Source organism: Neomonachus schauinslandi, chromosome 10 (genome assembly GCF_002201575.2).
Source record: "Neomonachus schauinslandi chromosome 10, ASM220157v2, whole genome shotgun sequence".
NCBI lineage: Eukaryota > Metazoa > Chordata > Mammalia > Carnivora > Phocidae > Neomonachus > Neomonachus schauinslandi.
In genome coordinates, this window is record NC_058412.1 from 72,285,212 (window position 1) to 72,357,039 (window position 71,828).

General features: G+C 46.2%; 1 protein-coding gene, 1 non-coding gene and 1 pseudogene across 3 annotated transcripts in view; 2 read left to right on the forward strand and 1 right to left on the reverse strand.

The window, feature by feature from the left end:
- The first annotated feature begins 7,027 nt into the window (after positions 1 to 7,027).
- LOC123326061 lies at positions 7,028 to 7,134 on the forward strand. Its single transcript, XR_006540851.1, has one exon. It is a non-coding gene; the product is annotated as a U6 spliceosomal RNA (small nuclear RNA).
- A 17,628-nt stretch (positions 7,135 to 24,762) lies between these two features.
- On the forward strand, positions 24,763 to 29,031 carry LOC110590422 (annotated as a pseudogene).
- A 35,319-nt stretch (positions 29,032 to 64,350) lies between these two features.
- SOCS5 (suppressor of cytokine signaling 5) overlaps positions 64,351 to 71,828 on the reverse strand; it is a 59,785-nt gene continuing 52,307 nt past the window's right edge. The window contains exon 2 of one of the 2 annotated variants that reach the window (XM_021701131.1): positions 64,351 to 68,714. In XM_021701131.1, coding sequence (XP_021556806.1) covers positions 67,092 to 68,702 — 1,611 coding nt within the window. In that variant the 5' untranslated portion in view covers positions 68,703 to 68,714 and the 3' untranslated portion in view covers positions 64,351 to 67,091. The remainder of the gene's footprint in view (positions 68,715 to 71,828) is intronic. The other variant, XM_021701132.2, reaches the window with a different exon arrangement.

Here is a 71,828-nt window from a genome sequence, read left to right on the forward strand (position 1 = left end):
ACTTTATTCTCTCACGGTTTGGGAGGCTAGAATTTAAGGTATTGTCAGGGCCACACTCAGGTGAAATCAAGGTGTTTTTGGGGCCACACGCCCTCCAGAGGCTCCGGGGGGAGAATCGTTCCTCATGCCCTCTAGCTGCTGGTGGCTCCCAGTGTTCCTTGGCTTGTGGCTGCATAATTCCAATCTCTGCCTCCATCTTCACATGGCTTTCCTCTGTGTCTGTCTTCTCCTCCATATGTTTCTCGTAAGGATGCTTGTTATTGGATTTAGGGCCCACCTGAATAATTCAGGATGATTTCATTTCAAGATCCTCAGTCACATCTGCAGAGTCCCTTCCTCCATAGAAGTTCCCATTCACAGGTTCCAAGATCAGGACATGGACGTATCTTTGCCGGGGAGGGGGGGCATATGCCACCCACTAGAGTGCTCCCTCCCTGCCCCCCTCCCCACCTCTCCAGGTTACTGGATGAGCTGTGGGCATCTGAGCTCCAGACACAGGCCCAGCTGCACTCCACAGGCTGGCCTGCCACCCACCATGGGGTGGACCTGAAGATACAAGCTGGCCAGTGGTAGGGCTACTTTCTGGAATTGGGAAACGGGGAGCGGCACCCAGCTAACAGCAGGGCCAGAAGGGGAAAGGGTGCTGGGGGCGATGCCCAGGGTGAGCAGAGATTGCGAGGGAGCTGCTCCTGGAGGCCGACAGGAGTAAAGCAACCCACAGAGAGGAAAATGGAGCAGGCACAGAGGGGAAAGAGGTGCCACGAGGGAGACCTCGCAGCTCCCCAGAGACAGGGAAGGAACTCCTACTTCCGGAGACTGCCTTGGCTCCTGGCAGCTCTTCAGACACAGGGCGAGGTCATATGTACTCTGAGAAAAAAGAAGAACCCGTTCCCCGAGGCTCTGGAGAACCTTTTTTGGGGGGCCCCGAGAGCCTGCATGAGCAAAGAAAGACATTCCTTGTTCTCTGGGTGGAGCCTGAGGTCACCTCTGAAGACTCTTCGTGCAGATGTTATGACTAATCCCTCCCATGTGCCTTAGCAATGTTGCTTTATTGCTCTTCCCATCAAGAGGTGAAGTTGTCTCTCCTCCCGAGAATCCAAGCTTGGCAATGTGACTTATTTTGGCCAATGGGACTTTAGCAAATGTCAGCAGAGGCTTGAAACTCACTTGTGCCTGAGGATTGCCCTCTCTTTGGCCACGGTGGGAAGGCAGAGTCCATGATGTGGGTGGGCCTGAGCTGGCTGCTGAAGAGGCCACATGGAGAGCAGAGGTCTGTCAGCCTCAAGCTTGCTGACTGCTGGACACGTGAGCGAGAACGTGCTGGACCACCCAGCCCTAATCAAACCATCAGGTGTCTACGGCGGCATGCATGACCCCAGGCAAGACCAGTGGAAGAACCGGCAACTGAGCCCAGCCAAACTGCTGACCTACAAACCATGAGTCGAGACCGTGCTTCTATTGTGAGCCGGTAGGTTTTGGGGGTGGTTTGCTACTGTACCTGATACAGTCCCCACGTAGGCGGGCCTCCAACCCCCCCAGATTTAGAGTCAGGCCCTGGAAGGAGACTCTGGTGGCTCTCAGGGGTGTGTGGCAGAAACCGTGATTCCCCCAGGAGCCATCCTCCCCCTTTTTCTTTTTAGGAATGGAACTTTTTAGTAACGGCACAAGTCCAACCAACTAGAGACTCTATTTTGCAGCGAAGTACGATGACATTTTTACTGATGGAATGGAATGAAAGGGATGCGTGCAACTTCTGTGTTACTTCTTTAAAAGGAATTTGCTTGCCCTACACTTCCTCCATCCCCCCTTCCTGCAGGCTGGAATGCAGAGCTGGGGCCAGGAGGGTGGACAACTGTGGGAGGGAGGCAGGACCTCGTGAGATGTTGCCTCACACAGCTGAGTGTGACAGGGCTGACCCCCACAAAAGGGAGGCTGCTGTGAAGGCAAGCGCCGGGCAGACAGGAGTGTGTCCACCAGGCTCCCAGCTCTCTCCCAACCCCTTTCTCTTGTTCCTCTGCCTCCTCAGCACGTTCCCTCCAGCTCCTAGAGCAGGAACAGAGAAAAAAGGGGGAGAGCAGAGGAAGCAGCATGTGCAAAGGTCCAGAGGGGAAAGAGGTCCTGCTACATTTGGTGCACAGAGAGCAGCTTGGAATGGTGGGGGGAGGGGAGGGAAGATGTGGGGGGTGGGCAGGAAGATGTGAGGCTGAGACCATGTCCTGAAAGGGGTTGGTCGGTGGGGAGTCCCCAGCTGGCTGTCACTTAAGTAGAGGACTCTGGCTACTGTGTAGAGCACCGAAACATTGAAAGGGGACCAGTTGGAGGCAGGGAGGCCAGTTAGGAAGCTGTAGAAGCTGTCCAAGCAACAGATGGAGGAGAAAGGTGGTGCAGAGGAACAAGACAAGTACATTCAGAAATATTTAGGAGGAAAAACCGACTGGATTTGTAGATAAGTCTGTTGTGGGGGATATGGAAGAGGGCAGATTCCAGGCTGCCTTGTGGGGGTGCAGATGCTATTCACTAGGACAAGGGACACAGGCAGAGAAGTGGTGTGGGGAAGGTGAAGCCGGCTGGCTTCTGTCTTGGACATGCTGGGTTGGAGGTGTCATTGGGACATTCAGATTATTGATGCTTTTTGCATAGACCACTTCTGGAGTCTCTTAATTGGTTGCTCTCCATTCTTCCCCCCACCCCACCTTTTTAAATGAAATTAAATCCAACCAGATTAATGTCCCAGATGATAGCACTGCCCTGATCACAACCTTCAGTGCTTTCCTGCTTTCTCGACGTCAGTTCGAGCTCTTTATCCTGGCATCTGAGGTCCGATGCCCACCCTCCTCCTCCCACATAGGCCACAGCTCCTCTTCCTGGGCCTCTGTTCTGGCCACACGGAACCACTAAATTTCCCCATTTATAGTCTGCTGCCTTCACACCTTGGGTCAGCCTGGAGTGCCCCCTTCTCATGGATACATATACAAAATTTCACTCATCCATCAGTCAAGCTCATATGTTACTTCCTCCATTAGTTGGTCCTTGATTCCCTCTACAGAAAGATAATCCCCCCTTCTGAATTTCCACAGTATTTTCTCAGTCATATTCTATATGCATTATATATGTAAGATAAGACAGTGATTGATAGGCCTGGTACCAAAGGGTGTAGGGACACGGGTTATTTTGGTTGGTTTATGAGGCATCTGTTCTCCTGCCTCTGCACCAGCACCTCAGTTTTCTTCTAGGAGCCACCCTTTCCCCTGCTCTCGGTCCTTGAGCTTTGGACAGGGCTGACCCCCAACCCAGTCATGAGTCAGGGCTAAGTCAGGACTCATCAACCCAGTAGGAACCCAGGCAGGACTTCTGGGGGAAAAGGGCAGAGGGAGCCTTGGAAGGGAGAGTCAGGGCTGGGGAGGAAAAGCCCACTGTCCATGGGGTGTTGAACTGGAAGATGAGATTCTGGGGCCATCAGCAGCCATTTGCCTTCACGAAGGGAGCATTCCCTCAAGAAAGGAGCTAACCAGAGCAAGACTGGTCCGAGACGGAAATTCCTGATGATGCTGTTTGCACACCTGGATCAAGCCACCCTTGTCCATTTTTAGTTACTTTTGCCAACAAATTCCTTTTTATGCTTGAGCCAGTTTAAATTAGGTTCCTATTACTGGCAGACAAAGATGGTTTAACTAATACAGGAGGCTCAAACAACCTGTTGAGTGAATGAATGCATGCATGCATGAGCGGGTATGACCAAAAGTGTCTCCCCTCCTACTGCAGGAATGCTCCTTGTGGAGTCAAATCTCATAGTGTTATTTGGGTGGATTTCTTCAAGGAGTGATCCATTAAAACACAGAGTCTATTCATAATCTATAGGTGCCTCCCTGTATGAGGCAGAGAAAGCTTTAGAAGGAGAAGAAGCCAGGCATATTTCTGGCCTCGAGGAGACAGACATGCATGCTTTCTGTAATGTATTTGTTTGTCCTCTCTCCTCCCACCTGCTCCAGGAAGGCAGCAACATTGTCCTATTCATAGCTGTATTGAACATCTTTTCATGTGCTCTTTGGCCATTTGCAGATCTTCTTTGGAGAAATGTCTGTTTTGCTCTTTTGCTCATTTTTATATTGGGTTATCTTTTTATTGAATTATAAGTGTTCTTTATATACTCTGGATCCAGGTCCCTGATCAGATAGATGATTTGCAAATATTTTATTCTATTCAGTGGGTCATCTTTTCACCTTCTTGATGGTATCATTTGCAGCACAAATATTTTAAATTTTAGCATATTAAAGAAACTGCTTTTTTGAGGTATAATTTGTGTACCATAAATTTCACCCATTTAAAATGCTGCATTCAATGATTTTTTAATACGTGTACAGAGTTGTGCATCACCATAACCATCATCATAATCTAGTGTTAGAACATTTCCATCACCCCCTCCAAAGAACTATTGTGGCCATTTGCAGTCCACTCCTGTTACACTGTCCGCCCCAGCCGGCCCCTCTGGATGTACCTGTTTGGGACGCGTCGTATAGATGGAATCCTACAACACGGAGTCTTTCATTCCTGACTTCTTTCACTTAGCGTAATGTATTTGAGGTTTATCTGTGTTATAGCATGCGTCAGTAGTTTGTTTCTTTTTAATTGCTGGTTAGTATTCCATTGTGTAGCTGTTCACTAGTTGATGACATTTGAGTAATTTCTAGTTTGGTGCTATTATGAACAGAGCCGCTCTGATTCAGTGCCATTGTCTCAGTAGCTCGGGCTGCTATAAGGAAACACTATAGTCCGGGTGGCTTAAACAATAGTTATTGCTCACAGTTCTGGAGGCTGGAAGTCCAAGATCCAGGTGGTGGCCCATTCAGTTCCTCTTCCTGGCTGGTAGATAGCTGCCTTTTCTCTCCCTTCTCACCGGGCAGGGAGAGAGATTTGGTTTCCCTCTATTTATGGAGACACTAATCCCATCATGGAGGCCCCACCCTCATGACCTCATCTAAACCCAATTGCTTCCGGAAGGCGCCACCCCCAAATACCATCACATTGGGAGGTAGGGTTTCAACATGTGGATTCCGGGGGGACACAAGCATTCAGTCTGTACTAGTAATTACTGATATAATTGGATTTACATTTACCTTTTTGATAGGTCTCATGTCTGTTTTGTTCCTGTTTCTCCTTTCCTGACTCCTTTTGTATTAAGTAGCTACCATTTTAATTTCTTTGTTGGTTTTTCAACTGTGTTTGTTATTTTCGTAGTGGTTATTCTAGGGATGACAATAGGCCTCTTAACTCATCACAAGGTAAGAGGATATTTGACATTTTATGTGACAGTTTGTTAGCTTGAATTAGTCAATAATTTAATATTTAATAAATATTTCATATTTACATTCAATTTATATTAATGCAAATTATTAGTTATTAAATTAACTTCATAACTATTTCATAGATAATTAGTTCTTTAGCATTTAGGCATTTGGTATGTGGTCTCTGTCTGTACCCTCACCCCGGGGTCTGACCGTGTTGGGGACAGATGTGCCTTTCTCCTATTTGCATGGGTGTATTTTTTCACATAGCTATATTCATAGTACGAATTATATATTATGAATACTCCAAATATTTATCCTGGTTTTTATTTTATTTATATATTTATTTTTACCAGCTTTTTAAACTTAACATTTTGTTGTAGGCATTTTATTCGCCATAAGTCTCTGTGAACTTCTTTTATAAAAGCTGCGTTGGATTTCCTTGAGTGGGTGGGGCAAAGTTCAGTCAGCCATTTTCAGTTTTAAGCTTGTTTCCTAATGTTGCAGTGGGCATCTTTGTGCACGTCACGCTTTCCCCATTTTAGAATCTTCGGCAAAAATCCCCAGTGGTAAGATTACTCTGTTGAAGAGAAGAAATATTTTTGTAGTTCTCGGTACCTAACAACATAGGATTGTCCTCAAGAATGGTGGGGTGTAATTGTGTCACACTCATGTGCCAGCTGGGTGTCAACAGAAATGTTTTTTCTATTTGATGTTGCCTTTCTCTGGTGATTAGCTAGGCTGAACATTTTTCTGTAAATCTGTTTACTGGTTATAATTTGTTTTATGTAAGTGCCTTCTTCAGGCCCCTGCCCATCTATAAGGCTCTTTGTTGGTTTTTAAACTTCCAGTTTTTATGAGCTCTTTATGTAATACACCCTCCTCACACCTGTTTAGGAAGGAGGCAGAGTATAAATACATAAGTACATAAAACCAGATAGTTTTATCTCCCTTATTTGCTGCCAATATTTCTCCCCCCTTGTCCCTTTTCAGTCATTTTTTTAATGCAGAAAATTTATACTTTTCTGTAGTCAGACCTGCTAATCGCTCCTTTGTGATTTTTATCAGTGATTTCCAAGTTTAATAAAAGACATTCTTCCTCTAGAGATCTGATGAATGTTTAAGTCTCTTCTAGTTTTCCTAGGTTATTAAAAAGTATGGAACTCTTTAATCCCTATAAAATTTCTCTGTGAAGACTCCCTCTGGTCTGAGGAAGGGGATGATTTCAAAGTATAAATTTCTCAAATTCAGCAGTTTCCTTCCCTGGTTTCTTTGCCTGTGATGGTACCTAGGACTGAGCCTGACCACGTCCTGCAGGCTGTCTGTCCATCTATCTGTCTGGACAGAGGGGATAAGAGAATGAGAACTTGCCTCTTGAGCTACACCCACATCCAAGGGGCAGCACAGCGTAGTGGAAGAACGTAACTTGGAACTGAGTTTGGCCCCTGTGTGTGGACTCTCAGCCTCTGATTCTCCCTCTGCGAAATGGGGCCAAGAGTGCCTGACAGACAGGGCTGTTGTGAGGATGATAGGAGACGAAATACAGAAAGTTGTAGAACACCACTTGCCCTCTCATGGATCTCTCAGGGCCCTGCCTTTGCACTGACTTGACTCCTGGGACCCACCTCATGACCAAAGGTGTCCCTGAGCCTCCCACTCCACAGAGTGTGGGCAGGCCTACTAGAGCAGTTAAGAGTATTTACTTTTTTAGGTGCGAAAATTGAGGGTTAGAAAGTTTAAATGGCGTGCTCGCTTTGGCAGCACACAGACTATAATTGGAGCCATACAGAGAAAGTTAGCATGGCCCCTGTGCAAAGAGGACATGCCAATTCGTGAAGTATTCCATATTTTTTTTTTTTTAAAAAGGCAGTTTAAATGTCCGAGCAGCAGATGCTCTTGATTGCTGACACATGGCATCCTCCAGCCCCACTTTGCCTCATCGAGCCTCAGCTCCTCAGCACCCTCAATGGGAAATGGAGCTAATTGTCCTCATCGGTCTCCACTGCTCAGGGGTTATTGAATGATCAAATGAAAGGCTCTGAAAAAGGCCACGGAAAAATCCAGAGGCAAGGTAGCGTCCCCATGGGCGGCTCAGTCCACTCCTCCCTCAGCCTGGACACAGACGAGGCCTTGTGTTAGGTCTGCGAGGCTCCCTGCCTCCCCGCCCCTGCTCCCAGGAGAACCATGCAGAGACTCTGTGAAGGCCCCTTGTGCCCGCTGCTCGCTGGGCAAGAGGCCCAGGGCTTGGCAGAAGCCCCAGGAGGCAGAGCCTGGAGGTGAGCTGCACTCAGACCCCGCTGTGTTCAGCTTGGAGCGGCTTGTGAAGTCTCAGAGAGCCAGGGTGAGGAGGAACATGGGGTCACCCAGGCCTCCCCCATTTCACAGATGTGGAAACTCAGGCTCAGAGGGGCAGCCAGTTAGTGGTCATGTCAGAACTTGGGCCGGGGGGCGGATCTGGGCTCCCAAGTCCAGTGCACTTTCCCCTTGGCCTCTGCTGCAGCAGTGGCCTCCTTGGGAAGGGCTCCTCTGGCCCTTCTGGAAAATTCTTTGCAATTTGATGGCATTTGAACAAAACTGCATGATGCTGGAGGATCAGAGCGCTTTGACAAGCATAGCAAAGCACTAAGAACAAGATGCATCCACAGTTAGGAGGGAGTTTCCTGGGAATAGAATTTTCCAGAAAGGGAAAGAAGCCTTTTGAGCCGGAGCTTGAATTTATTGAAGCAGCTGGAAGAATGTGGGGGCAGTGGCTGGAGGCAGGCAAAGGTAGTGCAGGCATTTCACACCACCACCCCACCCTGGCATTTTGGCATTTAAAAATAAAGTTGTTTTCTCTTTTAGCACTTTTTTTTTTTTTTTTTTAAACAGAAGCCAGACTGCTCCCATTGAAGTTTGAGAGGCTAGCAATGGTCCTGAACCCTGGCTGCACATTAGAATCCCCTGGGTGCTTTCAAAATCCCAATGCCCAGATCAAACCCCAAAGCAAGCATGCGGGAGTCTCTTGGGGGAGGACCCAGGCCTCAGTCGTTCTTAAAGCTGCTCAGGTAATTCTAATGCACCATCAAGGTTGCTCAGAGGACCACCAGTCCCTGCATTACTTTGCCATCTGGTTTGTGACTCTAAATACATAAACACGTGGGGCAAATGTGTAATTCTGTTCACCACGCACACTTTTTTTTTTAAGATTTTATTTATTTGACAGAGAGAGACAGCGAGAGAGGGAACACAAGCAGGGGGAGTGGGAGAAGGAGAAGCAGACTCCCCGCTGAGCAGGGAGCCCAATGCGGGGCTCGATCGCAGGACACTTGGGATCATAACCTGAGGTGAAGGCAGACGTTTAACCAACTGAGCCACCCAGGTGCCCTCACCATGCACACTTTTTCGGGCCTTCTTAGGAACACCACTGGGAGAAATTTCACTCCTCTTCCCCCATCCCACCCAGCCCCCCAGTTCAATCTTACTGTTGGGGCCCTGCCCCAGGCCCACCTCCTCTAAGAGGTGGTCCCAAATCAGGATTCTTCTTCTTCTACTGAGTTATACTGTGCCTCTGACTTGACTAGGAGCCCATGGCCAACATGTGAATCTTCCCTGTGGCTTTACCCGATGTGGGTTGTCATTTCTGTTTTCAGCCATGTGCATATTCTCTGCCCAACCAGATGGTAAACCCTCTGAGGGCAAGGCCCCCCATCCTTTCCATTCCCAGAGGCCTGGGGCTGCCCAGGAGCCTTCAGTTAAGACTTGTTGTCCAGGAGCTGAATGAAGTCATTGGATCCACTTGGGTTATACTCCACACATTTAATTCTGACAATGACTCTGGGAAATTGGGACTGTATTATTATTACTTTCTATCTCCATTTTATGATGAAAATAAAGCTCAGCTCAAAAGTTTGTGTAAGGTCATACAGATCAAGGAAGTGGCAATACACCAGGGCTGTCGGGCTTCCTTCCGCACCACACAACTTTCTGCTAACAGTAGACGTGTCCCCAGAGCAGGCAGGACCTTGGGGGCCAAGCCAGGAGGCCTCTTTCTCCTGGAGACCTCTCTCTGACCGGGCAGTTGGGGAGGCTGTCTGGGAAGAGCTGTTTGGTCTCCAGCTCCTCAGGTCTGAGGAGGTGGTGAAACAGGGTGGAAGTTTCTGCTGAGAGCTTAAGATGATAGGTATCAGTTCCCAGAGTCACTGGAAACAAATGGCCAATTTTATAAGGAAACAATTTTAAGCTTGTTTTACAAATCTTACAGCCCTTTTTTGGGGTGGAGGGTCAGTTTGTTGGAGAATCTGGGGAAAGGGTTTATTTATTGAAGGCCAGATTCCTCCTCTGTGAGGAAGAGGTGTGGAAGGTACCTGCCTCTCACATCAAGCTCAAGCGGGGGCTTCATCGGAGCTTCTCAGGGAGATGAGGTTGGGATCCCGGCACTATGCACTATGGGGTGAGGGACTGGTGCTTGACTCCCACTTGAGAAACCCAAAGGGCTAGAGATGGTTGGCCCGCTGCCCAGTGGATGAACCAAAGGGGAGTTTGCCCTGCTGAGATCAGTCTGATGTTCCTGAATCTTCTGGGAGAAAGGACGCATGGATGTGTCCCACGGAACAGAGTAGAAAGGGTCTGTTGTGGGTTGAGTCCTGAGCCCAGGACCCCGAAGTGATGGCTGGTGCCCCTGAATCAGGGACAGAGCCACAGGGAAATGCAGCCCCAAGGTGGGCACAGGGGGGGGCAAGGAATGGACTCTGGGGGCTTGCCCTGCCTCTGGGCCTCTGTCCTCTCGCCTAACTGTGGAGCCCGGCAGCGAGGGTGGTTCTGCACCTGGGGAAGCCTTTCTTGATCCCATCAGCCCTCCTGGGGACTCTGTGCACAGCAGTCCCCTCTCTAGCCCTGCCTCGTCACTGCTTACGGACCATCCCTCTTCCGGGAGAGTGCGCGTGTTCTGTCTGCACAGCTCAGCGGGGTACAGTTTTCTGGGTTCACACAACACGGGGCTCAGCAAACTTTTTCTTCAAAGGCCACATAATGCTTTCAGCTTTGCCGAGCCACACGGCCCCTGCTGCAGCAATCCAACTCTGCCGTCCTGGTGCGAAAGCAGCCACAGAGCCGAGATGGACGAGTGGGTGTCCTTGTGTCCAGTAACCTCTATGTGCAGAAACAGACCGCTGGCCAGGGCGAAATCACACATGAGCAAAAGTGAAGCCTCATGGCCGTCCTATGGGAACACGTGTGTATCTTCAGAACGAGCGTTAAGGCAGAACAGTCTGAACGATGGGGCTGTAAAGTCCTTACTGAGCCATTGATGGGCCCATGGTCAATAGATGGTAGCGATCGTGATGAGCTGTGGTAGAGGCTGTTGTTGGGATTGCAATGGATTCGGCATGTCATGTACTTAGAACAGGGCTTGAAAGTTAGTTTTGAGTAAGATTTTGATGAAAATGGTAGCAGCCTAAGGCATACTTTTATTTTAATTTTTACTTTATTATTTTTTTAAGATTTCATTTATTTGTCAGAGAGCGAGCACAAGCAGGGGGAGCGGCAGACAAAGGGAGAAGCAGACTCCTCTCTGAGCAGGGAGCCCGATGCGGGGCTCGATCCCAGGACCCCGGGATCATGACCTGAGCCGAAGGCAGACGCTTAACGACTGAGCCACCCAGGCCCCCCTAAAACATACTTTAAAGAAATTGTGGTAAAAAACACATAAAACAAAATTTATCATTTTAATCATTTTCAAGTGTACAACCCAGCAGCATTTAATACATCCACACTGTGTGCAGCCATCCACATTGTCTAGTGCTGGAACATTTTCATCACCCCGGAAGGAAGCCGCATGCACACTGAGCAGTCATTCCCCCATTCCTCTCCCCTCCAGGCTCTGGAAGACATACATTGTTTTTTTTCTTTTTTCCTTCACGTCTTCACAGCCCTGAGACCCAGCTGTGCTTACAGCCAAGGATCTTAGGATCACTGCTTCTCAGGTGACAGTCCCACATCGGAGTCACCAGGTACATGAGCATAAATTCGGCTGTAGCTCTTTGGTAGGAGTTCTGTGCGTTCTTGGGTATTTTATTTGTGGAGTTTAACTGCCATCCAAAGTGCCTTCAAGGATGCTAGGATTCAACAGAGAGATGAAAAAGTTGTTGAGTAGGAAGAAAGATACGAAACAGAGCAGCAGGGCATAAATTTGATATTAATGAAGCAAATATTCATCAGAGGAATAACCACAGTCTGTGCTCCCTCCAAAGCAACAACCACGTGCTTTATGGGAGAGGAAAGGAAGCTACCAATGGTTAAAGCTGGGCTATATTTTATTACTGAGATCTGTCTAGAAGATGGACTGTCACATAGGAAGCAAGGCAACTGGAGCCCGGAGAAATTGTGAAATCCCTTAGGGTAGATAATAAACAATTTCAAAGTAATGAGAGGTTGGTGTGGCTGGTTCATGTGTCACATGGGACTGTTATTAAGACATCATGTCTCAGTTTCATGGCAGTATTATTTTTCTTGATGGTACATAAAAAACAGTGTATCTTACAATTGATGGCATCTTAAAATGATGATACAGTATTATTACCATCACGTTGTATGGTTATTTCCATTTGCTTGTTTCCCCCACTAGACTGTCAGTGTTTGGAAGACAAGTTTATCTTGCTCACTGCTGAATCCTCAAGGCCTTGCCCAGTGTCTAGCGTGTAGCAGGAACCAACAAATGTTGTGGAATGAACAAAACTCATTTGGGAGCTGTAGCTAAAATTAATTAATTAGTATTAGCACCCAGCTTTAAGGTTGCTGTGAAAACTAAGTGAAAACCAGCTTAAGAAATCCTGACTTGTCCTGCACTTGACACAAAGTAAGTGCTCCATAAGCACTTACTTGACGGGGGTTTTGGTACCAGGCAGGACTGTGTTTGGCGAAAGTGGTACGACATCCCAAACAATAGTGGCCTAAACAGGATGGAAACTGATTACTGCCTCAGATAAGCCAAGTGTCGAAGTTAAGGGCCCAGGGATGGTGGCGCAGCAACAGGACCATCAGGTTCTCAAGTTACTTTGGTCATGATGTGGTGCCATCCTTACACGTGGTATCCACCTTTAAGGTCTAAGATGGCTGCTCGAGCTCCAGACATCGTGTTCACATTCCAGCTGGCAGGAAGTAGGAAAGGAGGTCAGAAAAATGAATATGAATACTTCCCCAGAGTAATAAATGCCACTCTGCTTATACTCGCTCGGCTACAACTTGGCTACATCTAACCACATAGAGCCTGGGCAGCCAAGTACCCCACTAAAATCCAGGGGTTCCATTCCTGAGGAAGAAGGGGAGAATGAATGTTGAGGGACAAATAGCAGGCTCTGCCACAGCTGTGAAGCTCCGTGGTGTTGCTTCTGCATGCAACACGGTAGTAGGCTTGTTCCCTCCTAGTGCTGGAAGGCTTTCCAGTAGCAGAAGGGCACGAGCCGGGCTGCGAACGACCGGCAGGATTTAAAGGAGCAGAAAAGAGGGGTAAGGGCATTTCTAGCAGGAGAATGGCCACACAAGAGCTCAAAGGCAAGAAAGCACAAGGTGTCCCTGTGGGTTAGTAGGGTATCCTTGGCCAAGCAGGGGCCGTGTGTCAGGAGACAGCTAGCTGGTTCACAGCCCCGGAGTAGGGGGCCAGTGCTGTGCTGAGTGTAACAAGCCCCAGAGCCTTGGTGTCCTCTGTAAAACAGACACAGAGACCATCCTGTTGTGAGGATTCAATGAAATGCGGTAGGAGGTAGCCCTTTGTAAACTGTAAGCTCCTATACCCTTTAGATGTTCAAAATCAATAGTCATTGGGGCACCTGGGTGGCTCAGTCATTAAGCATCTGTCTTTGGCTCAGGTCATGATCCCGGGGTCCTGGGATCGAGCCCCGCATCAGGCTCCTTGCACAGCAGAGAGCCTCCTTCTCCCTCTGCCTGCTGCTCCTCCTGCTTGTGCTCTCTCTCTCTCTGACAAATAAATAAATAAATCTTAAAACCCAAACCAACAGCCACTGTCATGATGATATAGGTTCAGCCTTGGAATGCAGGAGGAATTTGCACCCACAGCCCCCTCCCCGGGCAGCTCCCCACTTGCAGTGCCCCTGTGCAGGCGTGAGACGTGAGTGGGGAGTGGAGGGCACGCAGGCAGCCGGGTGGACAGGAGCCTTTAGTGGGGCAGAGAGGGGCACATAGGGGCTCCTGGAATGTAAGACAGCGAGTGGGAGAATGCAGGGAGAGTCGGCCTGGACTGTCCTCATGCCTGTTGCCCTACTCTCCCCCCTCAAGGAGCCCAGTGGGTCAGTGTCCTGTGCTAGCCAGGGGTCCAGTCTGGGTCCCCTGGGCCCACGCAGGCTCCTGGGTTGGGGGCCAGCACTCAGGCGGGCCAGCCGTGGGGGCAGGTAGCCTCCTTCCCATCCCGGTGGGAGCCCCTGTGGCAGAAGCCAGAGGCGACCAAAGCTGAAGGTGAGGGTGGAGAGTGCCGCATGGGGCCGGCCTTGGTCCAGCTTGGGCCTGGAGGTCTGACCAGGCCGCTGCCTCTCCACAGAGGGGCCACCGGGATGGAAGAGTGGCTTCGTCAGCTAGGGCTGCCATCACAGAATCCCCTAGACTGGGCGGCTTGAACAACAGACACTGATCCCTCAGAGCTCTGGAGGTGGGGAAGTCTAAGATCTAGATGCTGGCTGATTCGTTCTTGGTGAGAGCCTCCTCCTTGCTTGCAGGTGGCCACCTTCTTGCTGTGTCCTCACATGGCAAAGAGAGAGAGAGCTCTCATCTCTCCCTCTTCTGACAAGAACACTAATCCTATTATGGGGGGCCCACCTTCATGACCTCACCTGAACCCAATAACTTCCCAAAGGCCCCACCTCCAAATCCTGTTGCATGGGGGGTTAGGGCTTCAGTGTAAGAAGGAATACAAACCTATGTGAAGGAACACAAACACTGGATCCATAATAAATACCTAACCGCTGTCGGAAACCTGCCCTGGGCCCTGTGGGGTCCTGCTCTGCCCCCATGCTTGGCCGTGTCTCTGGGGCACGCATCCCAGCTGCCTTGTTTCTGTCTGGCCTGATGGAGGAGTCAGGTGGGAGCTCGGGAGCCGCTTCCTCCTGCTGATGTGCAGGGAGGGCACAGATGTCCTGGACGCAGGGGGGCCACAGCAGGGAGGTGGGCAGGCCTGCAGCCACATTCCGAGGCCACCAGGGTTTTATTACCTTGATGAAAACCAAACTCTGCCTTTTCTTTCTTTCCTTTTTTTTTTTTCCCTTCATGAGATTTCTGCAAAGTAGGTTACAAAGCCCGTAGTGATGAGTGCAGAGGGCAGGACTGGAGGGGAAGGAGAGTCGGAGAACTGCCAGGGAGAAGCACCAACCAGGTCAGAGACAGAGGGGAGAGAGGAGGAGGGGACGATGCGAAGACACGGAGATGGGGACCTGCAAAGGAAGACACAGGACGAGAGGCCAAGGTCCTGAGAGATGCATGGGAGATGGGGTGTGTTAGAAGATACAGAGGAGCCGAGTGACAGGGGGGCTGATTGGATGGGTCCAGTGCAGCCAGGCCTGTAGGCTGGGGTTGGGAATGGTGACCTCCAGGGGCCCCTCTTAGTCCCAGGGCCCACTGGACAGCAGCAGGCTGTGGAGGTGCTAGGAGGGAGAGGAAATCAAACTCCAGCGCTGAAGGGGGAGGTGAAGAGAGAAGAACATCACACATTCAGGTCATTAGCTGCGAGTTGTCTTCCCTTCTGGAGAGTGTGGTCTTCCCGAACCAGATGGTTGTGAATCATGCCCAACCCCAAAGCACAGCAAGACCTTTCCCTGACAGCAAATCCCAGAAAGCTAGGGCCCTGTCTGACCCCGGCAGGAAGTGAGGAGGCAGCTTTCCTAGAAAAGAATTCCATGGACCTCTCCCAGCACCCATGGGGGAGCTCCAGACCCTAGGAGTTTGGTTCAAGACCCAAGACCAGGCTCGGCCCGAGTGGCCAGCAGGGCAGGGGACAGACAGCCTCTGTGTGTGTGTGTGCTGGGTACGAAGAGCTGGCTGTCAGGGATCTCAGAGACCAGGGCAGGAAAACCCACCTAGGGACAGGGTGTGGCAGGAGGGGAGGCAACAGAGCACGCTCAGGCCTGGGGGGCAGCAGAAGGGCAGGACCTGCCTCATTCCCTCTGCCCAGGGCTCCCCACAGTGTCCAGACAAAGGCCCTTGGCAGGGGCTCTGAGTTGTCATGAGGAACAATGTAGAAGCAATTGGCAGCACCTCCCCCAGAAAGAATCCCTTAGGAAGGGTGAAGACAGCAGTGTCGTTCTTCAAAAACAGGGCGCTGAGAGAGACTCAAGCTGCAAAAGGCATTCAAGATTGGCTGGTCCCCCGTCTCAGGACATGGAAGGGGGCAGGAGCTTGCCCAAGGCCGCCCAGCCAGACCATCGTGTTTGCGTGTCTGCTTGTTATTAAAGTATAGTTGACGTGCAAGGTTATATTAGCTTCGGGTGTCCAACATCGTGACTACTCACGGTCACCATGCAATATTACATTACTGTTGACTACATTCCCTATGTTGTACTTTTCATCTCATGACTTATTTATTTTATAACTGGAAGTTTGTCTTTTTTTAAAGCAGGCTGCATGCCCAACGTGGGGCTTGAACTCAGGACTCTGAGATCAAGAGTCGCATGCTCTACCAACTGAGCCAGCCAGGCGCCCCTGGAAGTTTGTACTTCTTAATCCCCTTCACCTCCTTCACCTATTCCCTACCCCCATCCTCTTGGGCAACCACCAGTTTGTTCTCTGTATTTATGAGTCTGTTTCTGGTTCTTTGTTTTGTTTTTTGGATTCCACATATAAGTGAGATTATATGGTATCTGTCTTTCTCTCTCCGACTTATTTCACTGAGCATAATACCCTCTAGGGTCCATCCATATTGTCATGAATGGCAAAATTTCATTTTTTAATGGCTAGCATTTGATTGTATACATATACCATGTTATTATTATTATTACTTTTTGAGAGATTGAGACAGAGAAGGTGGAGAGGGGCAGAGGGAGAGAGAGAGAGAATCTTAAGCAGACTCCATGCCCAGCATGAAGCCCAACTCGGGGCTCCATCTCACAACCCTGAGATCATGACCTGAGCCGAAACCAAGAGTCAGGTGCTTAATCAACTGAGCCACCCAGGCGCCCATACCACATTTTAAAGAAAATCTTTTGATGTTCTGTTCACAACCCTTCCAGTGTCCTACGTCTAACTTGCCTGCATCATTCAGGTCTTATCTCAGTGAGGCTAACAACAGCCCTGCTTTGTAGGTAGGATTATTCCCATTTAACCAGTAGGGAAACTGAGGTCCTGTGGGTGAGTTGCCACAAGGCCTGTCCCAGGCTAGAACTGAGAGGGGCCTGGGCCCCCAGCTCAGGGCTGTCCTCCTCTGCTGTGACAAGGCAGCTCATCTTCCGCAAGGGGGGGGGGGGGGAGGATGGCCTGCGCCACACTGACCATTAGGCCACCCTCCCCACCTTCCCACCCAAGCAAGCGCATCCTGTTTTGGCAGAGAAGGTGGTCCCCTGAGTGGAGCGGTCATTCTGTGGCCCTGACTAGACTGGTCCATCCCAGTCTAAGGGATTGGCTTGTTTGGTGAAGCCTTCTGTTCCTGGGGCTACTGTTTTAAATCTATGCCCCCTTCCTGGTCCTCAGTTCCTCAGTGTGGGTGTGTGTGTCAGCCACTGTGCTGGGTCGGAGGCTTTGGGGCAGCGACAGCACCATGACACATGGTTTGATGTGGGATGGGAATATTTTAAATCTGAGTTATCCTTCGGAGCCGGGAACATGTGGTTTCCAGAAGTCCGAGGGCACTGGTTCCCTGAAGAGGGGGAAGGGAAGTGAGGAGAAAGTGTCCAAAGGGCAGGAGGGCTGTGGGGGGAACCGACTGACCTCGCACAACTCCAACCTGCCAAGTGTGGGCCTGGGAAGGAGGCTGTCTGCGGACAAGCGTGGGTCGGTCCCTCTAGACCCTGGAAGCAGCCCCACCCCCACCCCCTTGGGACCCCTGCTCCCAGCACATTTCCTGCATAATCAGCAGCATGTTTCTGTGTTTTCCCAGTCTCCCTGGTGCCGCTCCTTCCACCCCACCAGCGTGAGCCAGTGTGCCAAATGCTTCCCCTCTGTCTGTCACATTTTCCTGGTCCCCCATGCCCTAGGCAGGGGAGGCCAGGGACACAGGACAGACAGCAGGGCTCTAAACTCATCAACCAATGTGCCTGTCTGGGTTTGGTGCAGGGGATGCGGGTCGCCTCCTGCCCGCGACCAGCTGGGTCAGGCCGGGGCCAGGGAGCCACACACCCGCCCCCCCCCGCTCGAGGGGGAGAGGGCCCCCCAGCGGAGTGGCCTGGCGGGGGGCAGCAAGCCGCCAGAGGAGGAGAGAGGCAGCATGGATGGCTGCCCTCTCCTGTGACGCAGCCTCTTTAGTTTGCTCGGAAGAGACGGATGGAGATGCCCTCAGTCCTGAGGTGCGGGAAGGCGGGAGGGACTCTGCTTCCAGCAGCTCCGGGACTGGGTTAGAGAGCCACTTTCCCGGGAAGCCTCAGTGAGACTCAGCAGGCTTTAGGACCCTCTTCCCCCAAAGCTATGTGATTGGCCCGCTAGCCACCATCCTGTATCGAGTCCTGGGATTGGGTCCCCGGATTGGGGGACTCTCTGGGCGAGCCATCAGAGCAGAGGCCAGCCTCCCTCCCACCAGCCTGGGCTGCGGGCCCAATCCCTGGTCCAGTCTGTGCAGCAGGTTGAGGAAAGGGCTTTGCTGAACTTCGTGTGGAAGGAACTATTTGTGGCCATTATCCTCCAGGGGGCTCTGGGAGAGGCAAGTACCTAGAGCTGCCTGGAGGGACCCCACCAGTCATTAGTTCCTTCATGTACTCCTGAGAGTGCCTACTCGGTGCCAGGCTGGGGACATAGGATCCCCACCCACATGGCGCTTTTTTTTAAAGATTTTTATTTATTTGAGAGAGAGAGCATGAGCAGGGAGGAAGGGCAGAGGCAGAAGCAGGCTCCCCGCTGAGCAGGGAGCCGGATGCGGGCGATCCCAGGACCCTGGGATCATGACCTGAGCCGAAGGCAGACGCTTAACGACTGAGCCACCCAGGCGCCCCTACATGGCGCTTTTGGAGGCAGGTGGGGAAGCACAGAAGTAAGCCATGATCACAGTCCAATGTGACGCATACACTGATAGGGGAGGTTAGGGTGTCTGGGACCCTCACTCAGATTTGGGGGTCAAGGAAGTTCTTCATGGAACATGGACACCTAAGCTGATGCCTGAAGATATTAAAGTGAGTGGCAGAGGTGGGAGGTGGGGATAGGGATGAGCTTTCCAGGTTGAGGGGACAGTGGGGGCAAAGGTGAGAGGAATGATAGTATTTTCCAGAAGCGACTCCCAAAGCAGGGGGTGGAGGAGGAGGGGGCTGTAGAGATAAGCGAGGCCACTCACAAAGGACCTTGCCTGCCTTAAGTTTTTATACCTTTCTTGAATCTTCAGCCAGAATTTTTCTCAGCCTCCAACTCCAGCAGGAAGCCCAGTGGGAAATAAGGACTTCCTGCCCTCCCAGAGAAGAAAACCCCAGTAATTTCCGCCTGGCCCCAGAATGGCAAAAGTTGACTCATGCTTCGGGTAGCATAGATGATGGGAGTTTTCACTTTTAAAAACAGTGCTTATTGGGCGCCTGGGTGGCTCAGTCGGTTGAGCGACTGCCTTCGGCTCAGGTCATGATCCTGGAGTCCCAGGATCGAGTCCCGCATCGGGCTCCCTGCTCGGCGGGGAGTCTGCTTCTCCCTCTGACCCTCCCCCCTCTCATGTGCTTTCTGTCTCTCTCATTCTCTCTGTCTCAGATAAATAAATAAAATCTTAAAAAAAAAAAAAAACAGTGCTTATTGCTTTTCTATTTATAAAGGTAATGCATGCTCGATGTAGAAAAGTATAAAGATCACATACAATCCCTTCATAGGAGATCATCAACATTTTGCATTTTTCCTTCCAGTCTATTTTTTTTTAAACATGTAGCTTTTTTGGTTACATAGTTGAGGTAAAACTAAATATGAATTTCCTTATCTGCTTCATACCCTTGATAAGACAGAAGTATGTTCCCTTGTTAAAAAATGCTTCATTTGTACGAGCGCATCAGGTGGTGTCTCTCCCGTTTCTCAGCGGACCCCAGGCCTCAGCATCTTTGAGAAAAGTGGTGCCCGAGCCAGCCGATCATTACTAGCACCTGGGGTCCCTGGGGACCAGCCAGGCTTCGTGCATCAGAATCCAGCGCGTGAGGCTGGAGAGTCTGCACGTTTAGCAAGCCCTCCAGGTGCCCTGCGGCCACTCCGGCGCAGTGCGTAAACCCTCTGCGCTACAGAGCTCCTAGGAACTCACCGAGTTGAGAGGTCTCATTTTAAATCAGACACAATTATGTCTACCTTGTGGAATTGTCAGGAAAAATACTGCTCTTGGAGCTCGGGCTCTGGCAGATGGTACATGCTCAAAAATATGGTAGTGGCTTTTACGCTGTTCCCCAGTAGATGGACACTGTGTCTATACCCGCCGGAGGTGTGCGGCCACAGGTGACCTGGGCAGGCCTGCGGGTGGCGGAGGTGGGGAGGATTCTAAACACCTGGTGCAGGGCTGTCAGGACGCCGCCTCCCATCCAGGCCAGGAGGAGGTGAGGCTACAGGAAGGAAACGAGGGCAGCTGTCCTTTATGGGGTGTCCGCTCCACGGGCAGCGTGGCTGTCGCCTATGCAAACAGTCACTGGTCGCTGATGAGAGAAGCCCAGAGCTGGAGAATAAACATGCATTTTTATGGCAATTTGATGTTGCTACAATATCCAAGTGTGCGATCATCTGTTCTAGTAATTCCTTTGTGCTGTATATTACAAAAGCATTGGTCTGTGGCCGATTGAATGTTTACAAAATTGGTCTGGTCTCGAGACCGATACATGGTATCCTCTTTATTCCTCAAACAGCCTCCGCAGGGTCTTGAATTAGGGGGTCCTTTCTCCTCCCTGTGTCCCCTGCAGCGAGCCAAACGCATCCCAGCGTTTGCCAGCTGAGCTTCAGCTGTTCCCGATCTCCTGTCCCACCCCAGCCACAAGGCAGGGCCAAGACTCCTGAAGAAGACCCCACAGAGAGTCTGGGGGTTCCCCAGTGTCCGCAGGAGATGGGGGCATTCCCTTAGGGTGGGCTGACACAGGGGGTTGCCATGTTCCCAGGGCGTCACAGGAAGGAAATTGCCCAGATAAGCATTTGCCCTTCATTTGCCATCGTGGGAGCTTTCCCTCCAATCTACCCCAGTCCCGCTGCTGTGGCCACTGTCCTGAGCTTGCCTTCAGCTAATTGCCAAGCCCCCGCTGCATGCTGAGATGGGGACTTCGCTCTGGGGATACCAAATGAAGATATTTTTGGTAAGCACTTACTCTGATGAACTCATTTAATTTTCACAACAACCACATGGGAGAGGTCCTATTTTTACCTTCATTACACAGGAGAATCTCAAGTAGGTTAAGGGACAGGCTTAAAATCACACAGCTAATAAGCGGCAGGTTTGGGGGTTGCTTCAAGGCTGCCCTCGTCTTGGCCCTGGGCTCTTCAGTTTGATGCCGTGGACCTGCCCTGGGGAGGGGGGCTTGCCGTCTAGTGGGGTCTGTGAGACCCCTGAAGAATCCTAGCAGAGACAGACAGTCCTGACTTATGGCCAAGGGAGGGAGGGATGGTGGGGTGGAGGCCATGGGGGACTTTGGCGAGGGAAACAGCCATTCTTAAGGCCCTGCTCCTCAACTCCCTCGTGCTCCCCTGGGAGCACACTCATATCCTGTGTCCTTGCCCCCTCCCTCCCCAGACATGATCTCACTCCTTCTCACCCCTGGAGGCCCCAGAAAAGAGACTATTGTTTCCTCCCACACACGAGAACTTGGAGACCCACAAGGCCCCTCTCCCCTTTAGGGCAGCCCCAGTTCCCTGCAGTGCAGGGATGGGCGGCTCTCAGTACCCCCATGCTCCTCAGCCCCTCCCCAATTTCTCCCATAAGCTCTTTGCCTTCAAGCCATATCTTTTGTACTTTCTTGCTTTTGAGAAGGATATGCAGGAGGAATCCCAGGGGAAGAGCCCTGCCGGGAGGCTTTCTGCCTTCCCTCCCTGGTAACCTCCGCTCTGTGGAGAGGCGAGGGGCAGTGCGGGGCAGAGTGGGACCACGGCAGCTGGCGTCAGGAGGTCCAAGCTAGTGTCTGGCTGCCTTAATCTCCCAGCGGCCAGTCACTTCAACTCTCAGCATCCTCACCCTAGAAAATCAGGGTGCTTGGGAGGATTAAATGGGAAATCGCTGTGGGAGCTTGCTGCCAGCTCTTTGGCTTCCCCTCCAGCTCTCAGCTTACTCGCATCTTGCCCACCCTTCAAATCTCGCCTCAAGCCCCCCACCTCCAGGAAGACCTCCCTAAGTGCGCCAGTCTGGCCCGAGTCTTTGGCCTGAAGGGGTCATCATCCATACTTGGTGATCTACTGCGTGTTCCTGCAGCTCTAGAAAGACACGTGAACGGCAGGACCACGTGTTGGAATCCGCCATGCTGCCCGCCCCGACTCCGGCACAGAGCCAGACCCAGCGCAAGCTCGAGCTTGCTCTACTGCAGAACTTCTGTGTCTTAGGACTTCTCATCTTCCGACTGTTTTTACCAGAGTGGCCAGATTTGAGGTTCTCTTAACCCTATGTGGGCAGTGGGGGGCGGTTCTGGGGAGAGATTTTTGTTATCCTCCCTATCCTGGTAAGGGCAGTGAGGCCAAAAAAGCCCAAGAGCCAGCCGAGATCACAGGATTGGGTGGTTGATTGCAGAGTCAGGGTTCAAACCCGAGTTCTGATGCTTCCTATACCCCCTAGGCACCACAGTTGCTCGGGGCCTGAATCAAGCCAAACCAGGCACCAGAAGTGTATGCATTTGCAGCTCATATGACCTCTGGAGTGGGCTTTTGCTTTTTCTTTGCTTCCCCCCGCTCCCTCCTTCTGGCATTCCTCCCAGAAGTTGACCCTCAGCCCCCCCAGAGAGCCAGCCCAGGCCGGGGCGAGGCCTAGAGCGGAAGGAGCCCTAGACCGGGCCCCCCCCGCCGACACCGCACGCAGATCTTCGCTCTCGCAGCACCAACAATCCGGGTTCTGAAGAGCCCCGGAGTCCAGGAGAGGGTTTTAAATAGCCAGTGACAAGCCCATTTGTGAGGCCTGGTTTAAATTAGTTGTCAGTGTCTGATTGAATCAGGTTTAATTGTTGGTTGGTGCTGAAGTGATGAACGAGGTGTGGCTTTAAATAGGAACGTGCGTTTCAGCCTCGCCCTGGGCAGGAACTGTGAGCGCAGATCTGCTCTCCTCTTCAGCTCAGTGCACTGAGCTGGGCTGACCTGGGCTGCTTCCCCTGTTCGCCAGGGGTTTATTATTCCAGCAGAGAAACCCAAAAAGAGCCTGACGGGGGCTCTGGGAGACAAAGTCTTGATGATTCGATCAAACAACCCATCAGTCACTTTTCTCACGGCCCTTTGACTGGGCCTGCTTATTTCCATCTGTACCTTGCAGCTGTCCCCAGACCTGTCTTCCCAGAGTCGCAGAGGGAGAGGGGGGCTCTGTGCCTGGGAGCCGGGAGCCTGCATTCAGGCCTCCCTCTGCCCTTCTGAGCTCTTGGAGCCTGCTTCCTCATCTGTAACCTAAGATGAAGCTTGCCCCAGCCACCTCCTGCTAGGAGTTGTTGTGGGATCAAGGGGCTCCTGTGGAAAAGGAGCCCTGAAAACTGTCATCTGTGCTGGTGCTGTTGGGGAATCCGAGCCCCCGCCCCCCGTCTGGCCCTGGGCTGCCAAGCTTGGGGGGGGGTGGTCAGATGCGGATATGTAGGTGGGGAGAGGGAACCTCAGTTTGCCCCTGTGGCCCAAGGGCTCTTCCCACCCATGGGGCACCACCGACTCAGTGCCTTGGTGACTTTCTCATGGTTGCTGGGCCTTTCCAGTTCTTTGGACCAACGTAGGAGTCCCCATGCACCCCACCCCCTTGCCTGGGGCCAGCCTGGCATCCTCACCTGGCTGGACCTTTCACCCTAAGCCTCCCCTAATTTCCACCTGGAGCCGAGTGTAGCAGTTACAAGAGAGGGCAAGAGAAGCCTCACAGGGCCAGGGTCCCGGCGGCCGGGACCCTTGGGAGGGCACCCATACCAGACCCACAGCCACGCCAGTCCGAGGGCAAGAATAGGGATGATCGAGGGTCATCGGGGCCATCTTCCCATCTCTGAAGAACAGGTATGGCCCAGGGTGGAGATCTGGATTTCCTCCCTTTGCCTGGAGTCAGACTGAGGATTTCTGGGGCCTGTGGGAGAAAGTGACAGGGAAGCAGTTTCTAACTCAACCCGGGAAAGCCTAGAGATGAGGCTTTCACAGGGAACACCAGCGGAGCTCAGACAACGCCTGGACGAAACTTCTATTGAGAGTGCTGCGGAAGGGACGCCTCCCGGGCTGGGACAGGCCCAGCGGCGCCAGAGTGGCAAGGCCACAACCTGCTTCCACAGCTTGGCCCAACTGCCTCATGGCCCCCCTGAGCCTCAGGCCCTGGGTTGTGAAACAGGCAAGTGAGGCCTTCCTTAGAGAGGGTGGTGTGAGGATTTGGAAGTAGAAGCCCCTTGCTTGGCTCCGGGCTGGCTGGTAGGTACCACAGCACCTGGGCCTTGGACTGACGTCCTTTTCTGGAGGCGGACTCTGGAGGGGGCAGGGAGAAAGCTCGGACCTCGTTTCCTTCCGGAGCCACACGTGACAGCTGTAACTGTGCTGGGGATGTGCTGGGAGGCCAGCAGGCACTGACAGGGCCTGGGCCACATTCCCTAGGTCCTCTTCCCACAGAGGCGCCCCTCTGGACTCGGGCCCTCTTCGCGGTGCCAAAATAAACTTGCCATGTTTCCAGCAACACAAGAGGCCTCAGCAAAGCAGCTTTTGCCAAACCCTATAAGGACGCGAGGGAAGGGAGGGGAGCCTGGAATGAGAGATGCCCCCTCCCCCACCCACCTCCCTAGCTTTCTCTTGACTTCCAGAAAACTCCATGCAGGCAAGCCCTAAAGCAAATACCGGTGGGCACTGTGGGAATCTGGGCTTTTAGGGGAAAAAGAAGGGACTGGAACTCCCATTTGTTGAATGTTTGCCATGTGCTACTTACTTTGCTTATAAAGATAGTCATGTTCATGGGCTGGGGGTACAGACAGACCTGGGTTCAAATTCTGACGCTGTCGTTTTGCTAACTGTGTGGTTCAGGCAAGGAAACAGCTTCTCTGGGCTTGTCTCTTCCTAGGTAAAATGGAGCTCATGACGTTACACTTCAGAGCGTCATGCTGAAGATTCACTTTTAGTTAGCACCATGCACGGCACATAAAATGCACTCAATATGTTAGTTGTCATTACTATTAGATAGTTGCTGTTAGTAATTATAATAGCATTATTATTATTAATAGTATTATTTTCAAACTTCATGACAATGCCGAGAGGTAAGTGCTGTATGTAACTATTCCAAGTGTGGAAACTGAGGCTTAAGAGGGATCGAGGCCCTCTTTCAGGGCCTGACAGATAATGAGTGGCGAGCTCAGGAGTCGAGCTCGGGTCTGCCTGGTTCCAAGGCCCACATTTGTCACACCTGCATTGGAGATGGGGGCCGACTGGGTTTCCTGATACAGGTTACTCGGAGGCTTGGACGCTGGAAAGGAACAAGACCAAAGCCTACTGGGCATCACTGTCATGGGCCAACTGCTCCCTGGACCTCATAGGCTTGGCCACCATTCAGCCGGGCCTGGCTGACCACCAAAGCCCAGGGTTGCCCTTGCCGGGCTGCAGGGCTCCTCTCTCCTCGGAGCGTCCATCCAAAGCGAGTGTCTGCACAGTTGGAGTCCAGGCTGCACAGCCGGCTTCCCATTCCTGCACGGACAGCTTGTTGGGGCTGAGCCAAAGCAGCCCAGGATTTTCATTTTGGCTCTGTTGCTCACTAGCTGGGTGATGCTGGGCTTGTTCCTTGCTCCCTCTGAGCTTCGGTTTTCTCATCTGCAATGCTAGCGCAACGGTACCAGGCTCCGGGTCCCTATGAGAATTACACGAGCCAATGAACATGACAGGAAGTGTCTGGAAGGTGTTTAACCCCCCGCCCCCCAACCTCCTGCCTTTCCCTGTGTCTTGAGACAGGTGCTCCCTGGGACTGTAGGGCCCCAGGCCAGGACCTATTTTTCCTCCTTAGATATGGACTCTCTGCATGTCATCCTTAATGAAAAACGAATAACTCATGTGTTCATTTCATTAAATGCTGCCCCCACAAAAGTGTGGGCTTGTGCAATTCTCCAAAGACTGTCAACTGGAAGATATCTCAGAATTCCTCATAAATCAAAAGGTTTCATTTTGCTGCCAAGACAGTCAATTTTCTCTGCCTTGAGTCAGGCCGAGGGGCGGTGCTGGGCTGGGATCCGAGTCAAGAGACCTGCCTGCTGGTCTGGACTCTGCCGATGATCAATGCAGGATGGGAGCAAATCGCTTCTTGTCTCTGAGGCCTCAGTTTCCTCCTCTGAAAAATGGGTGGTGTGTGTGTTGGAGCAGCCTGCTAGAGGGTCTTCTATCTCCTCCTCCAGTTCTAAAATGCTGGGAACTTGATCTTTTCCTTCTCCCTCTGCTTCCCTCTACCCTCCCAGACTCCACCTCTCCAGTCCCCTTCCTGCCCTCCTCCCCTCACCCTGTCCTGTCTACCTCTCCTGTCAATCAGACCAGATCAGCCCAGAGCAGGCACTGGAGGAAAAACGTCTATGCATTCCTGGCAGACGACAATCTTCTAATGCCCTTATTGCAAAAGCAGCCCTTCTTTGGGGTGAAAAGAAGGGCAGCCAAAATCTGCGTTCGTTTCTATTATGGGGTCCAGAAAGGGGGGGCATTCACTCTTGGAGCTAAGGGTGGATACATTTAGAAGTAAGAGATGGCCCCTGCTCTGGTTTTGGGAAGGGGTCCTGGGCCAGCCCCAGGGGGCTTTGTGGTTGCCTGGTGGAGCAGGTTCCAGGCCACCCAGAGGGGTCCGTGGCCTGCAGGGGAGTGGGGCGGAGAGTACACAGGGCAAAGGGCCCCAAGGGAATTCAGCCTCCTAAGAACTGCAGTCTGAGCTGGTCTCTTGGGGAGGAGAGAGGAGAATAGCGAACGTGTTTGGGTTTCTTCGCCACTGGGTCCATCTGACTGACAGAGGGAGATAGAAACAGAGGACTAGAAAGATTGCCCAGTGAAGGGGTTGGGAGGGAGAGGAAGGGCCAGAGAGAGGGGGAGGGGACAACAGAGAAGCAAAGAAGGGAAAGAGGAAGAGAGAAAAGAGAGAAGGGAAGGGGGGAGGAAAGCAGGCAAGAAGGAAGGAAAAAGGAAGGAAAGAGAACGAGAAAGGAAAATATTCCCCAAACCGTGTCATCTGAGTGCTCACCCTCTAAGACTGAGGGTGCGGAGCAGGCATGTGGAGGAACCAGCCCCTTTCGGGGGCAACTTTCCCACCATCCCTGTCCTGGGCCCCGCTGTGCCCATCCCTTCATGGCCTCACCTGCAAAGGCCAGTTCTGAGCTTCCTCAGTGCACCTCTCTGGGAGTCCTATTTACCCCAAACACAAAGTGAGTAATTGCCCCCGAGCCCTGCAAGGAAGTAGAAGGCCCTGTGTGGCTGGCAAGTCCTAGCAGCATAATTAGATGGGCACATAAATGAGGATTCAAAATACAGCACGCACTGTCCCACTCACTAAATACACTTTTGTCTGTTTTTACCATGCTAGCACATTTGCACGTATAAACCCACTCTATTCCCCATGTTTGGCTTTAAAAATCTCTCCACTCGTTCTGAAAATAAAATCCCCTCAAAGACCTGCAAGTATTAAGAGCTCTATCTGCCCTTTCAAGGACTTTTAACTGGGTATCTACAGTGTGCCGGGCACTCTGCTCTTACGGGGTCAACCATAAGAACTCAGGCCTTGCCCTCAAGGGGCACACTTCCTGTTGGGTAAACACACATAAATAATTTATTAGAATATATCATTATTAGTGGAATAATAAGAATGTTGGCAATTGTTAGCTAGGAAAAACAAAACAAGACAATCAGCTGTGCCAGGCGACTGTTACAGGTCATCTGTAACGTGGGCCCCCGGCTTCCGGCAGGAGGTGTCCTGCTCTCTGGCCCCCACCCGGAGATAGATGACTTGTTTGGCTAGAGCGCACTGATTCAGAACTGGCCTCTACTTTTCAAAAGAAAATATTCTTTTTTAAATGCATAAAACTTATTAAGAGTTTAAAGAGTACCTGTAAAGCAAATATCTACGTAACCACCCATGAGATCAAGAAATAGACTAGAACATCTCCAGTACCTGTGAAGTGCACCCCCACTCCACACCTCTCCCGATCAAATCTCCCTCCCTTTTCCACAGAGGTGACATGATCCTGACTTTTCTGGTCATCGTTACCTTCTTTCCTTTATGGTTTTACCCTCTGTGTACGCACCCTGAAAATATTAGGGTTAAATGTAGGAGACAAAGTGGTTGGGTGATAGCAATTTCATACAGTTTAAGCTAGTTGTATAGTTGATCTTTAGGCTTGGGAAGTAAGTACTTACTGTATGCATTTTTTTTTTAATTGAGATATAATTGACTTTGTGTAGCCTGCCGTGCTGCCCTCTTCTAGGATGCAATCATAATAAATCCTTTCACTTCATTTGCCTCTCCAAGTGCAATGTCCGTGCATGTTGGAGTGATCAGTAAAGACCCCACAAGGGTCTTACTCCTCCTTTTAACACATTTCCCCACCACTCTTTTTTTTTTAAATTCATTGGGTTTTTTTTTAATGACTCATTCTTAAACTTTTCATTTTATTTTATTTATTTTCTAAGATTTTATTTATTTATTTGACAAAGAGAGAGCACAAGCAGGGGGAGCGGCAGGCAGAGGGAGAGGGAGAAGCAGGCTCCCTGCTGAGCAAGGAGCCCAACGCAGGGCTCGATCCCAGGACCCTGGGATCATGACCTGAGCTGGAGGCCGACGCTTAACCAACTGAGCCACCCAGGCGCCCCCCACCACTTTTTTTTCCAGCATCATTTTTTTAAAGTCTGTTTCTTTTTCCCCACTGCTCTGTAATCCAACTTCTATTATATATCAAGTATCCCTATACACGTGGATCTGTTCATGGGCTCTCTATTCTGTTTCACTGATCTATTTCTCTATGCCTGTGATCATGACACACTGTCTGAATTACTATGACTTTACGGTAAGTCATAATCCCTGGTAGGACAGTTCTGTCACTTTGTTTTTCTTCTTATTGCACTCTCATATGAATTTTACAATAAGCTTAACAAATCCTACATGCAATAATGTGTTGGGATTTTGATTGGAATGCACTGAATCCACATATAAATTTGTGGAAAAGGACATCTTTACAATGTGACTCATCCCTTCATGAATATAGTATACCTCTGCGTTTCTTAGAGCATCCTTTAATGTCTCTCAATAAAGTTTAATAATTTTTTATAGAAGTCTAGCAAACAGGCCCTTGGAGCCCCATGCTGCAGCCAAGTCTTCTGGGGCCAACGTGAATGCCCTGCAGCGCCTGATGGAGCCGCTCCAACTGGAGGCTGGAGTGGAGAGATTCAAGGTCTTGCAGGAAGCTGCAGAGCTTCAACAGTACTGTATGCAGAATGCCTGCTGGTAGGTGTTCTGGCTGGAAGCAACACCTTCCAGGGGCCCAGATCCTGTGCTTTATCCTAAAGGCTGGGAAGAAGTTCGCTGAGGAATGCTTTTAAGCTTAAAGTGATGAATGACTGCCTCCAAGTCTCAAGAAAACACTTCTCCAGCCAAATGAGTTAGATATTTCAGACCTTTCCTGTGGCCTTGTCCTATGGCCAAAATTCTACAGAAATTGATGAGTTTCCTATTCAGATAAGGAAACTGGGTGAAGGAGGAGACTTTAAATAATAATGGCCCGATTCTTTTGGTAAAGTGCTTTTATATTTAAGACCAACAAAAATGTTGCCACCAAATACATACACCTCTTTCATAAGCAAATTACTAGTGTTTCTAGACCTGGAATATTATGTCTGTTTTATTAACTGGACACTTGCATTTTGGGAAGAGAAACATTTTTGTTAAAAACTTGAGTATTTCGGGGCACCTGGGTGGTGCAGTCCATTAAGTGTCTGACTTGATTTTGGTTCAGGTCATGATCTCATTGTCCTGGGATCCGGTTCTAAGTCAGGCTCTCTGTTCAGCAGGGAGTCTGCTTATCCCTCTCCCTCTGCTCCTACCCCGACTTGTGCTCTCTCTCTCTCAAATAAATAAATCTTTATTTTAAAAAATTGAGTATTTCATTAATTTGTTGTTCCTAAGATTTTTATCCCATAACAAAACTTGTTCTTTTCTTGTGAATTTAACAGTTTCTAAATGAAAACAAGCAAGTATAAAATTGGGGGAAGAATAGGCTTTATTAATCAAATGATGTTCTGATTTTTCTAAATGAGAAGATTATTTTATTTGTAACACTAAGCATGGGAGCTGTTTCTTAGTAAACTTGTTTGGAAAGATTCCTGTTGTGTTGTGTATTAGATTGCCCCATCCTGTGTATGAAGATGATTTGGTTTTTGTCTTCTTAAGTTCCTCTACTTTATAGATGTGGTTGTACTTAAAAAAACAAAAAACAAACTACATTATTTCATGTCTTTAAAAAAGATGTTTAAATTTGGTCTTCAGAACACTGCAAATGATTAAAAACAAAATAATGGAAAATACTACAACCTAAATGAATTCTTAATGTCACAAGTATTTTACTTTGATGATGTGCCTTTGATTTAATTTGGGACACTTTTAAAAGGATACTTTATTTGTGTTTGTAATAATCTTTGATGAGTTTGGAAATAAAATTTCTGCTTAATTCATCATTTTCTAAAAAAAAAAGTAACATTTTGTTAGACTCATTCATAAATATCTCATTTTTGTTGTGAGTGTAAATGATCACTTTTTAAAATTTCATTTTCTCTTGTTTATTGTCCATATGTTGAAAAAAACTCATTTTAGGTATGTTAATTTTATACCCAGCCATCTTGCAAAACTCTCTTACTAGTCTAATAATATTAGTAGACCCTTGGATCATGATCCACATAATTATGATAATAATTTGACAATAAAACATTATTATGATGTTATTAGTACAAATTTAAGTTTTGTTTGTCTTTTTTCAATCTTAGCTCTTACATTGTTTGTTTTTTTTTTTCCTTTATTGAAATGGGTAGGACTCCCAGTACAATGTTGATAGAAGTGGTGACAGTGACCATCCTTGTCTTATCTCCATCTCAGTGGAGGCAGTGGTTGGACAAGATGATCTCTTTAAAATGTTCAGTTTTGGTTTTTTTTAAGATTTTACTTATTTGTTTGATGGAGAGAGAGAGAGAGAGGAGGAACACAAGCAGGGGGATTGGGAGAGGGAGAAGCAGGCTTCCCGCTGAGCAGGGAGCCCAATATGGGGCTCGATCCCAGGACTCTGGGATCATGATCTGAGCTGAAGGCAGATGCTTAACCAACTGAGCCACCCAGGTGCCCCAAGATGATCTCTTGAGTGCCTTCCAACCCAAAGATCTTGATTTTCCTCATGATCACGTTCTTTCTGGATAAGGCAACTACTCAGCCTTCTGGAGTCTTTCTCCTGGTCCAGAGTAAGAGTCATGATTTGTATCCAGACCTTTAATAGTTGCATATGTCCAGCCTGAATCTAGAAGATCCTAGAGTTTGATCTCTTATTCTTCAACATGTCATACTTATTGAAATCATTTCCTCCCAAAAGTCAGTTCCTCCCCAAACTCTCAAACCATTTCTGGCACATTTTGAATCATGATTAATATTAAAAAAAAAAAAAAAAAAGCTGTTACGGATGAGAGGTTGGCTGTGCGTTCTTCCTTTTTAAAAACTCAACCTGTTTTCCTTCAAGGAGGGAGAGGAGGATAGTGACTTTGCTCCCCAGTCTAAACCCCACCTGAAAGACCAGTCATGCTGTGCTGTGCTGTCTTCTCTGGGATGTCTAAGCTGCATCCAGTGGTGAGAACACCAGGTACAACACTACTGGACTCACCTGATTAGCCCTCTTTCACCAGAAATGCCTCATATTCTACTTTTACAAAGGTGATAAAACAAATAGCTATTGGAAGAAGGTTTGCAAAATAAACATTGAGGCTCGTGTTCAGTATGTTGTTCTATCTTCCTTGTACAGGAAGGAGGCACAGAATATAGTAGACCTTTAAACAATGTGGGGGTTAGGGGTGCCAATCCCCCATGCAGTCAAAAATTCAAAAACAACTTTTGACGACTCAAAACTTAACTACCAATAGCTTACTATTGACTGTTAGCCTTACTGGTAACATAAACAGTCAATTAACACATACTTTGTATGCTATATGTAATATGCACTGCATTTTTACAATAAAGTAAGCTAGAGAAAAGAAAATGTTATTAAGAAAATCATAAGATGGGGTACCTGGGTGGCTCAGTCAGTTAGGTGCCTGCCTTTGGCTCGGGTCTTGATCCCAGGTCCCTGCTCAGTGGGGAGTCTGCTTCTCCCTCTGCCTCTCCCCTCACTCCTGCTCACTCTCTCTCTCAAATAATAAAATAAAATAAAATCATAAGAGAAAATACATTTACAGTACCATATTATAAAAAGTCCACATATAAGTGGACCCATGCAGTTCAACCCCTGTTGTTCAAGGGTCAACTGTGCATTTCTTTTGAAATTTAATATCAGCATAGTTGGTTTCTCCTCTTGAACTGTTAGGTTTCTGCAATGGGGTTAACACTTTTAGATGAGTTTTCATATCCTGGAAATCTTGTTGTTCTGCGGTTTCTTGTCCACTGAAGCAATGTTTGGGGCACAAGGTGAGAGGGAGGCATATAAAATACCAGCTCACCTCATTCAGATGAGATTTTTGTCTGCATCTATAGCAAGATTCTTGGATGGAATGTAGTCATCGTTAAGAGAAAGGTTTTTCTAAATTCCTTTAACTCTCATCTAAGAGTTGGGTCTGCCTGACTAGTTCTGAGAAAATGAAGCAGGAACACCTGCTCCTTCTATTCTGATAGACTGTGAGAAGGACAAGAGGCTAGAGAGAGAACAGGTAGATCAGGCACCAAGGTTTTTCTCTGCCGCTACCATTCTTGCCCCCACCACCTTCCCCACACACAACCTGGCACTCGGGGAGTTTCTGAAGCATCCAGAAAAGTATGAAGGAGACAGTTAGTGTCAGGGCCAGGGGTGCCCTGATCCATGCATGTGGGGGAAGACCACAAGTCCAGGAGAAGCAGCCCCGTGATGGCATGGAAGGACAGCAGGAAGTACAGGTAGGGAAGCCTGAGACAGCACCAGGTGCCGAGAGAGAGCCAGCAGAGTGGCAGGGGACAGGCCTGGCCACTCGGGCCCTGGACCATGGGTTCCAGTGTTGCATCCCGGCATAGCACCCCAGAGAGCCAGATGGGGTCCATCCCACTGTGGTGGTCATCATTGCACGGAGCAGGCTAGTCCAGCTTCTTGTGGAGGAGAGCAGTGAGGAGCCACAGGGACTCAAGGACCCTCTCCCGGCTGCCACGAGGATCTGGTCAGAACCATTGGCCACACTGGGTTCAGGAAGCAGAGAAAGCCATCTCCCAAAGGTTGAGATTCACCCGAGTCATCCAAGTTACTTAAAAAAGATCAGTTTAGTTACTGAGTCAGATTGGAAGTTTACCAATTTAGACAAAATTTAGTTTCTACCTCCCTACCCCCAGCTCTGGGCCAGATCCCTAGTGGAACTGATAAGAAAGTGTGGATTAGTTCTAAAGAAAATAAGAAAACTACATTTTCCCCCTTACAATCACATTGTAAAGTGAGCACGTGTCTCACTACACATCTTTTTTATGAAACTGAGAATTATTTATCTCCTCGTGGTCTCTTTTTGGTTTTAGAGCTGAGTTGCACATTATGCTCAAAGACGGCAAATATTCTCAATTAGGCTTGGCAAGAGCACAAGTTTGGAGTCAGGCAGTCTGGAGTCTGTGGTCCAGGGCTGCATAACTTTTCGGGGTCCTCGGCACTTTTACATTTGTGGGCCCCTTCCTCCATTAAAAAAGTAAAAACTGATGCTGGTATAAAGAATACATTGATATTACATATTCAAACATTTTCTTCGAGCCAAGCTTTCTTCTTCTTCTTCTTCTTCTGATTCTAAAACATTTTCATGGGCTCCTAAAAGTATCATGGACTCCGGGTGCCATGCCTGTCACACCTGCACTTGCCCTGGGCATGCCTCTTTGTTCTTGTCTTTCTTATCTGTAAAATGGGGTTGCTGGATTACATGATGGAATGCACACAAGACCTTGGTGCATGGTGGTAACACTGATTTCTTTTCTTCATTTCCCTGGACTTGATGTTCTATTTTAGTGATCTTGCTGCATATGTGGTTTTCATTGTGAGTCACCTTCAAATTCTCTTTGGAAGTAGAGGGGGTATAACTTACAAATAAAAATTCCTTTTTACTTCCTCAGCACTTAGCACAATGCCTTGCTTTATATCCTCAATCCTTGTTTATTGACGGTGCCAGTAAATGGCTCTCTCCCTTCCCAGCCTCCAACCACCACCCTGTCCCACTCAGGCCCTGACATAATCCAAAAGCAACCTTCCTCCCTTTCTTTTTCCTCTTCTCTCTCTCTCTCAAAATTCTCCTTTCCTCAGTGGCCTGCGCTCAGCAGGCCATGAGAGTGAGGAAGGCTCCATTGAACCGGCTGATCTCCTCACAGCCCTGCTCTGTCAACGAGGAAGCCGTGGCACAGAAAGTAAGGAACTCACTCAACGGATGCTGGGACGAGGGTTTGAACCCTGGCTTCTCTGTCTGTGACATGGCGTGATGGGTGAAGCCTCCACGATTTACAGTTTTTACAGAGGACTACTTGGGGAGGTAACCCGAAACACGCCTTTCCAGTGGTGGGGGAGGTGTGTGTAGACGCTTTGCGGGGATTTCTTCACGCTGCGCAGATCAAACGTCTAAGTCCCTTCAGGTGTGTGCTGGGCTCTATCACGTCACCCGCGCCCTGCCATTCATCAAGCTGAAAGTCTGTGCTGAAACCCCCTTCCTGAATGTTAGAGGCCGGGGATGCCGGAAGTAAGGGGGAACAATAAGGAGCCATGGAGATCAAGCTGGGGACTTAAAACGTGGTGTCCATCAAGAGGACTGAACACATTTCCTTCAGAAGCTAGACATTTGAGTGCTTTTCCTCTCCCGGCATGGAGACTTTAAGATGGTATCAGTGCATCCAGTGAGCGAGTGGGCGGGAGGCCTTAGAACAAGCAGCACCTGGCATGAATGTTGGCCCAACAGAACCCAACGCGCCGCCACACATTGAGCACCTACTGTGCTGCGTGCTGGGGAGAGACACGTGAATAAAACGTCTTCCCGCTGATTCAAGAGAAGACAAGGCAAAATTTGCCCCATGACAGGATAAAATCTGTAATTAAAAAAAAGCGAGGCATGTGAAAGTTTATTTATGTCTTATTACACAAGCTCCCCCATTCTCTGCCTCCACCCCCACCCCCAATCTGTCACATTCAGGGATCTAGGGCTCTGAGCATTAGAATGAATTAAATAGATTCAGTGGCATGATGGAGCTGGGAGGCGGAGAAAAGAAGGTGGAAGAATGAGATGTGAAGGGACAAGTTAAAAAAAGAGTGGATATTGGAAGTCAATACACAGATCTCCCAGAGAAGAGACTGGGGGTCAGACAGACACCTGGAATGATCCAGTTGGAACATCATGTTCTTAATAATGGTGACAAAGTCTCACATTTCCTGAATGCATCCACTGCCAGGCACCCTTCTAAGCCTTTTACACATATTAGCACACGTCGTCTTCCCAATTACTTTGGGAGGTAGCTTCTATCGCAAACCCCATATTACTGATGAGAAGCCGGAGAGGGCCAGTGACTTGAGTGAGTCATGCCACCAAGAGGCGGCCTCCCACCTGAGCCTGCACCGCATCCCGGGCCTCTGCACAGGTTCCTGTGGGACTGTGGGACAGGTGAGGTCTGGGTGGGCTGTGTGTTAGTGCCCCGGCCCAGAAGGGTTTAGAGCAGAAAGTGGGGAGTGGGACCGCACCCTGGCTCACCGCTGCTGACCCTGTGGCCTTGGGCGAGCTCCTCGCCCTTTTCGTGTCTCCGGTTCCTGGTACATTAAATGAAGATCAGTGATGATGTGGTGGTGGCACACTTCATAGGGTGGTTGAGATGGTTGAGTGAGATTCCGCACAAAAGGAGTTTAGCACAGTGCCTGGCCCGAGTGCTCGGTGAATGGCAGGCATCCCCAAGACTACACTTCACTTCCTAGGAGAGCTCCCACCATCCCATTGGGCTTTGTGGACCCGCTGCGGACTCCTGGTCACTCAGCACCAGTGTCCAGAGGCCAGCCTTCCTCACTCACACAGCTCTGCCACAACTCACAGTGGGACCACAGAGAGACAAAGGACTGATGATGAGCAGCCCTGCCCGTGGAGCCTGGCCCCAAACCCATGGCCATGTTGGGAAATGGGGATGACTGCACCTCAGACACGGATGGCCTGTGACAGGCCACGGGGATGCTGGAGGACACTGGCTGGTTCCTACCTCTGAGGCTCTCCCACAAGAACCAATTAGTGGACCAGGCAGGATTTCCCCAGTGCCCCACAAGTCCTGAACTCAGAGAGCAGGTGTGAACAGAGCAGAGAGGGAGAAGGCCATGGGGCAGCACAAAGTGATGTGTGTGTGTGTGAGATAGAGAGAGAGAGAAAGAGAGAGAGAGATGCAACTTGGCTACCCCAAGGGCTTTGGCCGATGTCCATGCTTTTGACCAGCATGTATAATTTTCTTTCTCCTTTTTGTAAGGGGCAACACTGTGGCCATAGGTGAGGCACAGGCAAGCAGGAGGGCCTCCTTCCCGGGGCTGCTCTGGGTTGGGCTGACACTGCAGTTTGACCGTGCAGGGCTCACGCTGCGGTATGACCAATAAACGGGCCAATAAAAAGAAGCCCTTCAGAGATGTGCTCATGCATGATTCTATCCCACCTGTCAACGAGGGAGGCCTGGCAACCATCTGTTAGATTCTTTATCCCCACCCCTCCCCTTTCATTTTTAACCACAGATTTTCACAGTTTGCATTACTTATTTAAATCTGTTATTTAAAAAAACATGTATTGCTAAGTAAGGTGATGGCAGGTTTTGTCCATTGAAGCCTGTTCTTTCCATTCTCCGTGGCCGGCTGTGGCCCCATGGGAGACCCTCATGTGCAAGCCTGCCTGTCCTCTGACCAGGCTGGATTTAAGATTCGGGATTTAGGACACGATGCTCTGTACTTGAGTTGGGGGAGGGGCACGCAGAGCCAGAATTACAGCCTTGGGGCTTTGTGCTGACTCTCCTGGTCCCTTACTGTGAAATTTAATGGGACACGACCTTAAGACTAACAATGAGCCCTGGGTTTCTTGATCCCTACCATAGGGGTTGTGGATCGCTACTTTAACCCAGGGATGACACTGCATGTTTAAATTCAATGCTCTTCAAGTCATGCGGCACAGCCAGGCCATGATTCAGTTATTCAGCACCGACTGCATACCAGACACTGGGTGCCAGGCATCAGCGCTATCTTGGGGTGAGAGACGAAGTCCCTATTTTCATGGAACTGACACTTCAGTGGGGGAGAGACAGACCAGAAAACCCAGTAAGGACAACTGGGGTCAGTGCTGTAAAAGAAACAAATGGGACCAAATAGAGAAAGAAGAGTGAGAAGGACCTCTGGGCAAGGAGAGCCCCTAGTGATGTGGGAGCTGGGACCCAGAGGATGGGAGGCAGGAACAGTCCTGCTCACAGAGGGAAAGTGGGGCCAGAGTCACCGAGGTACAAAAAGCCTGACATATTTGAAGGGCAGGAGAATAATCTGGCCCTGGGGCTCCTTCCCACGCCCTAACCTCAAGACGTTGGATCTCCTCCCGGCCATCTCTGTCTTCGGAGCTCCTCAGGAGTGGGAAGGACCAGACGCTGTGCTTCTGTCATTCCCGCAGAGCACCTTGGGGGGCCTGGCCTCCCTGCTTACCCTGTGGGTCCAGGCACTGCTGTGCCTGCACCTAGCCAGAGGCCCAGAGGAGATCTGAAACCTCTTCTCCCCAACACGGGCTTGTATCCTGCCCTGCTCCACCCTGCCCCACCGCAGCCACCAGCTGGAGGGCCCTACCCTCTTCTTGAGTCTCCAATCCCTCCCCTACAGCCTCATCACCCTGCTTCGCTTTTGCTGTGGCCACAGAGCACCATTCAATGCTCCTGTCCAAACCTTCAGCCTTCTGCACACTGCCAGGAGGACGCTACTACCCATGGGCCTTTCCTCCTGGAGACATCTGATCATTTCTTCAAGGTCTCTTCAAATGCCACTCCCTTCCACCCCCCCCCCCACCCCCAGATGCCTTTCTCCCTCCTCCCTCTATGTTCTTGGTGCTTCACTATAACACTTGCCCATTCCTAATACCTGATGCGGAGGAGATTATCAATAAAGGTCTGTTGAATGAATACCTCATGAGGCCCTTAGAATAATAACCTCCTTCATTTATTCAGCATTTACCAAAGCTCTTTCAAAACTGTCCCATTCTCTGCTCACAACACTCTATAAGAGCAGGTGATGACCCACAGCACAGGTAGGGAAGTGGAGAAAAGTTATCTGACTAACTCTAGATCACACACAAATTGGTGGCAGGGCTGGGACCCAGGCCTGATGTCCTTACCCCTAGTCCAGAGCTCTTCAGCAGCCTCAGAGCACCCAAAGCCTGGAGCCAGAGAAACCGAAAATTTCTCATGATAAACATTGAAATACTGGTTGAATGTACACAGTGCAGCCCAGTTATGATACAAACTTTTTAAAAAGTGCATCTTAAGATATGAGCTAATACAGCCTCTCAAGCATTCATGCAAGAAGCATTTATTGAGCACCTATTGTATACTGGGCTCTGTACTCTGGGAGACACCAAGGAATTACAAGTCTCTCCTTCATAGCATTTACAATTGTTCAGGGGAAAGGACCCAGAGTGACACAACAAATTGAGGATGGGAGTCAGTATAAGGTGATACACAAACAGATAGGTACAGAATCTCTGGATAACACCAGGTTATTCCAGAAAGGCCCTTGGAGAAGGCTCTAGGAGGTCATTCCCATGAGAGGTGAGGAGTAAGAGTGGAGAGGAAGAGTGGAATGAAGAGCAGGGACAGAAAGGCACAGTGGAAATAAGGGCAGCCCAGGGACTGGCTGGAACGAGGAGCTTCATGGGGACACCTGTGGGAGTGTTGCTTCTGGGAACCAGAAGAGAATCTTGAGATGGTTTTCCTGGATGTCCTTTCCACGAGCATTTCTCTGCTTCAGTTGCCAGAAGCAGTTTTAAGAAAACTAACTCAATCTCTGCACAGAATAGATGCCTTGTTCCAGGGGATTCTAAGAGGGTAGTATCTATCTTCTAATTCTACTTAGCTCAGCTCAGCTCAGTTCAACTCTACTCAACTCAGCTCTACTCAATTCAACTCAGCTCAACTCAGCTCAGCTCAACTCAACTCAGCTCAACTCAGCTCCACTCAGCTCAGTTCAGCTCAACTCAGGTCAACTCAGCTCAGCTTAGCTCAGCTCAATTCCACTCAACTCAGCTCCACTCATTTCAGCTCAGCTCAACTCAGCCCAGCTCAGTTTAACCTCTCTCTTCACATTACTTGCCAGTCATAGGTCAGCACTTCCTATCTTCAGCTGCCACAGACAAAACTGGTAATGTAGGTAAGACACACAAATAGAGAAAATTTCTTTCTCTTTTCTGTCCCAACCTCAATCATGACACATCATGCCCTTTTACCCCTCCCTTCTCCCCTCCCAAGCTCTCCTAATAAGAAGCAAGAGCCCAGCTCCTTTTGTAAATGTGGGCCCTGGGGGTGGCTGGCAGTCTCCAGCCATTATGGGAAAGCCCCTGGAGGACACAGTACAGCTAAGAGTGTGACTCCTCTTCTCCCCTTGCAAATGGAGCCCATGGTGAAATGGGCAGGAGGACAGAAAGTCATTGGCTTACAGTGACCCCACCTGACCTGAGGTCCAGCACATTGAGGTTGTGCTGGAACCCTAGTGAGGCTCCAGAGTGTCCCTAGGTTGGCTTTAAAGGTTATAAGAAGGTTCCTGAAAGACCCAGTACATGTGAGTTGCATGGGAAAGCAGTTTTGGTGGGGCACTGCTCTATTCCTTCACTCAGAGCCAGGCATCAGGGCTGGTTGGGCAGTAGGCAGGCCTCTACATCCTTTCATTTTGTTCTTGAGCAGCGCTAATGCATTTTAGCAACTCTTTAACCTCAAAGACCTGTGGGTCGCTGTGGAGCAGATCACATGCATCTCTGGCTGAGCCCACTGGCCTTATCAAAATGTCCTTGAGCTGTTGTTGTTCATGCCCTATAGAGGCCATCAAGTGAAAAGTCAGATAGTCCCACATTGCTCCTCATGGGTCAACACAGGAGACGGTCACTGATGAAAACATCTATTGTATTCCAACAGATTTCTTGGGGAAAGTTTCCTTGTCTTTTTCATAACTTCTCTCAAGGTTTGATATCCCTTGATCAGCTCTAACCTGAATTTAATCTCCTTCTACAATATAAGCCAGTTCTTTTGGCCTGATCCTCAGAGACTGCCCTTTGAGGAAGAAACTCCAGGCTCTGCACCATTATACTGGGAGCGGGATGGCCAGGAAAAAGAAACAAAAGAAGAGGGGAAATTCCTACAGCCATTTCAAAACAAGAGGAATTGTGGTAGATGCTACAGTAACTGATCGCTTCTGTTTATTGAGCACTCCCTCTGTGTAGGCACCTTTTATGGACTTTACAACCATCCCATTTGAGCGTCACATGGAGGCTTCATTAGCTATCCTACAAATGAGGAGACTAGAGCCTCAGAGATGAAATCACTTGCCTGATGTCATAGTAGTCGAGGGCAAAGCTTGTATCTAAGTAAAGGCTTATGATTTCAACCTTATAATATTCATGAATTAAAGAAAACATTTGTGGAGTATCTACTACATGCCGGGCACTGTTGTAGGCATTGAGAACATGGACAAATACAAATACAGACAAATATCTCTGCCTCACCCATTTCAGAGACATTCACAGAATCACAGCTGCAATGGAGATATAACTAATTGGTACAGATGAGTGAGAGAGGCCCAAAGACACTGAGGGGCATGCTCTTGGTCACTTAGGATGTCTAAAGGAAGAACCAGGTGTCCTGACTCTTGCCCTCTCCTTGCTATTTCCCCCATCTTTGGAAGTGAACTTTTACCAGACACTCATAAGGCCTTTGATTTCTTGGATTCCTTGCCTGGGAAGTCCTCCTCCATGCTTTGGAGGGCTTTCCCTTGCCCAGGACCTCTAGGCTTAAGGCCTGGGGACCCTGGTGGGTCAGCCCCTGGTGTGCAGAGCTGTCCAGGTGCCTGCTGCTTGCAGAGGGCTATGCTCCTTGTCCTAGACCTTCATCTTTTGGAAGTACATAAATGCATGGCATTAATTTTTTTTAATGCATGGTATTTATGAGTTTTTTTCCCCCCGGGGCCACACCATGTTCTGAAATGTGAACATGGCAAGCAGGAGGGATACATTTTTAGATCAGTAAGTACAACCAGATGTATGGATGGGGCTGAAGAAACACAGCAAACTTTTGTGAGGTATGCAGAGCCCTTAGATGTGGCCTGTTTCTCTCGTCTCGTCTCTGGGGAAATGAGTTCATGACTGGCAAAAAATGCACAGGTCTGAGTGCTCTCCAAATGAGTACCAGCTTCATGTACATACCCCTGTCCAGGCAGGGGGCCTGGTCCTGCATTCGTCCACCTAGCTCTCCGTGATAGCAGATAATAGCCAGGTGCCTGACACAGTTCTCTCTCATCTCAATCCAACGCACACAACCATGGAACTGATGAGGAAAATGCAGGTCAGTCTGGCTCAGTAACTTGGCCAGAGTCACACAGGTAGGCAGCAGGCAGGGCTGAGATTCACAGCAGGATGACTGGACTCCAAAGTCCATTTTCCTCAGACCACCACATCATCTCTCTAGACCAGTCTCTCGCCCCCAGGAGTGCACTGGCAAGGGGTGGGAGACCTGCAGGGCTCCAGCAAGCTGGGGAGGCTCCATCCCAGGTAACAGACAATGGGAAATAGTGCCTGGCAGTGTTGGGACAGGCAGTGATAAGGACACAGGGGTTAAAAAGAAGTCAGCCCTGAGGAATTCAAAACCAACAGTGAGGCAAGACACAGGTGCATCTGTAAGTTGTGAATGGCACATTTCAATACACAACCACGCTTCACTCTGCTTTTGGGGGAAGCACTTAAAGCGAGTGCTTTAAGAGTTCCGAACTGTGACCTAGAGTAATGTAGGAAGCATTCCAGGTGGAGGGATTTAAGCCGCATCTTGAAGGACAGGAGGAATTTGGGAGAGGGAGAAGGGTGTGAAAAGTATAAGAGGCTGAGAGTGTGTAAAAAGGCATCAGCACAAAAGGGGATTAAAGCAGTAGGACTGGGGAGATGGGAAATTAGATGTATTAGGCACTGATTGTGTGCCACGAACTGTGCTTGGGGGCTTATATGTATTAGCTCATTTATTTAAGTCAATTATATTTAGTTTTAATTTACGTGTAAGAAAATGCATACATTTTAAGTGTACAGCATAGCCTCAGTGACCTGTGCAATAATATCAAACAGGTTTGTGTCCATGAAATTGGAATTCCAGAAAGATAGAAGAAAGGAGGAAACAGAAAAAAAAATGTTTGAAGAAATTATGGCCATATTTTCCCTCCAAATTTGATGAGAACTATAAATGTACAAATCCAAATGTGTTATACAATATGATTGAGTTTCTGAAAAACAGTGACAAAGAGAACATCTTTAAAGCACCCAGAGAAAAAAGACACATTTTGTACAAAGGAACAGAGAAAATTAATCACAGACTTATTATTAGAAACTATGCACTCCAGAAGACAGTGGAATGCATCTTAAAGTGTTGAAAGAAAAAAAAAATGTCAACCCAGAATTTTAAATCTAGCAAAAATATAATTCAAAAATGAAGGTGAAATGATGACTTTTTCAGACAGATGAAAAGATGAGGGCATTTGTTGCCAGTAGGCCTGAACTTAAAAAATATTACAGTTCTCCAGGCAGTAGGAAAATGGTGCCAAATGGAAACTTGGATCAACACAAAGGACTGGAGAGACCAGGAAATGGTAAATATGTGGATAAAAATAAAAGATCTTTTTTCCCCCTCATTTAAAATTTTTGCAAAAAAAATAATGATTTAAAGCAAAAGAATGTACTCTGGTGTTAATAACACATGCAGCAGTAAAATGTATGACAACAATAGTACAAAGAACAGAGGGAAGATGCAAGTATGCGAGGTTGGGAGGTTCTGATATTATACGTGAAGTAGTATAATATTATTTGAAGGTAGGTTGTGATATATTTATTTTAAGCCCTAGAGAAACTACTAAAAAAATAAAACAAAGTGATACAGTTAGCAAGTCAATAATGGAGATAAAGTGGAATACTAAAAATTGCACAATTAATGCAAAAGAAGACAAAAAGAATAAAAAGGGAACAAAGAACAGATGGGACAAATAGAAAATAAGTAGCAAGATGGCAGATATAAACCTGATTATCAATACTTACATTAAATGTAAATGATCTAAACTTTCTCTTGATGAGCAGATAGGTTTCAGAAACAGACTCCCTCCCCTTGAAGTGGCTCAGGAAAGGGGGTTTAGTGCAAGGATCTCTGCAGAAGGGATGGTGACCACTAGAACGGGAGGCTTGACTCAACTGGCTCTTGTGGGAGCTGGGACCTGAGACGGGCAATCTATCCCGAGCTAAGGCCATACTCCATTTTTTCCAGGAACTAGGGCCTCTAGCTGTTGTTGTTGCCTGAGTGTCTGCTCCCCTGGCTCTTTCAGGCCCTCAGCCCACATGTGACCATCATGGTAAGCACGCGCTTCTCTCCCCTTTCTGCACCACAACCTTCTGCTTTGGTTCCCATTTCCAAATGTCAGTGGCCTCTCGGTTTCCCATACTTACATCCTGAAATCTTAGAATGGCCCGGATCATCTTTTTTATCAGGCCACAGCTCAGGAGAGGTAACCTCAGGTCAGAAGCCTATGCTGGTAGGTAACTGTACCTGAAATGGGAGGAGGGGCAGATTCTCATGGGAGTGGGCTATCGGATAGTGAACAAGATTGGCCTTATATTATAGAATTCACAGAAAAAAGTTTCCATGTGGCAATAGCCAGACTCAGACCTTGAAGGCCTGAACAGGAGCTAAAAGAACCTCAGTTCCCATTGTCCTCCTTGCCCTCTTGGAGAACTGGGCATAACAGCAAAGCATCCATAACTGACTCTCTTATTCAAGATCCTCCTTCATGTCTGATTCCAGCAGAGGAGTCTTATAATTTGCTTGGTTAAATCCTCACCTTCCTGGGGGGAGGGGACAGAAGTTTAGAGTGAAATGCTGGTCAAGACAGGTTGCAATTCCCTGCAGGTGTTGGACATGACAAACTGGCAGGTGTTCGAGTAGAAAGAACATTGAGCAACCTCCCCACCCCCAACGAGGAGGGCCCAGGCCACCTCTGGGACTCTGAGTTCTCCCATCCATAGGGCAGGCCCTGCTCCCCTGGGGGCTGAGCAGCAGGGCCAGGCCCAGAGGGATCTGGAGTCAGCGGAGTTGGGGCAGGGCCCCTGCTTCCAGCACCACAGACAGCCCTGCCAGGATGGCTTGGAGCTGCTCCCTGGCCTGGGACCACCCCTGGGAAGCAACAGGCTATAAGCTCTGAGGAGGGCATCAGAACTGCTGGAAAGGTCACAGAACTCTGCCAGAGCCGAAGCTGACATGGCCCCAGAGCAGCCCACCAAACCCGGGGTCGGGAGAGCAGGAAGCCCAGCCCTGCTCAACACAGCCTCCAAGTGACCACACTTTCTTATTCCTGCTTTCATCATATTAACACAGGAATAACAAGTGTTTTCAACATCCTAAATCACATATTTAGAAGCTGTAGCAGGCTAGAAAAACACAAAACCTACAGAGTTGGCCACTTGGTCCGAGCTTTAAGATGTTCAAATTGCCTTGGGACCTGTCGCACTCGATCCTGAACTCTGCCCCACGTCACCAGGTTGTCCTGTCTCAGCAAGGCCAGACACTGTGGTTGTCCTTGCTAAGACACCAGGCAAGTTCCAGTGTTCTATCCAAATGTTGCCATCCCCAGAACCACTTGCAAGAACTTGGACTTGGAAATAAGCTTGGTAAAGAGAGCTTGACAGTAGAAATCTGGCCAGCTATAGTGGGGGGCCGTGGAATCAGGGTGGGCAGGACTGCCTCGGGCCTCAGATGGCTGCATCTAGGTGCTTGATCGCTGCACCCCGGGGGGACAGCACTGTCCACTGTTGAAATAGTTCAGACTGGCCCCAGCTGAGGGGCCACGCGCATGGGGTCTGGCAGACCTCCCCGATTCCAGCATGCCGTAGGAATGCTGAGTGAAGCCACATGCCAGCCTCTGGGGGAGCTCCCCACCCACTCTGGTAGGGTGCTGCCTCCTACAGTTGGGTCACCTCGGGCACATGAGCCAGCATCTCAGAAATGGGAATACGACCCCCCCCCTTGCCTTGCTCACTGCACCAGACTATTAGATCAATGCAAAACGGAAGAGCTGTGCAAATAGCCAGGCACTGAAAAAATGTAATGGTAGCACCTACTGGAAAGATATTTAACCTGGAGGCCATATTTTATTACCCACAGCATTTGCCTGCAAAAAAGTCTAGCAGGATCTCCTTTCTCCTTTTGCTGTACTAGACACCAAATGAGATGCCTTCCCCCTCACTTTGTGGAAACTGCCTCCCACCAACTCATTTGGTAACAGCAATCAGCCCTGGTAGCTACTCTGTGCAATAACTCACGGTTGTGGTTATGGTTATGGTTATGGTTAATTGTTTCAGGGGTGGGCTAACCGCCTAGAAATTTAGAGTATGAACTTAGCAAGAGAGCAGTTGGACTGTCTCTAGGTGGCTGGACGGGTAACATAAACTCAAGAGCCGGAGAGTGGCAAGAGGGGCCAACGTTTTCTACCCTGTCCTGGACCCGACCCTGGGGCACAGAGCCCACGCAGGCTCTGCCAAGGGGGTCCTCCAAACTTGCTCCAATGGCCTCGTCCACTCCTTCCTTTACTTCTCCCTAGCAGTGGTTTCAGTTTTCCTTGAGCAGTTTTGGTTAGATTTATTCCTAGGTACCTGATGCTTTTTAAAATTCTATTGTAAGCGGCATTTAGTTTTAACAGATAGACGTTGGCCGTTTGGGAAGCTAGCAGTCTTGTCTCTGACTTCTGAGGCCAACTTGGGCCCCCAGAGGAAGCGGGCTCTCAGGCCGCCTAGCTACTCTTTCTGCTTCATTCCTTTCTGGTGATTTGAGTTTCATTCTGATATCATTTCCTTCTGTCTGGGAAAAAAAAAAAAAACACAAACAAAACAAAAAAAAACCAACTGCCTTTAGCATTTCTTTGTGCTGGTGTCAAAATCTCTTAGTTTTCTTTCATCGAAAATGTCCTTAATGTTGCCTACATTCATGAGGGATATTTTGGCCCACTATAAATGTTTGGGCTGATAGATTTCCTTTTAGCTCTTCGGAACTCTTGTTCTCCTCTCTCCTGGCCTTCATAGTTTCTTTCTTTTTTTTTTTTTTTTAAAGATTTTATTTATTTATTTGAGAGAGAGAGAATGAGAGAGAGCACATGAGAGGGGGGAGGGTCAGAGGGAGAAGCAGACTCCCTGCCGAGCAGGGAGCCCGATGCGGGACTCGATCCAGGGACTCCAGGATCATGACCTGAGCCGAAGGCAGTCGCTTAACCAACTGAGCCACCCAGGCGCCCTGGCCTTCATAGTTTCTAATGAGAAGTCAGCTCCTTATTGAAGTGTTGTTCCCTGTACGTAAAATGTTGTTCTTTTCTTGCTACCTCTGCAAGGTTTGTCCTTTATGTTTGGCTTCCGATAGTTTGACCCTAATATGCTTTAGCACAGCCTGCTTGATGTTCTCTGAATACTTTGAAGCTATAAATTTATGCTTTCATCAAATTTGGGAAATTTCCAGTCATTAGTTCTTCAAGTATTTTTTTTCTGTCCTATTTTCTCTCTCCTTTCCTTTTGGAATTTCAACGACACGTATTTTAGGCTGATATTATCTGAGAGATCTCTGAGGCTCCATTTATGTTGTCAATCTTTAAAAAAAACCCAAAACTCTGGTTCCTATTGGATAATTTCTATTGATCTGTCTTCAGGTTCTCTTACTTTTCTCTCTATCTCCATTCTGCTGTTAAATTTATCCAGTAGATTTTTCTATCCAGTAGATCGAGGAGTATCTATTTTTGTTTCTATTTACCTGCTGAAATTTCCTGTCTTGATTCATTGTGAGCATATTTTCTTTTACTTCTTTGAGGATAGTTACAATGATAACTGCTTTAAAGTTCTTGTCTGCTAATTCCACATCCAGTTCAGCTCAGGGTTTTTTGTTTTTTGGTTTTTTGCTATTAATATTCTTTTCTCTTGTGAATGTGTTCCATATTCTTGGTTCTTGGTACATTGGGTACTTTTAGATTCCTGGACATTATCAAGGGTAAAGTATAGAGACTCTGGATTCTGGATTATTTTATCCTGATGAGTCTTTTTTCTTTAAAAAAATTTTTTCCTTCCTTTCTTCTTTTTCTCTTTTAAAGTGGACACGTATCTTTGTTGGACTCCAGCTGCAACTGACTCTTTCCTGGCCAGCACTTCTGAGATCAGTTGAGCTCCTCTGTCCTCTGCAGGGCTGCTTGGCTTTGCTCCACACATGTGTGATGCAGGGGTCGGTAGAGAGGGAGGCAGGCAGAATCTGGGGATCCTCCCCCAGCACGTGTGCTTCCCCTGCACTTGGGCTTCCACATCCCGGAAAGACAGCACTTCGTCTACCAGCACCCCATATGCCATGCTGAGGGACCCCAGCACCCCCAGCGCCCCATGCCAGTCGAGGGCCAGGAAGCTGTGGAAATGGACCCTCTTTCCACACAACTCCCCTCCCACAGGCATGGCCTCCTCACCACGATCTGCCTGCTTCTGATCACTCACCAGTGCCTTCAGATAGTTGTCTTTTACTTTAGTTTGGAGTCGTTTGTATTCTGTTCAGAGTTTTCAGTTACCATCTGCAGGGGCGGGGGGTGGTCTGGTAGGGTCTTTCTCAGGCAATACCAGAAGTGCAAATTCTTGAGTTTAAGTTTCAGCTTCACCAATTTCTAGCTCTGTGACCTCAGACTAGCTGCTTCACTTCCCCAAGCCTCAGTGTGCACATCCGTAAACTGGGGATAATAAGAGCACTCACCCTAGAGGGTTGTGTTGAGGGTAAGAAGAGGCAACATGTATGTCTGGTGCAACAGCGAGCGCGATGAGGGGCAGCTCTTGCCGGACTCCCCATGCTGCTGCATGGGGGCACATCAGCTTCAGTCTTTCCATCCAACTAGACACTCATCTAATGAGCAGCGCCTATGTGCCCAACACAAGAGATGGAGGCGACAGTGAAGACCTTGCTGTCAAGGAGCTCATACCCTGAGTGGCACAGGGCCTCGGGAAGCACAGATGCTAAGTGCTGAGGAGAGGGGGTGGCGGTGGCTCACACATGAGTACACGGTCTTCCTCAAGAGCTGTGCAAAGCTCGTTTTTCTGCTTCAGCAGGCAATTTCACCAGGATGTTTTCAATAACAGGCGCTTGCGGTATGAATTTAACAATTTCCTAGGCTGGCAGCAAATACATTTGTGCCTGATGAGCTTCTCAGACACATTTTCCCACACCTCTTGTGTTTCCCAGTCCTAGTGGAAGGCTTCCCCTTGGGCCTGCCCTGCAGCCCCCCTGGACAATTCAGACATCAATCATACCTGTGAAACCTGCAGGTGAGGGAAACTCTACCAACTTCAGCTCATACCAGCACTCGACCCCGCCTTCCCAGGGTTTCCTTCTACCTTTTAGTGTCCTATATGGATACCCTTGGACATGCTTTAGCTGGGCAAAGAGCTGAGATCATCCCTTTTTTATCCTCTGGGAGTCATACTTAGCCAGGTCTATAAGCAGGAGGCCCCCTGATTTGGTCCGTTCAGGCTGCTATAACAACATACCACAGACTGGGTGACTGACAAACAGTAGACATTATTGCTCACTGTCTGAGCTGGAAGTCAGATCAGGGTGATAGCATGGTTGGGTGAGGGCCATCTTCTGGGTCGCAGACTTCTGGTTGTATCCCCACATGATGGAAGATGCTAGGAGGCTCTCTGGAGGCTCTTTTATAAGGCACTACTCCTGTGTCTGAGGATTCCACTCTCATGACTTGAGCACCTCCTAAAGGCCCCACCTCCGAATACCATCACTTTTGCCTGTTAGATTTCAACATAGGAATTTGGGGGGGTGGGGTACCGACGTTTAGACTGCCCCCTCCCCACATGCTGTGACTTGCGGGCATTGAGAGACCCATTTTTCCCTCCCCCATGTCTCTTCTCACTCTTGAAATTGCTGCTAATGGTTTAGAAAGGAAAGGCAGAGTATTGCCAGTTAGTAGGGCTCTATTCCTTATTTCAGTGAGGTCGTACTACTTACTTACAGATGCTGAGCGTTGTGGTTGGCATGACTTGTCTGGAAAGCACTCTTTGGACTTCTCCCATTTGTTGGGGATGCTTTGACCAGAAGGAAAGACATCAAAATAAGTAAACAAAATAGGACATAACCAGTTCTTTCAGTAGAGTTGGAGCATGTGCGTGGGGGTGGGGCAGGGAATCCATTCATTCAACTTCCTACATGCTGACCATGTGTCAGGCACTGAGACAGGGCTGGTGACACAAAGGTGAACTAGATACAGTTCCTACTCTTCAGGCACTCACAATTGGCGGAAGTGTCCAGAATGAAAAATCAATAGGCTCTAATGCACAAATCTGTTACGATGGAGGAATAGCCAGAAGACAAAGGGAACCCGGAGTGGGTGGTGGGTGTCAGAGAAAACAACAGAGGGGGTAATGGGGCCTGGGGCTGAGCAGTGCTTTGCCAGGCAGATGGGGCTGAGTGGACAGAGGGAAGGGCAGGAAAAGGACAAAGAACAGTAGGCGAGGAGGCAGGGCTGAGGGAGTGAGTGGGTGTTCAGGGTTGTGAGAATCCCAGAGTGGTTGGCGCGCCGAGCACATTGTGGGGGAGAGTGGCCAGAGGGGGGTGGGAAGGTGGTCAGTGGTCAGACCACAGAGGCTATGGTGGGTCAGCTTAAGGGATCTGGATTGCATTTCGTGGCCCTGGGGAGTCAGTGGAGCAGTGGCCTGTGGAAGTGATACCCGGGAGCTGAGGTGAGAGAGCAGGCTGGGGGAAAGGCAGGCCTGAGTAACCAGGCCAGGGCAAGGACAGGAGAGGTGGGAAGAACGTTGGCCGTGGCCTCTGCCTGCCTCACAGTCAAGCCCAGGGTTGTCCCCCAACCTGAGGCTCCATGAAATGTAATGCTTATTTCTCGGGATGAATTTTAGGGGTGTTACATTTGCTTGTTGTTTTACACAAAAAGCCTTGCCTAAAATAAAACACAAAAATCACTATTTTGATCTACTTATCAGGACCCAAAATAACCTATGTAGCAAAACAGCACAGGCTTAGGGACCCTCTCGTCCAACTCCTGATTTGATGGAGGGTCTTTCAGAAAAGGCTTGGCCTGGCCTGAGTTCCCTGCAAACAGATCCAGCGCAATCTGACCAGCTCATCTGCCCATCTGTCTGTTGAGAAAGTGGCTTTCAACCTTCCACACAGCATAGTTTTGAAGTTTCGAATGGAATACATTCCATTCTTGCCAAGAACTACTCGTATTTATGATTAACACTACTGAGGCCAAAACAATGATGCTGGGTGCAGGGATCTGAAGCTGAGTATCTGTCCTGTGGGTCCCGTTTTAAGCAAGCAGCATCCCATCTCCTGATCAGGTTTGGAGAGCCTGGTGTTAACATTCACAGTTGTGACACTGCAAGTGGCCGCTAATGTCCACAGTGATCAGTAAGTTAGCTGATTGCATCTGTTTATGTCTTACCCTGCTATTCTGAACAAATGATGTGTATTGAGGATTTTAATACCCCAAAGTTGGGCAAAAATGACATTGAGATGAATGAGAAAAATAAAACACTTTGCCATTATAAAATTTTTTTTGGCAACAAAGATTTGTATTAGAGGAAAAAATAGCTGTATTTAGAATAAATAAGCCAACAGGTTGAAAACACAATTTGCTGATTATTGGTGGGCAGTGTACCATTGAATGGAGGAAAGTATTTAATAAATATTATATGTATCCATAAGCATATAGCTATATACATAAACACACACACACACACACACGCACATATAGGTATTCAGCTCCGGATGAGAGAATGTCACAGGTTAGATTTCCCAGAATCAGATACTGAGGCAGGACTTGCCTAAGTTACTTCCTAAGTTACTCTTAGGAATCCACACTTGTGACGGGAAGAGGGAGAAAGGATGGGACAAAGGGAGAAGCTGCAGGGCAGTGAGGTCTTGGCCAATCAGCAGGGAGCTCTGAAGCAAATACCGTCCCCCAGAGTCGTCTAAAATTGCTCTGCCTTTTTTTTTTTTAAAGTAAACTCTACACCCAACGTGGGGCTTGAACTCGCGACCCTGAGATCAAAAGTTGCATGCTCCACCAACTGAGCCAGCCAGATGTCCCAGTTTTTTTTTTGGTTTACTTAAAGAAATAATTAAAAAAAAATTAAAATAGCTGCCTGTGCCTTTACATTCCTGCCTTTCTGTTACCGATTGGAAGGGCATGGCCTCGACATGGCGGCTCCTTGCTGCTGAGGCTGACCCTGAAGGAGCTGGACCCGGGAAGCCGACTACTGCCCACGCTGCCCCTAGATGGGCAGCAGGTTCCTTCTGGGATCTAGCTGGTGCATCTCGTCTACCACAGACCATGGTACCCTTATATTCTTGGTCATTGCATTTTGACTATCTTTTTTGGCTGTTACTCACTCTGGAGTCTCCTTCCCACCTCCCTGTGCTGCCTCCCCCGTTTCTCTCAGTTCCCTTTCTATCCTCCTTGCTCAACTAAAGGCAGTTTGAGGGTAGGAAGGTGAAGAAGAAATTCCAGCCCTTTCCCTCCACCTCTCCACTGCTGGATGTGGCTGTGTGCAAATATTTATAGTCCCACTGACCTCCAGTCCCTCAGGCTTGGCTTCAGCTTCCAGCTTCAGTGCCTTTGTCCAAATCATGAATCCCCTGAAATAGGCCCTCCACCCAGCCTCTATTTAACACCTTTTTTGCAAAACCCCAAATCCCTATTCTCACTGCTCATAACCTACATTTGGCGCAACACGTATACATTTTTGTAAATCCTTTGTTTTATATACAAGCCTTTGCAAAAATTAATAATTGAGGAGTAGGGATATGTACATTTTTTATTCCCTGAAGTGCCTAGATAGTATTGGGTGCTTGGTATGAACTCACATATTTTGTATTGAACCAAAGGAAATTTCCTTTAAAAGGTCGGGTCAATATGTAAAGCTGTTAAATTCCAGCCACATATAGACATTTCTGGCTGCTACTGTTTCCTATCTGAAGGAAAATTAGTGCTTGTGGAGGGATCTAGAGGAGCGAAATGTGGATATTTAAGTTCATTCACGTTCCAATCAGCAAAGCAGCTATTTCTAGCTACTGAATGGGCTCCCGGAGTCATATTGCAAAGGTGGAAGGCGTTACTGGATCCAAGTTAGAATCCACCACTCTTGAAGTGTTAACCTCGGGAGCCACCAGTCATTTCATTCAAAGCGTCAGCAACTCCTGTGATCCAATTTTAGGCTCTACAGGTGCATCAAACAAGGGAAAAGTAGCACACTCCCCACCCCTCTACCCCACTTGGCATATTTAAGATAATTTAAACTCATTCAAAACAGTTGGCTCCCTAGAGTGTAGTGTGGGAGCTCCTGGGGGCTCGAAGACCTTTTCAGGGGGTCTGTGGGGTCTAAACTATTTCATAATAATATTAGGACATTATTTGCTTTTTATTTGTTCTTTCTCTCATGAGTATATAGTGGAGTTTTCCAGAGGACATGTGGTGTATAATGACATTGCTCTGGCAAGTAATGGAATGTGTGTTCTGTGTTTTCTAGAACTTTCTAAGGTGGTAGGTTGAGGGTATAAATATGCGTATTTTCAGACATTAACCCAGCTTGTTTGCAGTACTTGGACTATGTTCTCACTATCTTTCCTTATACCTACTATAATTTCTACAACCTCATTATTGTCCAATGCATTGTTTTGAAATCCCAAAGTTTTCCTTGCATCTCTTTGGAAACTCAGCAAGAAATGAGTATACTTTATTGTTATTTTTTGCAGTAATTTTAATTTTTTTCCAGAAAATTTTCAAATTTAAAAAATTGTATCTAAAATGTTTCTTTAGATTTCCTTATTCGAAAATAAAAAAAATCAGAGGTTATTTTTATTATCTGTACGGGTGGATCAGTGGCTTGAGAACAAAGAGACAAGAAGACTCACTCTTTCAATCCAGCCCTGCGGCATCTATGTCCAAAGTAAGAAAATGAAGAAAATAGAACTGAAGAATATCCATAATTATTTGAAAAGGCTATTAAATTCCTCCTCTCCTTTTCCAACTACATATCTACATGGGGCCAGATTTTCTTCATATGTTTTAACCAAAGCAACATATTGCAACAGATTGAATGCAGAGGCAGATAAGAGTAGCTGGCTGTCTTCTATGAAAGCCAGATATTGAAGAGACTTTAAAAAAATTATAACAATGCAGCTCTTCTCACTAAATTTTTACAAAACATTTATATTTCCAAAAAAATGTTACTTATGTTGATGTATGATGGGTTTATTATTTTCAAAATAACAAATACATGGGCGCCTGGGTGGCTCAGTCTTTAAGCGTCTGTCTTTGGTTTGGGTCACGATCCTCGGGTCCTGGGACCTAGCCCCGCATCAGGCTCCCTGCTCGGCGGGAAGCCTGCTTCTCCCTCTCCCACTCCCCCTGCTTGTGTTCCTGCTCTCGCTATCTGTCTCCCTGTCAAATAAATAAATAAAATCTTAAAAAAAAAAAAACATTTTAATTTGTCTTAATTTCTAAAATAATAAGTATTGATAAATCAACAAATAAAAGGTTTGGGGGGGGTCATCAATACTTTTATAGAGTATAATAGAGTCTTGAGACCAAAACGTTTAGGAGCTATTGCCCTAAACTGACAGGAACCTAGGATTTTAGGGAAATGGGCTCAAGTGACCTGAGGCATGCATCAGTTAGAGGAGGGAGGTGGTTCTTCTAATTAATTCCAGAAAGAGAAAAGAGAACATAGCATAGATAAAAGCCACAGAATTGCTATACCTGAATGTCTGACGGTGCCTAGAGCAGAGCTTTTATAAGGGCTGGGATATGTCTTTTCTTGAAGAAGTCACTTTTTGGACAAAGAGACCTCCTAAGTAGAGAGATATTCTTTTTCCAAGGTTTTTGTTTTTAGTCACTTAATATATTTAACCAAAAAATTCAAGTTAAGTGTATCTTGGGTCACTCAATGTTATCCTTTTTCATTCAATCACAGAATAAAATTATCAGGACTAAACACTATAAAGTTTTTTACCTGAAAGAACTGGAATCACCCAAGAGATGGGGACTATTCTCTCTTCAGAATTTTTCTGGTTTGATTGTATAAAAAAATGTGGTATTAGCTTTCTTGTACTCAAAGAAGAATCCAATGATCTAAGGTGGAATTGAGCTTCAATTCTTAGAATTCCAGTCCAAGTAGCTTGTTTTGGAATACCTCCATTCACCTTGACCTTCCTTCCCGTGCTGACAGACTTGGGAGAAGTATGTCCCCCTGCTCTGAAGAGCATACACACTGCTTCCCAGGCCAGGATGCAAGCACAAGATGGACACTGTAAGTCAAAATACCACTTTCTTTGGCTTGATCTGAATTATGGTGTTCAGAGACATTCCTCAAAAGTGTAATATAGTTTCCAGAACATTCCATTAGAAACTGCTCCAGTGTGGGTCCCAAGGACAAGATTCTAAACATCTTGCCTTAAGAGAATGAAAGTACTACTCTGGATGGCCACACCCAGAAACATGCAGGAGTGACAGCTATGCAGTCCTTCACTTAAGTCCCACTGTCTCTGGTCTCTTTTTTTAGGAAAAACTTTGGTAATGAGGTAGAAGCACTTCCCTCTTTTCATGGCTACACTACAGGTCATATGAGCCCCACTTCTCAACAAATGGCGGGCACTTCAACTTCAAAACAAAACTAGCGTCTTCTAAACCTCTAGCATTTCTAGAATCAGAAGATGTGAATGCAGTCTTTTTATGGTTTTTTGTTTAAGATTTACTTGTTCATTTGAGAAGGGGGAGGTGCGGGGAGGGGCGAGGGGAGAGAGTCTCAAGCAGATTCCGTGCTAAATGCTGAGTCCAACACGGGGCTCCATCTCAAGACCCTGCAATCACGACTTGAGCCAAAACCAAGAGTCAGATGCTTAACGAACTGAGCCACCCAAGTGCCCTAGTCTCTTTATGGTTTAAAGGGGGCATATAATCAGCAGAATGATGCAATAAGGCCTAAAAAGTTTGAGTCTCAATTTCAAAGTTAACAAAATCAGAGACTTTTTACTATAAGGCAGTCAGCTAATTAAGTCATAAGGTTAGAATAAAGCACAATGACTTTTTATTAATGTTTTTGACATAAGGCAAGGTAAAACTAGAAGTTACCAATGCCATCTTTTTCTTCAATTCTTTCAAATTGAAGAGAACAAAATTTTAGGGCAAAAGACCATGTTTTATACTTTTAAAATATATGCACAATAGATACTTAAATTATTTTTGAAAATTAATTCACTCTTACAACAAATATTTACTGAGTGTCTACCATGAGCCAAGTAGTGAGCTGGGCACTAGGCATACAGCTGGGAAACATAATGGTAAGGTCTTTGCCCTCAAGAAGGCCATAGTAACAGCTAGCAATGATTCCATGTGTAAAATGTGGAGGTGCCAAACTAATTAGACAAAAGGGGACACTAGGGAATTTTTCCAGAAATCTCAATCATGAAAGGAGCCACATTCATTTTCAAAGTCCCAGGCAGCAAGGGATAACAATGTGGATTTCCCACAGGATGACACAGTTGTGATCATTTGTGTTGGTGGTACAAGATGGCTGCAATAAGTCTTAGGGCACACTGGAGTCACTCCCCATGCCGTGTGTGTGTGTGTGTGTGTGTCCCCGGGTCCTATAGTCACAGCCAAAATTATAACATGGAATGGTGCATTTGGAGAAAAAGAATTAATGAAACTTTTCTATGTGTACTGCCACATTTCTACCAGGATGTAAAAACATGAACTAAATTTATAATAACTATACTTCTATTAAATCCAAGGATAATTCTTTTGCTTTGTGGAAGACTGGAACATCTTATGAGCACTGAAATAAAATCTGAACAGAATTATTGTTGGCTTTATTCTATCTGCTTCCCAGTAATTTTCCGTGCAAGAAGTTTTATAGATTTTCTTCCCTGTGAAGATTTAGAGATCACGTTTCAACATTTTGACTGTGTCCTTCAATAAAACCCCACATTAAACCAACAGTATATAGGAGAACTACGGGCTGAATTTACATTTTAGCCCAGCCTTCAGCAGAAAAAAGACAGACCAATTTGGTAAGGTGCTCTAGGTTTCAGCTCTGTATTTCTACTAATGGAATAATAATGATGGGTGTAAGGATAAAGAGAACAATCACAACATTTATTGAGCACTTACTCCATGGCAGGCACTATGCTGTGACTTCTCAAGGACCATTCAACATAGTATTTCTACACCACGAGAAGGTAGGTGGATAAGGTAGATGAAGAAGCCAAGCCTGAGAAGTCAAGAAGCTTACCTGTTTAGTAGTAGGTAGTTGAGCTGAAGCACAACCCAAAAAATCTGACAACAGCTACACAGCTCTGAAATAAATGTGAATTCTTTAGAAGAAAAATGCTATCTAAAGAACTTCTTTCAAGAAGGCCACAGTGTTCTGTTCATGACAAGAAGCAGCAAAGGCCAAGAGAAACTGACTTGACCAAGATGACAAGCTCCTGAACCTAAACACTGGTCTTTCCAACCCCACCAACTGCCAACTCCCTAAAATCTCATCAAATCTCATACAAGGTTTCAAGGGCACTGTTTTCCTTCTTCTTTATTTGAGAGAGAGCGAGAGCGAGAGCATGCACAAGCAGGAGGAGGGGCAGAGGGAGAAGCAGACTCCCGGCTGAGCAGGGAGCCCGATGCGGGACTCGATCTCAGGACCCCAGGATCATGACCTGAGCCGAAGGCAGATGCTTAACCAACTGAGCCACCCAGGCGCCCTCTACCTTTTTCTTTTTTTTAATGACTTTTAGTACCATGTAACCAGGGTCTGTATTTTCACATACAGTTACCTCCGACTCCATGATTGTTGCCTTCGTGTTTCCAGCGTTCATCTGTCCTGGGTCTTACTCATGGGTTTCCCCATTCATCACAGCAAGGCCATCGGATTATTTTCTTGTCTCTTTTTTAAAGCTACCTGGATGGACAGCTTTGTGCCCAAACCATGAGAGAACACAGTCTCTGCATTTCTTCCATTCAAACATGAACTTCTGAGTCCCCTTGAATCTCTTCACTCAGTTCATAAGGACTGAAGGACTAGTGATCCTGCATCAGTCCACTAGAGGTTTGGTTCAGTGAACTGAGACTATAACCACAATCCACTTGAAAACACCACACCATACTTGGAATGTTTCTCCATTTCCAAAGCAGCATTCTTTTGTGGCTTCGCTGCAGTTCTAAATAGCTTTAAGGTGTTAGTATAAAAGCACTTCTTTTTTGTACTTATTTTATGTATACACCTTTTTTGTATTGGAACTCACTAGAAGCTACCCAAAAAACTGAAAGAAAAAAAGACATGCATGCTTAAAAAAATCTCAGCATATGCAGGAGGAAGATGATTTGGACACTAAGTATGAAAACAAAATTAGGGAAACAAATGAAGGGGGGGACTAGAGATGTGTCTATTTGATTTTATCACTCACAGGGCCCTGTATTCTGAATATTCAGGCACAAAACACAATCTACATTTTTTGTATCTATACTATTTGTATTATACTCAGAAACAACTTTTTAAAGTTTCAGATTTGGTGTATTTCCAATTTTCTCCTTTAATGAAAGATCTTCCTCCGCCTTCCTTTAAATATTTAGTTGTACTTTTAGCATGACTACAGTGGTGCACTGCGCCTTTTTTCTTTTTCTTTTTTTTTAGATTTTATTTATTTGACAGAGAGAGACACAGCGAGAGAGGGAACACAAGCAGGGGGATAGGGAGAGGGAGAAGCAGATTCCCTGCTGAGCAGGGAGCCCGATGTGGGGCTCGATCCCAGGACCCTGGGATCATGACCTGAGTCGAAGGCAGACGCTTAACGACTGAGCCACCCAGGCGCCCCTGCACTGCGTCTTAAAGGGCAAGCTTTTCAAGAGGAACTATCTTAGAGTCACCTGTTTTTGCTACACAACTATGGCATACTTAAAAAGACGATCCAAGTGCATTGGGAAAGACACCCAACCTACTACTAGGAAAGTATTTTGATTTAAACACATACACACAGTTTTAGTTACACATGAGATAAGGAGATGATAAATGAAGGAACAGTCAGTGGTATAATATTAATGGATGATGGGAGAGCTCAGTTATCCGATTCCTATTACACTTTGCCTTTTCTGAAAAAGGCAGAACAAATGCTGGCAAGAAGGCATTCATGGTCCAAATGGGTGAAGAGATTCTAGAAAAAATACAGCTGCTATAAATATGTTCAAATAGCCGGGCCTAGGTTAATTTTTTTCCCAGAGAACTAAGAGTCTCCAAATAAGGTCTCTGAAGGCTGAGGCATCAGAGGTGCTGAGGAAAACGGAAGGCGCGCTGGAAGACCAGAGAAAGGAGATTCCCATCTTTGAAAAAGGGGAAACAGGTGGTTCCACAAACTGCAGACCAATGAACTTGACATAATCCTGGGCAACATTCTGGGATGGATTACTAAATGTAGGGCCCATGAGAACTTAGAAAGGAAAGTGGTAATCTCCAGGAACCTGCACGGGCTCACCAAGAACAATTCATGTCAGATTAACCTTACCTTCTCTCATATTACAAAATAACTTAAAAGATTATATAAACAGGTTGAGCAATCTAGACTTTAGAAGGACATGCAATAAGGTTTTCGTGATATTTCGGTCAGTAAAGTGGAGAAATAAATACAAGTGGACTGTTAATTCATTCACTCATTTAACAAATATTAAGTTTCTACTCTGTGTTAAGCACTCTGCTAGGCACTGAGGATGGAACAGCAAACAAAACAGACATGGTCTCTCTTCTCAGAATTTCTCAAGAGGGAGAGTCAAAACCCCAAAACTCAAAATATATTCAAGTTTTTGTAATAAAGACTATGAAGGAAACAAAGGCAGGGCAGAGATAGAGAACAATATGAGGGAAGTCTTTAAATGGCATGATCAGGTCTCTCTGAGGAGGTGACATTTAAGGTTAGGTGTAAAGAATAAAAAGAATCTATCTTGCTATGTGGAAGAATGGGGAGATGAGAATTTCAGGAGGGAGCAACATGCGCAAAGGCCCTGAGGTAGGAAAGAGACTGGAGTGTTTGAGCCATCGAAAGGCCAGTGTGACAGGAAAGCAGTGAGTAAGGGCAAAGTAGTGCTAGAAAAAGTTGGAGAAACAGGCAGGGGTAACGAACTGGAGATAGGAATAAGGAGACTCTCGTGGCCTCTTCTTTCAACACTTTCACCAATGGTTTAGAATCTATTTTTATCAGTTGTTGGAAATCTACTGTCCTCTTGAGATGTCAATAAAAAAATGAGTGTTGGAAGAAACATCAATTTGACTGACCAGATTAGTATCCAAAAAGTATAGCAGCTAAGGGCTTCAGTTCTGGCCTCCGACCTGTGTTTCAATCTAGCTCTGACATTCACTCTCTCTGTGACCTTGGACAAGCTACTTAACCCCTCTAGGTCAGGTATCAAAGACACGTAGAGGATTAGACACAGGCAGCTCGGGTAAATCTATGTCCTACAGAATAATCGATCTGCTGCACCAGGTTATATATGGTTTGCTGGGCCTGGAAGCTATTCTGGCAGCTTTCCCTCCAGTATTCAGCACATCACCCAGCCTCTGACATAAGTGTTTATAGATCAAACGTGGACCCTTACATTTGTTTTGCTCATGTCACCAATTAACGATACTGCCTCTCAGACTCTCTGACTGTTGGAAGGATGAGAATTTAGCATAGCCAAATTTTAGAAATCAACTGGACTTCTAATCTTATTATCATCATCCAGGAAGAGACTGCTATTAAGTTAAGACAATGTTTGAAAGATAGGATTTGCAAATTTATATCATCCACAATGTTGGAACTACTATACCAAAATATTTCTCTATTCCTGTAATGTCGTTAAAATTCAATACTGTCTCATATGACCTCACTGATATGAGGAATTCTTAATCTCAGGAAACAAACTGAGGGTTGCTGGAGTTGGGGGGTGGTGGGAGGGATGGGGTGGCTGGGTGATAGACATTGGGGAGGGTATGTGCTATGGTGAGCGCTGTGAATTGTGCAAGACTGTTGAATACACAGATCTGTACCTCTGAAACAAATAATGCGATGTATGTTAAGAAAAGAAAAAAAGAAGAAGATAGCAGGAGGGGAAGAATGAAGGGGGGGAAATCGGAAGGGGAGACAAACCATGAGAGACGATGGACTCTGAAAAACAAACTGAGGGTACTAGAGGGGAGGGGGGTGGGAGGATGGGTTAGCCTGGTGATGGGTATTAAAGAGGGCACGTTCTGCATGGAGCACTGGGTGTTATGCACAAACAATGAATCATGGAACACTACATCAAAAAGTAATGATGTAATGTATGGTGATTAACATAACAATAAAAAATTTTTTAAAAATTCAATACTGTCTCAATTGCACCCAAGGGCACCTACAAAATATTTACAGAATTAGATAACAAAGTTTTAAATAATTATTACTGTTCAATTTGAAAAGTATCTTAAGGGGTTTAAGAAAAGCCCTATAAATTTCAAATAATTCATCCTAAAAATAGGAGCAATGAAAGGTAGGATTAAGTGCCTAACTGTATGTATTTTAAAACAGATGAGAAAAGATTAAACCATTTAGTGTAATGATAAATTTACCTGAAGTTAAAAAAATTCCCTAAAATCTTGGGTTTACAGTTAGAAAGGGATGCTTAGTAAACACCTAGAGAAAGAAATGTCGGGTGGTAATATTATACATTCCTACGAAATAAACATCCAGTGCAGCTTTCACTTACTAAAATTAACGAAAAAACCTACATCAGTCACGATAGTGTGTGGGGGGTTAAATTCACTAACTCCCTCTTCAATCTCACCTTGCCATCCTTTTAGCATTTTTGTCAGATAATTTTTTTGATGTTCCTTTAGATTTTAATTTCCCCATTTTCTCTATGAAAGTGCATCTAGGAGTGATGAAGTTTTCCTTATTTGATCAAATATTTATTCATCTTTTGCATTAAAAATGTGCCTTTCAAAAATATACTCTCCATATTTTGCTTAATTTAAAAACAGATAGGATGCAGATTATATTAAATGGGAGATACTAGCTTGGCTTCCATATGATTCGCTTGAATTTGGAGAAACTATGACAAATTTAACTCAAAATCTCCTAGGCAAGCAAATTGCTTGCCTTTCTTTACCCCAAAATATGCTTTTTTTTTTTTTTCCTCTTGCAACTGCTCTCAGATGCACTCCTCAGTTTAATTCCAGTGCTAGCAATCTGATCGAGGCAAATTTCACAGGGCTTCCTGCCTCCAATCTCTCCCGGTTATAATCCATTTTACAGCTGCTGGCATAATTTCTAATACTGTCTTGCTTAAGAACCTAGATAGATTCAGACATTCAAATGTCACAAACAACAGATCCTTCTACCTCAGTACTGCCCCTCATCAGTTGCTAGTGACCACTACACAATTTCCACACCTGGCCTCTCCACCCACCGGCCCCGGGGTTAAGTCCAATTACCAGACATTCTTGTGATCAAACAGACCTGACACCAAATCACCCTGCCTCCACTTGGGTCATTTCTCTGTTTTTCCTTATCAAGTATGTAAGCAGGTTTTGTCTAATTATTTTTTGCTTGGTCTATTTCCAATATATTCTCATCATTACACATTTCTGTATTTGTTTGTGTACCCTCCTAGTTTAGAAGTTCCATGAGGCAAGGGATCTCCTACTGAAATTTTATTTTAAGAAACCATCAGTGACTGGGCCTTTGCGCTGTCAGTTACTCTAACCACTGAATGATCTGCCTCAAGAGTTGAAGGCACGTAAGAAGCCTAGGTCCCTGCTGAATCAGGTAAGGAGTAGAATCTGGAGCACATCTGTATACCCTCTCAAAGTAATTTGAGGCCTACAACTCTCTTCCTTTTTCTTTATGTTAGCATCTATCTGTATCTATATCTTATAAACTTTCAAACCTTTCGCTGTAAAAACCCATGAAAAAATAATGGAAGGGAACATAATAAATGTTAACAGCAGTCACCTCTTGGAAGATTACAAAAATGGAAGTTCGGAGCGGCAGGGTTGGGGTTGGTGATGGGAAATGATAAAGAAAATGATAATATGGACTGTTTCTTAAATTTTGGGGGGCACTGATTCTTTATAATCTTCAGTACTTCCTAAACATTCCATAACAAACTTGCATTTCTCACATAAAAATCTACACTAAGAAAGATACACAAGCTAATTTGACATGGGAAGCATGACAATCAAATTTGGCATGGATAAAATTTTAAAATTGAGTGCAAGATTTATGATTTCAGTATTTAAAAACTTTTTGAAAGGCAAAATCCTCTACCTCTACCAAATCCTTTAGATTTTCAAAAATATCTAATGATACAGAATCGTGAATTGACAAACTAAGATAAATGTTGCCGTAACTCTCTCCCCCAAAAGAAATACTTAATCCCATGTAAAATTCCTAGCTGTTGCCATCCTGTCTCTGGTTTGAAATACTATCCATATAGTGACTCCCTCCGCCCCCGCCCCGCCCACACCAATTCTACATTCATATATCCAACTGCCTGCTCAATGTCTCTCTTGGGGTAATTAACAGGAATCTCAAAACTCAACATATCCAAGGCAGAATTCAATTTACACCCTCCAATTTGCTCCTCTACTGGTTTTCTGAAATCTCAACTAATGGCATCACCACCTTTGCTCAAAAATCGGTCATTGTTTCCTTCTTCCCATCTAATCCATCACCAAATTGTCAGCTTCACCACCAATAAAGGTCTCCTGAATCTGACTTCTCCCTACAACTACCACCCCAGTCCAGGCTCTCACCATCTCTCACCTAGATGACTGCAATAGTCTCTCTTATTTTATCCCACTATAGCCTGTTTTCCATCTACTAGGCAAATAGAAAGCAGACCATGTCACTCCCTTGCTTAAAACTGTCCAAGGGCTTACCGTCACATTCAGAATAAAATCTAAATTCCTTTCTATGGGCTCACAGTCCTTGCCACTCTACCTTATCACCTGCCATTCCCCACCGCTCACGGGACTCCGGTCTTACTGCGTTCTCTCTCGTCCTATAAGCTCATTCCTGCTTTGAGACTTTTAGTTTTCTTGTTTGTCAAAATGCTCTTTTCTTTGATCTTGGTGATTTTCTTCTCATCCTTTAAGGTCATTATTCCCCAATGACCCTATAACTTTGTCTTGTACCCCAATGTATAACCTAAGATGGTGACTGGCACATAGGTCTTCAATAAATCTTTGTGAATGAGTGGTTGAATCTAAATATTCATTCAAGCTTCCTGGGCATGAAAACAGTTGTTCTGAATGATCGATACTTTTTACAATGGCAACTCCTCCACCCCACCCTCCTCAAAAAAACCCCAACAACCAAGTACCTCCCACAAAAACTCCAACCCCAAATCTTAGAACATACCACATTTTAAAAGTCTGTGTTCTGTATCAACTGTTGCAAAAATATGAAAAAAAGCCTGAGCCTGAGCCTCATAGCTATGTGGTATTTATGTATACACACACTAAACATTACTGTCCCCTTTGGAGGCTTTTCACCTTGAAGTCAGCCTTTTGTGTGCCTGTGCTGGGCTAAAGAGTAAGTGGAGGAACTGGTGTGAGTTTCCCTGTGTTAACACACTCCCAGAGATGGCCCTAGAGTGCTGACTCACTCTCAGCCTTTGTGCCTCTACCAAAAAGCAGCTTTATAGCTTTCTTTGCTACAAAAATAAAGGATTAGTCCACTAAGACCAATCTCAGTAAACCTGACCAAACTAGTGTTTAGTGCCAGCTAGCAAAGGAAACTTGAGATAAAAATGAATAGCAACCAGATCAAAACGTCAAGTAAAAAGGCTCATAAACTCTGAATTTTGTCAAAGTGAAGCACAGAATTCAAGTTTTTCAATTTTTATGGCTCAAGCCATTATAAATCTTACATAAACCTTCCAATGGACCATAAGAACAGAGAGCAGTTTGTGGAGTATGATTATTTGGGCTCAATTTTTGTTGAGAAGAAATATACATTTAACAATGTCTCTTAATAACTATATTTAAACCAAGCTGTTTCTTCCTCAAAAATTTTTTACTGTGTTTAGCCAGAAAATACTGATGCATGCCTTCTTGTTGTAAGGTGACTATATTACAAATAAGACTGTATCGGCAAAACTAAACTTTAGGTGTGGATAACCAAATTTGAATGGTACAAGGATAGTATATATATATAGAATAAGGCCTCGAAATGATTTTAAATCAGATGGCAATATTGTTTAAAGTAATATGAACATCATAAATGTATAAATATATGTGTATATATATGTGTGTGCATGTGTGTATGTAGATATACACAGAGAAAGAGAGAGAATGAATGAATGAATGCAAGAAAGAATGAGAATGGATAGGAATCAGACCAACCTTTCCTTGGGTTAATTACTTTACTATGAAGATGTGTCCAAACTTCTAAAGAATTTCCTGGTTTGTATTAAAATGCACTTCAAAAAGACCATGAAAACAAATATTTAGTTGACAGGCTACCATGGGATTCAGAAAAAGACACAGTGAATATAGACTAAGGTGCAATTTCATGCTGGTGATTTTTTCTTTTTTAAAACATAAGCCACTAATTTTTTAAGAAAAAAATTTTAAACCAAAGGTTGCATATTAATATTACACACAAACTGAAACATGTGACTTTTAGCACAGTGTATACATGCTTACATAAAACTCAAATATTTACACATTTAAAACAATTTCCATTTAACATATGAAAGTTCTGAAATACATAAAAGCATTAATATTTTCTATAAAACTACAATTAGAACATCAATTTGCTACAAGCATATAAAACATCAAGTGCTTTCTTGGAGTTTCAAGTTTCCTCTTTAAAACAAGATCTTGCTTGCATATATAATCTTTCTCCAATAATCAGTAAGAACTTTTTTTTCCCAAGAGATTATTTTCCAGATACATTATCAAGAAAACGGACCCAACAATTACGCAATATAATTACGTCATAACAACTTAATTGCACATAATGCTTTAAAGTAGGTTTGGATGACGTTCTCGAACACTTTGGTATATGTTCTTCAGGGACTTCTATTAGAAATAACAGGAATTATAAGTCCCCTCAATCCCCATTTTGCTTTAAAAATGGACAAGTCTTTGGTTAAAGTTCTACATTTTGGGCATTTATGATTAATAAAAATGGTCCCCAAACCAATAAATGGTGCTGATGTATTATCAGTTCACAAGACTTCATTTAACTTGTTTCTGATGAAGTGGAAAGCTAAAGATATTCATTTATTATAACATGTCATTGATAGTTTCAATTTTCCATTCACAAGCAGAGAAATCAATAGGTTAGTCAATATTTCTCTGTTCGTTCTGTGTTATAATCCAAACTGTACAGTAATTTGCAGTAACTAGAGATACTGTTCCACGGTATATGTGATTACAATTGGAAAATGAGTAGCATTAAATTTAGAGTTAGCTTACCGAGAGTAAGTCAATATTAGACTGTACAGTAATTCTGCATTAACTATAGTAGGTTGTCAGGTAATGCTCATTGAAAAACCCCATACCATTCCATTTACAAGAGAAATTGTTGCAAATGTATAAAACAGCAGATATACAAGGAGAACACCAAACATACTTTATTAGCACAAAAAAGCAGCCATAACAAGGCACAGCAAGCAGAAACGTACATTAGCAGTCAAAGGGTTAGTGTTGCATACAAATATAGCTTTTCTTTTTTGTAGCCTTGGCAACAGCCATCAGGATGTAAAAGAACTTTCTGTAGCAGCAGGTAAGGAGACCAAGGAGCACTCACCAGTGGTACAGAGCACATTAACAAAAAGACACAAGAATGGATTTGACTAGTGCAAAATGTCTAGGACAGAACTGTAAATTCAGCTCAATACTAAGAAGCAAACACTAGGACTTGGTATTACTTCCAAAATAGCTCACTCAAGTAGTACTGCATACTATTCTAAGTGACAAAAAGGTGCTAAGTAAAGTTATTTACAGATACAACGGTTGTACAGTACCTTTTAAATCTGCAATTAGGGTTTCAGATTTTCCATTAGAAATTAACTGCACTGAAATTCTATAAATTGTATTTAAGCGATTCAGCTATGAGCGTTTACAACAAAGAGCTAAATAGTGCCATCCAAATTGTTCACTGCAGTTTAACAATCATCTCAACATCAGCATACCACTGCTGTTATCACTGGACTTGTCTGGGCATCTTCTAGTCTCACTTTCTTCATGGTTCACAAACGCATCATGGGCACAGGAAAAGATCCAACTTTAACTAGTCAACGAGTAGACCGCACGTACTAACTTAAGAAGTCACACACAGGACTACATTGCAGCTCTTCCCAATGTGTTTTAAGTTAAAGCACTCGTTCAAAAAAATTAATACCTAAGGCCTTGAAATAAAATTCTACTACCAACTTTGTAAGCCTGAACTTTTAAGAGCAACTATTTAGAAAACCTGGTTGGCTTAACAGTACCTTTTGCAGAAGAGACAAGAGACTGACTGTAAACTATATCAACACTTAAGTGAACTGCACTCTGCCCTTGTGGCCAGAAAATTGCATTTTTCTTTTTTCTCCAAGGAAGGCAGTCTTTATTTTTTGGACTTCCAAAGCTTGATTTTTAGTAACTACAAACAGCGCTACTTTTGGAAGGTTATAGAAAAATTCTTAGAAAAAATAACAATTTCAAACATTAGTCACACTGTTGAAATACTCATCTAATATTAATAATTTGTTCTTCAGTAAGAAATAGAATTCTTCATAGCAAATGCCCCCGAGTTGCTTCACTCAATTACAATAGTCATTACAAACCAAACCGTTCGCTCAATTGACAAAATGCCTTTGTAGCCTTTGTAGCCTTACTGAACACCTGTAGTTCTGTCCTCTGTTGTCTCAATAGGCACCACGTTTATCTGAGGAAGTAACAGCAGATCGCATCTGACAGATACTAACACTAAGCCTACATACTGCACTGAAAAACACCTAACACTGATACGTGTGCTTGCTATAGGTGTACTGTCTGATGCACATAAAAGCAGATCTAGTTAATGCCCGTTGGGGGCGGGAGAGTTTACTTTGCCTTGACTGGTTCTCGTTCTAACCAGCGAACTCTAACTTTTTGCTTATAATGATATTCTTTCAAAAAATCCTGCAACATTGATGGTAAAGGGAGCCCATCAATTCCATCATATGTAGTGCATCTACAGATTACTGCACGGCAGATATACTGCAGGCTAAAAGGGAAAGTCCTGTTTAGTGATATAGTAAGCAATGGTTCAAAAAACATGCAAGAACTGGGATCTTTATAATGTTCCAAAAGTCCTGTTACAGTGGAGGAGTGAAATACACATGGGTCGTGGGCGTCAAAACTAAAGTTGTGATTCCACTGTTCAATTCGGGCATGCAGGGATCTGTTGTAGCGACGGAAGCTCACAGAGAAGAGGTAGTCCTCTTGCGCAGAGTCCCTGAGCAAGAATGTGCCTTCAGGTTTCCCTTCGAGGAGGGCTTCTGCTTCGTAACGGTCCATCACTCCCCAGTAACAGGGATTCCCTATAATCTGAAGCAAGTCGGGCACAAGGCAGTGTATGTAATCAATCTGCGTATGGACTTTCCAAGCTCCCTGTCTGCTAACGTGGGCATGGCTGTCTCCAGACACCTGACGTTGCTTCTGCCTACGTGACTGCAGACACAAGGTGGTAGTGTCCTCTTCTGAGTCACAATTAGCTTGCGGAATTGCAGTACTGTCCCCACTTACTTCAGTCATTCCAGGAGCTAACTTTGGTCCCAGTTTATATAACGGATTAACCTGTGCGGTGGCTTCAAATGTATGTATTTGTGCATTGGGTGGAGGGTCAACCCCCTCTTCAATACTGAGCCGCCTTCTCTCTCGAAGCCTATCTTCTTCATCTTCCGTAGAAACCAAGGATGGATCAAACGTATCGAAAAATGTTGAGTGTGGGCTCACAGGGGCTGTATGCTGTTTAATCAAATGCCATTTTTGGGCTAAATCTGAGCCAGCAGGAAAAGGGCATTTCTCAAGCATTAATTCAGAAAGGTGTATTTTCCTTTTATTAGAAAAGAGGGGTTTTGACTGCTTGCTGTAAGTTCTCGTGGGAAAACACAAGCCCACAGTGTCCCGCAACCTCTGTCTCAGAGAGCGGCTTCCCACCGCTCTGCTGGACACACTGTCCGTGTCGTGCGCGGAGCTTACACCACACCGCCTCTCTCTCCTCTGAAGTCCGCTTCGAGTTCTACCAAACTTTTTATCAGTATCCAATGAACTCTGTGTCTTGGTAGAACAGGAATGTTTTTTCTTCCCACCCCACGGTGCGTGCCGAGAGTAGGAATCTCTTCTTGCAAGTCTCGCTCCTGGGGTGACACATGAATCATTATCCTTGTCAATGCTTATTTCAACAATTGGAGGAATTTCAGCGGCGCAGTTTTGGTTTCTCCTTGAAGGATTCTTGGAAGGGCTTAATCCCAGTTGTAAGGCAACATTTTCTCTTAAGGGACTGCTTTGTTGCTGAGGAGCCAAGTCTCCTATACTGATGTTTCTCTCTTTCACAGACAAACATCTGCTGGAGTTCATGTCCACATTTTCACTACGGCTCCCTCCCTCGTGACCGAAGAGATTCTGACACCTGTATTTGAAGTTATTCCACATCTTCCCCACTTTATCCATTGATCATAAGATCTAAAGACAAAATAGGAAGAGGAGAAACTGAAGTTAAGGTGGTGTGTGCAAACAAAACGGGCAGTACCCCCCGCATTGGAAATTTCGGTGACGCTGGTCACAGTCTTAAGGTCCCCGGCCCTCTGGCCTCTCGCAGCACTCAGGGCATCATTAGTCAGGCCAGTCCTCACTCCCCATTTCCTTTCAGATGGAATACTCAGATCTCATGGGAAAGGAAACAAACCCTCTCAATTAAACTCTGGGTTCTTTTCCCCACGCATCAACCTACTTTCATTATGACACTGATTTCTGTCTCCTTACGACAAATAATTCAGGCACCACCTCAAGTGTTACCAAGGGAAAATACGTTCTGTATTGCTGAAACGTATCTGTATTCCACTGCTCCAAAGTTGAAATCAGGACATTTGTGTGACACATTAAAATTAGTTCAAAAATCTTTGAGTAGTGATCTTCCCGATTTCACTTACTAACTGCTATATTCCACTCATCTGGAAATCTAAAGCTTACAGATCAATCACTTGGGAAAACTCAGTATCTTTCCTCCCTACTCTGCAATGTACTGAATTTTTTTCTGTGATTTTAAAGAAGCAGTTTGAGTAGAAAGGCAAATAGGAGGAAAGAAAGAAAATATTTAGATTTAAATGGGTGAGTATTGAAATAAAGCAAGTCAAATGCATTTTCTGGTTTCCCAGTGCACAGAAAAGTTATGTTTACACCACACTGTAGTCTACTAAGTGTGCAACAATGTACATACCTTATTAAAAAATGCTTTATTGCTAAAAAATGCTAACCAGTTTTCAGTTAAGTTGTAATCACCGATCACCATAACAAATATAATAATAATAATAATAATAATAAAAAAGCTTGAAATATTGCAAGAATTACCAAAATGGGGCACAGAGACATGAAATGGGCAAACGCTGTTGGAAAAACAGCACCAACAGACATGCTCAACAGAAGGCTGCCTTAGACCTTCAAACTAAAATACACAGTATCTGCGAGGCACAATGAAGGAACGTGAGATAAAACGACGTAAGCCTGTCGTCTCAAAGTACAAGGCTCGTAACAAACAGTAGCACTGCTGGCCACTCCTTTCCATCTTTGATTCTAATCCCAGGGAATCAAGGAAAGTAAGTCCATTATCCCAGCAATTCCCAGTCTCCTGTCATGTGACCTATTTTTATTTTGTAGGAAGTTGTAGCTGCTTCTCTTTATCCTTAGCCTGAGCCTTTTTTACATTCACTGTGTCCTTTCCATGTCCTTCTCACTGCCCCTGGCCCTCCCTCCTGAAAGTCCTTTTGTTAACAGTAGACCTCTATTCATCTTCTGATTGTATAGATTTTTTCTTTTTCTTTCTTTCTTTTTTTTCTTTTTTAAAAGATTTTACTTATTTATTCGTCAGAGAGAGAGAGAGCACAAGCAGGGGAAGCACCAGGCAGAGGGAGAAACAGACTCCCCACAAAGTGCAGAGGCCAACTCGGGACTCGATCCCAGGACCCTGGGATCATGACCTGAGCTGAAGGCAGATGCTTAACCAACTGAGCCACCCAGGTGTCCCATGACTGTATAGATTTTCTTTTCAATATCGCATTTCTTTTCCTTTTCTACTGTCTGGAAGATTTTTTTGGTATCACTTCGCAACACTTCTACTGCAGTTAGAATGTTTCCTATCACAGCTTTAATTTCTAAGACTGTTTTCTTATTCTCTGAATGTTCTTTTTAATAACATCCTATTCTAGTTTCTTGGATGAATATCACATTTCTCAGAGGATACAAATTTTTCAAATGTTTTCTTCTGTTTTTTTTTTTAACATTTTAAATATTTTTATCTGTTTCTTCCTCTTTTCTCCTTAAATCTTTAGGTCTCTCTCTCTTTTTTTTTTTTTTTAATTTTATAGGCTTTCCACAAGGGTCTGATGAGCCCCAGCTGTCCATCACAGTTGATGTGGCCACTACCATGCTGATCAGAAGCTCTGTGTGCATGGTGGTGCAGGTGGTTGGGTAAGGTACTTGTCAACTGGTTGGCTTTCCCACAAGGTAATGAGAGGCAGTGAGTTGCTTTTTTATTAGGAAATCCAGGAAAGTCAAGATCTGTTAAGTCTCGTGCCTGGTGGTGGTGGTTGTTGTTTTAAGATTTTATTTATTCATCTCTTTCTCTCTCTCTCAAATAAATAAATCTTAAAAAAAAAAGGGGGGGGTGCCTGGGTGGCTCCATTGGTTAAGTGGCTCGGGTCATGATCCCAGTATCCTGGGATTATGACCGGAGCCGAAGGCAGACGCTTAACGACGGAGCCAATCAGGCACCCCTCTCCTGGCTGTTTATCCCAGAGAGAAATGTTCCAATTTCCTCTCTGGGGCAGACAGCTGACTGCCATGTTCTGAGAACAGGGCAAGGGGAATGGTAGGGTTTTAACCACAACATTTCAGGCTTTTGCTTAGTCTCTATTTTTTAAAAGGTGTCCTTATTTTCAAAAGATACCCCACCTCAAGCTCTGACTGACCATCTTAGAAAATTTCTCCAAACTCTAACCTATAGTTTTATCCAAGGTAAAAGAGCAACAGTCTCATGAGCATACAGACTTTCAACCATTCCAGTGTTCAGCTTTATATTTCACCCTTACCTTCTGAACTAACTGGTTGCTCTAATTTCTGAGCCAGCAGTATAAACTGCTTTGCTTCTTTTTAACATCCTCATTTGCAGGCATTTAGATAATTTTCTCCATTCTGTTAATTTCTAGCTACTGCTTCTACCAAAAACTTGTTAACCAATCAGGCTTACTTCTTGTGGGTTTATGCCTTATACTTTTTATATTCCTTTAATTCTAGTGGGGTTCCAGGAATGAGTAGTTAAAATGCCAATGTTCAATCTGACATACTTAACTGGAAAGTCCCCTTTTCAGTGTTAAAGAGAGTGAATAGTACACCACACAGAAAACCCCCTGCCCAGATGAGTGATTCTTTCCAAATGGAAAAATAGCAATTTTCTGCCCCCCCCCCAGGGTGAGGGATCCACACAATAAACACTGGCTACATAATATAATCACCTGGAGAGCTTTTGAAACTACATGATACACAGGCCCCCTCCCTCCCAAGAGATTGTGATTTCATTGGTCT